The sequence below is a fragment of the Pongo pygmaeus genome, chromosome Y (genome assembly GCF_028885625.2).
Source record: "Pongo pygmaeus isolate AG05252 chromosome Y, NHGRI_mPonPyg2-v2.0_pri, whole genome shotgun sequence".
NCBI lineage: Eukaryota > Metazoa > Chordata > Mammalia > Primates > Hominidae > Pongo > Pongo pygmaeus.
In genome coordinates this window covers 5,513,197-5,585,285 of record NC_072397.2, presented here as the reverse complement: position 1 = coordinate 5,585,285, position 72,089 = coordinate 5,513,197, and positions in this window count along the sequence as shown.

The window sequence follows — 72,089 nt, the reverse complement described above, 5'->3', positions numbered from 1 at the left end:
GCCATTGCTTTTGGTGTTTTAGTCATGAAGCATTTAGCCATTCCTATGTCTTGAATGGAATTGCCTAAGTTTTCTTCTAGGGTTTTTATAGTTTTAGGTCTTACATTTAAATCTTTGAATCTTTCCCCATTGTTTGTTTTTGTCAGGTTTGTCAAAGATCAGATGGATGTAGATGTGCGACATTATTTCTGAGGACTCTGTTCTGTTCCATTGGTCTATATGTCTCTTTTGGTGCCAGTACCATGCTGTTTCAGTTATTATCACCTTGTAGTATAGTTTGAAACCAGGTAGCGTGATGCCTCCAGCATTGTTCTTTTTGCTTAGGAATGTGTTGGCTATGTGAGGTTTTTGTTTTGTTTTTGTTTTGTTTTGTTTTTTGGTTCTATATGAAATTCAAACTAGTTTTTTCCAATTCTGTGAAGAAAGTCAGTGGTAGCTTGATGGGATAGCATTGAATCTATAAATCATTTTTGGGCAGTATTTTGGCTATTTTGATTCTTCCTATCCATGAGCATGGAATGTTTTTCCATTTATTTTTGTCCTCTCTTAATTCCTTGAGTAGTGGTTTGTAATTCTCCTTGAAGAGGTCCTTCACATCCCTTGTAAGTTGCATCCTTAGATATTTTATTCTCTTTGTAGCAATGGTGAATGGAAGTTCACTCATGGTTTGGCTCTCTGTTTGTCTGTTATTGGTGTATAAAAATGCTTGTGATTTTTGCATATTAATTTTGTATCCTGAGACATTGCTGAAGTTGTTTATCAGCTTAAGGAAATTTTGGGCTGGGACAATGGGGTTTTTCTAAATACACAATTATGTCATCTGCAAACGGAGACAATTTGACTTCCTCTCTTCCTATTGGAATATGCTTTATTTATTTCTTTTGCCTGATTGCCCTGGCCAGAACTTCCAACCAATATTATGTTGAATAACAGTGGTGAGCAAGGGCATCCTTGTCTTGTGCCAGTTTTCAAAGCGAATGCTTCCAGTTTTTGCTTATTCAGTGTGATATTAGTTGTGTGTTTGTCATAAATAGCTCTTACTATTTTGAGATACTTTCCATTAATACCTAATTTATTGAGTTTTTCACATGAAGGGATGTTGAATTCTGTTGAAGGCCTTTTTTTGCATCTATTGAGAAAATCATGTGGTTTTTGTCATTGGTCTGTTTATGTGATGCATTATGTATATTGATTTCCATACTTTGAACCAGACTTGCATCCTAGGGATGAAGTCAACTTGATCCTGATGGATAAGTTTTTTGATGTGCTGCTGGATACTGTTAGTAAGTATTTTTTGAGAATTTTCACATTGACCAAAATCACAATAAGATACCATCTCATGCCAGTTAGAATGGCGATCATAAAAAGTCAGCAAATAACAGATGCTGGAGAGGATGTGGGGAAATAGGAATGCTTTTATGCTGTTGGTGGGAGTGTAAATTAGTTCAACCAGTGTGGTGACTCCTCAAGGATCTAGAACCACAAATACCATTTGACCCAGGAATCCCATTACTGAGTATATACTCAAAGGATTATAAATCATTCTACTATAAAGACAAATGCACATGTATGTTTACTGTCTCAGTATTCACCATAGCAAAGACTTGAAACCAACCCTAATGCCCATCAATGATAGGCTGGGTAAAGAAAACGTAGCACATATACACCATGGAATACTATGCAGCCATAAAAAGGATGAGTTTATGTCCTTCACAGGGACATGGATGAAGCTGGAAAACACCATTCTCAGCAAACTAACACAAGAACAGAAAATCAAACACCCCATGTTCTCAGTCATAAGTGGGAATTGAACAATGAGAGCACATCAACACAAGAAGGGGAACAACACACACCTGGGCCTGTTGCGGGGGGGGGTGGAATAGGGGAGGAATAGCATTTAGAGAAATACCTATTGTGGATAACAGGTTAATGGGCAAAGCAAGCCACCATGACAATGTATATACCTATGTAGTAACAAACTTGTACTTTCTGCACATGTACCTCAAAACTTAAAGTATAATAAAAAAAATTTATCAGAGCTAAAGTGAAAAATTATAAAGCCTGACTTTATTATTTCACTGTCAATCACTCCACAGTGAAATGAATATCATAGGAATTAGCTATAATATTCAATATGGATCACCTTTTTTTCTCTAGTTCACTTTGTCCAATTAAATATCTAATACTTTTAGATGGTCCTCTTTCCATAGAAACGTACTTATTTAGATTAAAAAAAAGAAATTTGAAGAATCACCAGTTATATACATGTATTATATTGAATAATGGGAAAGAATAGCAGTTCAAGATGAATTCAAATCTGGAAGACTATTACAATGGTAGAATTGATTTGAATATAGTAAATTTTAGCAATTTGGTCCAGAAGGATAAAGATAATGAAGAAATTAGAGACACTCTGCTTCTGCTGAAGAAGGATTAAAAGCTAAGGGAATTGCTGCAATACACTTCCACATTTAATTGAAAATATATGAAACTATGGTTTTCAGGCTATGGACTATAGTAAAGGTGACTGTGATCTTTGATATGAAGAACACCAAAGGTCAGCACTCCCATGGCCCCAGCTTATTTCCTATGGCACTTTCTAGGCTTCAATGCAAGGAAGAGAAAGCTAAACAGCTGGTGGTTTTGCTGAACTGATGATACAGAGACCCATTTTAAAAAGGTGAGGAGTCTAGAGTTGCTGATATTTCAAGGCACAGTGCTGGAGGGGAAGGGTAACTACAGAGAGATAGCCCCTGGGATATGCAGAGCAGTCTCTAGCCACCCTCTCTGTTCAGATCTCTACATTATTTAGAGAACACCCAGAAATAAGTCCACTGAATGAGTCCTTGAATTCCTACTGGAATGAAAGCAGTTCATGCTCACAGCAGCCAGAGTGGAGAGATACACATAGTGGAGAATACACAGTACACATCAACAGCTTCAAGAAAAAGACTGGGAGAAAATACTCACCAATACATTTTGGATAAAGGACTGAGACCTATGATCTTTGAGGAAGTTTTACAGCTCAGTAATGAAAAGATAAACTACTCAATTAAAAAGGCAAAAAATTAAGCAAAGGACTTTCATAAAATCTTAAATAAATGGCCAATGTGTACATGGAAAACAATTCAATTTTATTGGTCTTCAAGTATATGCAGTGAGATTCCACTAGGAACCCAACATTAAAATTAAAAAGACTGACAATGTCACCAGGTGCGGTGGCTCTCACCTGTAATCCTAGCACCTTGGGAGGCTGAGGTGGGTAGATCACGAGGTCAGGAGATTGATACCATCCTGGCTAACATGGTGAAACCCCACCTCCACAAAAAAATACAAGAAAAATTAGTCAGGCATGTTGGCAGGTGCCTGTAGTCCCAGCTACTTGGAAGGCTGAGGGAGGAGAATGGTGTGAACCCAGCAGAAGGAGCTTGCAGTGAGCCAAGATTGTGCCACTGCACTCTGGCCTGGGCAACAGAGCAAGACGCCTTCTCAAAAAAAAAAAAAAAATGACAATGTCAGTGTTCATGATGACATGAAGCAAAAGAAACATTTGTTTTTCTCTCTATGTGTGTGTATGTGTGTGTGTATGTGTGTATGTGTATGTATATGTGTGTATGTGTGTATATGTGTAAGTATGTATGTGTGTGTGTATGTATATACATGTATTAGCAGAGGCATGATTTCACCATGTTGACCAGGCTGGTCTTAAACTCCTATGCTTAGGAAGTCCACCCACCTCAGCCTCTCCAATGCTGTGGTTACAGGTGTGGGATTACAGGTGTGAGCCTCCATGCAAGACTGCAAAATAAACTTTTATATACATTTAGTGAGTATAGAATGGTACAATGACTTGGGAAAAATGCTGGAAATTTTGTGAACTGCTAGACATGACTAAAACCTAGCCATGCTACTCCTATTTACCCAAGGTAAATGAAAACACATATTAAAAAGACTTGCACAAGAAAACTAAAAGAAACTTTATTTATAATAGGTTAAAAGATGGAAATGGCCCAGGTATCTAACATTAGGAGAAAGAGAAAACAAATTTTGCTATTTTAATACACTTGGCAGTGAAGAAGCACAAACTGTTGATACACATAACATGGATTATCCTATTAAAAATATGGTGAATGAATAAAGGTTTGAACAATGCCCATCTACTATAGGATTCCACTTTTATGAGTTTTCAGAACAGGCAAAACAATTTGTTGAAAAAATATCAGGCAAGAATAGCCCTTGCTGGAGCAAGTATGGATGTTACTGAAAATTGACACAAGGAAATTCTGGTGAAGTTTGGGCTCTCTACTTTGGTAGGAGTTTGGTTTACACAGTTTTCTTTTGTGTCTTTATTAAATACATGCTTAATATTTATTTATCTCTGTCAGAAACTGTGTCCCCTGGAGTGGGTCCATCTGTCCCTGCCATCATGTAGCTGTTTCCTTTGCAGCCAGTTAGTCACCAACTGCTTTCCCTGAAATGAGGGGAATACCTAGTCCTTGGTCATCACTTGTTTCTGTTGGACCAAGTCTGTCCTGGGCTGTAATCCCTCCACTCTCTGATTGATTGACTGTTATCCCTGGAGTGACTGAAGAGTCTACTATCTCTTCCCTGGACTAAGGAAATCACTTCCTATTGAGAGGTGAGGCCAGCTGGACTTCCTGGGTCAAGCAGGGACTTGGGGAAATTTACTGTCTTACAAGAGGATTGTAAAAATGCACCATTCAGGATTTTTTCTGTCTCACAAGAGGATTGTAAAATGCACCATTCAGGAAATTTCCTGTCTTATAAGAGGCTTGTAAAATGCGTCAATCAGCACTCTGTGAATGCACCAATCAGCAGGATTCTAAAAGTAATTGTGGGGAGGATTGAAAAAGGAGCACACTGATAGGACAGAAATGGAATAAGGAAAGGGCCAATAAGAAAACAAAAGCTGGCTGTGCTAGCCAGCAGCAGCAACATGCTTGGGTCCCCTTCCATGCTGTGGAAGATTTGTCCATTTTCTCTTCACAATAAATGTTGCTACCACTCACTCTTTGGGTCCGTGCCATCTTTATAAGCTGTAGCACTCACTGTGAAGGTCTGCAGCCTGGTTCTTGAAGTCAGTGAGACCAGAAACACACCAGCAGGAACCAACTCTGGACATATCTTGGGGGCTTTTCCAGGATATCACCATGGAATGAGTACCATTGGACTCCTTTCTCTTGCTGTTCTGTCCTATTTTTCCTTAAAGTTCAGGGGCTGAACACCAGGCACCTATCAGACAGTTAAAAGTGTCTAGTACGGCCACCAGACTAAAGACACAGGTGTCAGGCTTTCTGGGAAAGGACTCTCTAACAATCCCTGACTCCTCAGAGCCAGGAGCATTGTTTTGCCTGGAACCAGCTTCCACTTTCCCTGTACTTCTGAGCTGAGCTGAGGGTTGACAGGGAGGAAAACCATTCAGCTCCGGGGTCCCAACAAAGAGGTGGTTAAACCTGCAGCCATGTACAGAACCCTCAAAGTTGTGTCAAGACTCTCCCATCTATTCTATCTATCCTGACCCTTGCCTCCTGGGTCCTAATAGATGTCAGGCAAACTTCCTCCTCCCTCTCTTCTCTGAGGCTAGTGCTGCTTCCAAAACCCACTCCCTGTCCCTAGTGCTCTCCTAGTTTCTCCTATAAGGATGATTTGTAATATAAGTTTCAGGAATCAGTCCCCTTTTTTATACTCCCAGACTTACCAATCAGAAAGACATAATTTTTTCTGAAAGCCCCATTGTTGAGGGGACTATCTGGAAGTTTAGAATCTCTCCTCACACTAGCAGGCCTAACAAAGGCTATTACTGAACCTAGGATATGGGAAGCCTCAGAAATTATAGACTCTAAAATTAAGGTGATATCCTTCCTATTCATATGATAAGAACTGATGAAAAAAGGCATCACTCTTCCAATCCTGGAGTTCCTTCCCTCCTTCAGGGTATGGCCCTCTACTCCATTTTGAGGCATATCATCTTTGTAGGACAAGGGTAAGTTCTCAATACCAACAGGAGAAAATTCTTAGAACTCTAACAAGTTTTCAAGAATATGTCAGTAAGGATCACTAAATCCGACCTTTCTCTTTGTAGTCTAAAAGGAAAGGCAGTGTTTCCACCTCTGTTTTGGCAAGATAAACTATTCTGAACAGCAGAGTCCGGGGACCATTGTGAATTCTTGGGCAGGAGACCAAAACAGACCAAAACTATGGGCAGTTTTTTATTTCAGATGGGAAACACTCAGGCATCAACAAGCTCACTTATGAAAGGCATCCTAAGCCATTGGGACCAATTTTATCTGCAAACCCTGAAGAAAAAGTGGCTTTTTTTTCTGTACTATGGCCTGGCACCAATATTCTCTCTCTGATGGGGAAAAATACTATCCTGCAGCTTGACCTTTTCTGTAAGAGGGAAGGCAAATGGAGTGAAATGCTTTATGTCCAAGTTTTCTTTTCATTCAAGGATAATCCACAACTATGCAAGGCTTACAATCTATATTACACAGAGGGATCTCTCAGCTTACCTCCATATCCTAGCCTCCCTACAGATCCACTTCCTAATGATAAACATCCTCTTGTCTCTCCAACCAAGAAGGAAACAAACAAAGAAATCTCCAAGGTATCACACGCTCACCCCAGGGCTATCTATTATGTCCCCTTCAAGCTGTAAGGGGAGGGGAATTTGGCCCAACCTGGGTACATGTCCCCTTCTCCCTGTCTGATTTAAAGCACATCAAGGTAGACCTAGGGAAGTTTTCAGATGATCCTGATAGGTACACAGATGTCCTACAGAGTCTAGGGCACACCTTCAACTTCACTTGGAGAGATGTCATGCTATTGTTAGATCAAATCCTGGCTTTTAATGAAAAGAATGTGGCTTTAGCTGCAGCCTGAGGGTTTGGAAATACCTGGTATCTTAGTCAAGTAAGTGATAGAATGAAAGCTGAAGAAAGGGACAAATTCCCTACTGGTGTGCAAGCCATCTCCAATATGGATCCCCACTGGGACCTCGACTCAGATCATGGGGACTGGAGTTGCAAACATCTGTTGACCTGTATTCTAGAAGGACTAAGGAGAATTAGGAAAAAGCCCATGAATTATTCAGTGATGTCCACCATAACTGAGGGAAAGGAAAAAATCGTACTGCCTTCCTTGTGTGGCTATGGGAGACCTTAAAAAAATATACTTCCCTGTCACCAGACTCTTTGGAGGGTCAATAGATCCTCAAAGATAAGTTCAATACCCAATCAGCTGCAGATATCAGGAGAAAGCTCCAAAAGCTAGCCCTGGGCCCTGAAAAAATTTGAAGGCAATATTAAACCCAACAACCTTGGTGTTCTATAGTAGGGACCAAAAGAAACAGGGTGAAAAGGAAAAGTGAAATAAGAGAAAGGCTGCAGCCTTAGTCATAGCCCTTGGACAAACAAATTTTGGTGGTTCAGAGAGGACAGAAAATGGAAGGCAAATTGCCAGGTAGGGCTTGTTGTTAGTGAGTTTTGCAAGGACACCTTCAAAAGGACTGTTCAATGAGAAGCAAGAAGCCCCCTCACCCATGTCCACTATGCCAAGGCAATTATGGAAGGCACACTGCCCCAGAGGACAAAGGTTCACTGGACCAGAAGCCCCCAACAAGATGATCCATCAACAGTACTGACAGTGCCTTGGGCAAGTGCCAGCTCATGTCATCACCCTCACTAAACCCCAGGTAAGTTTAACCATTGGGGGCCAGGAAATTGACTTCCTCTGGACACCAGTTCAGCTTTCTCAGTGTTAATCTCCTGCCCTGATGGCTGCCCTCAATGTCCGCTACCATCTGAGGAATCCTGGGACAACCTATAACCAGGTATTTATCCCACCTCCTAACTTGTAATTGAGAGAATTTGGACCTTTTCACATACATTTCTTGTTATGCCTGAAAGTCCCACACCCTTGTTAGGGAGCGACATATTTGCCAAAGATGTAGCTATTATCCATATGAATATGGGGAGAAAGTTACCAATTTGTTGTCCTCTACTTGAGGAGGGAATCAAATCTGAATTCTGGGCATTGGAAAGACAATTCAGAAGGGCAAAATATGCCTGCCCAGTCCAGATCAGGCTAAAAGAGCCCACCACTTTTCCTTATCAAAGGCAATATTCCTTAAGGCCCGAAGCTCATAAAGGATTACAGGATATTGTTAGACATTTAAAAGTTCAAGGTTTATTAAGTTCTAGGGGTAAAACAACCAAATGATCAGTGGAGATTATTGCAAGATCTTAGACTCATCAATAAGGCAGTAATTTTTTTATACCCAGTTGTACCCAACTCCTATACCCTCCTCTCTCAAATACCAGAGGAAGCAGAATGGTTCAGTGTTCTGGACTTCAAGGATGCCTTCTTCTGCACTCTGACTCCCAGTTTCTCTTTGCTTTTGAGGATCCCACAGATCACAAGTCTCAATTTATGTGGACGGTCTTGCCTCAAGGGTTTAGGGATACTCCTCATCTGTTTGGTCAGGCACTGGCCCAAGATTTAGGCCACTTCTCAAGTTCAGGCACCCTGGCTCTTCAGGATGTGGATGATTTACTTTTGGCTACCATTTCAGAAGCCTCATGACAGCAGGCTACTCTACATCTCTTGAAGTTTCTATCTATTAAAGGGTACAAAGTGTCTAAGTGGAAGGCCCAGCTCTGCCTACAACTACTCAAATAACTAGGCCTAATCTTATCCAGAGGAACCAGGACCATCAGCAAGGGTGCATACAGCCTATACTGGCTTGTGCTTGTCCTAAGACATTAAAAGAGTTACAGGGTTTCCTTGGGATCACTGGCTTTTGCCAACTATAAATTCCTAGATAGAGCGAGATAGCTACTCTATATTCTAATCATGGAGACTCAGAGGACAAATGCTGGTATAGTAGAATGGGAACCAGGGGCAGAAACAGCCTTCAAAACCTTAAAGTAGACCCTCATACAAGCTCCAGACTTAAGCTTTCCCACAGGACAAAACTTCTCTTTATACATCACAGAAAGAGCGGGAATAGCTCTTGAAGTCCTTACCCAGACTCATGGGCAAACCCCACAACCAGTGACATATCTAAGTAAGGAAATTGATGTAGTAACAAAAGCCTGGCCTCACTGTTTATGGGTAGTTGTGGCAGTGACCATCTTAGTATCAGAAGCTATCAAAATAATACAAGGAAATCATCTCACTTTCTGGACCACTTATGATATAAATGGCATACTAGGTGCCAAAGTGAGGTTATGGCTTTCAGAAAACTGCCTGGTTAGATTCCAGGTGCTACTCCTTGAGGGACTAGTGCTTCAAATACACATGTGTGCAGCCCTCAACCCTGCTACTTTTGCATCAATTAAGCATGACTGCCAACAAATTGTAGTCCAGACATATGCCACCTGAGATGATCTCTTAGAAGTCCCCTTAGCTAAGCCTCAGCTTAACCTATATACCAATGAAAGTTCATTTGTGGAGAATGGGATACGAATGGTGGGTTATGCCATAGTTAGTGATGTAACAGTACTTGAAAGTAAACCTCTTCTTCCAGGGACCTGTCCCCGGTTAGCAGAACTAGTAGCGCTTACCTGATCTTAGAACTGGGAAAGGAAAAAAGAATATATATGTTTATCTAATCCCACATCCCCATGCTGTAATATGGAAAGAAAGGTAGTTCCTAACCTCTGGGGGAATTCCCATTAAATACCACAAGGAAATCATGGAGTTATTGCATGCAGTGCAAAAACTCAAGGAGAAGGTAGACGTACACTGCTGAAGCCATCGAAAAGGTAAGGCCTCTCCAAGAAATTAAGTCTCAGTATTCTCCAACCAAAACAGAATAAGGACTTTCACAGGGGTGTAGCTTTCTTCCTTGGGGTGGTTAAGGACAGAAGAGGGAAAAGTACTCATGCCTGAAGCCAGACAATGGAAAGTACTTAAGACCCTCCAACAAACTTTTTAATGGGTATTGAGAACACTCATCAAATGGCCAAATTCCTATTTATAGGGCCAAATATCCCCCAGACCATCTGACAAGTAGTTAAAACCTGTGAGATGTGCCAAAGGACTAATCACTTGGTCCATCCTAAAGACCCTCTGGGGCAACAAAGAATAGGGCACTATCCCGGAAAGAACTGGGAAGTTAGACTTCACCCATATGCATAAGTCAAGGGGATTTCAATACTTGTCGGTCTGTTTTGATACCTTTACAAGTTGGATAGAGGTCTTCTCCTAGAAGACAGAGAAGGCTCAGGAAGTGGTTAAAGTCCTAATTCATGAAATAATTCTTAGATTTGTGCTTCCCCAAAGCTTAGAAAGCAACAATGGTCTGTCTTTTAAAGCCATGGTAACTCAGGGAATTTCCATGGTGCTAGGGATACAATATCACCTCCACTGCACCCAGAGGCCACAATCCTCAGGGAAAGTTGAGAAGGAAAATGAAACACTAAAGACACACTTAAAAAATCTGACACAGGAAACTCATCTCCCATGTCCTACTCTCTTGCCTTGCTGAGAATTCAAAATTTTCACAAAATGGGGCTCAGTCCATATGAAATCCTGTATGGATGACCACTTCTCACAAATGATCTCCTACTTGATCAGGAAATAGCCAACTTGGTCAAAGATATAACTTCTTTGGCAAAATATCAACAAAACCTTAAACACTTACCTGAAGGATGTCACAGAGACAAGGGAACACAGTTGTTCCAACCAGGAGATCTAGTGATGGTCAAGAACTTCCCCTCTACCTCCCCATGTATGAATTCCTTGTGGGAAGAACCATACTCGGTAATCCTCTCTACCCCCGCTGCAGTTAAAGTGGCTGGAGTGGAATCGCAGATTCACCACATCCAACTTAAACTTTTGATACCCTGTGAGGGACCAGCGGGACTGTCAGCTCAGGAGTCCCAAGATCAGCCAGATCAGCCTTGACACACCTGTGAACCATTGGAGGACTTGTGTCTTCTATTTTGGAAGGAGACATCCTAGACTAAAAAGGGGATCCTGAGGGAGAAAAAAAAAAAAACAAAAAACAACAAAAAAAAACTTCCTACTTAAAAAAGATAAGTGAATACCTACATAAATCTCTAACACTTCTCCTTGCCCCTTTAATTGAATCCTTTTATGGTTTCATCACATTACTAAGCAGTATACCAAACATACTTTTTGCAGTAGGACTATACACTGTAGCTCCTGCCGGGACAAAATCCTAATCACATCAACCTTCTTTCTATCATCCTCTAACAACAATTTACTCCTACTTTTCACTCAAGCCAGATAAAATGATCTCATCTTGGAGGGCACCTTCTTTACTTTCCTACTCACTCTTTTCCTATCTATCCCTCCTGCTTCCATAGACACCCCACAGTCACCCCTCCCCTTCCACTAGCTCTTAATTACCTCTACAAAACTCTCAACCCATTCTCTGTTAAATGAGTCCAATCCTTCTGTGGCAAATGACTGTTGTCTTTGTCTCTCTCTCTATTAGCTACTGATTATATGGCCACTCCCATTCCCACAAAAAAAAATGGGTCTTTGCCAATTTAACCTACCAACCTCGTTATGAAGGAAAAGATCCTTTCCAACTTCTAAATATGCAATCACCTCCTCAATGCTTCACAAACAGTCTGGGTTTTGTAATTGTAAACATACTCAATGCATAACCATTCACCCCCAGACCCCTTGCAGCAGCATCCCCACCACTAATGAATGCCTTTCATCCCCTCTTTCAATTACTCTCTTGAACAGTTCCTAGTAGATATAAAACAGTTTTTTTTTTCTCCAATGGGAAAATAGAACACAGGAAACCACTTAGTTTGTTCTCAACAACCTTTTCCAGCTATTCATCAAATCCACCTTGGCAAGTACTCTAAGAATATGGGAAAATTAAAACAACAAACTCAAATGTCTTTTCAACATATACAACCAGTTCTATCTACCCAGCCAAGGGATATTCTTCTTATGTGGAACTTCAACATGTATCTGCCTCCTCATCAACTGGACAGGCACCTGCACCTTAGTCTTCCTAAGTCCTAATATTGACATTGCCCCAGGAACTCAAACCCTATCAATGCCCTCAAAGCTCAAGTTCATCCGTTCACGGCCATAGAAGTAATACCCATATGTATAGGATTACGAATAGCCACTGCTACAGAAACTGAAATAGTTAGTTTATCTACTTCATTATCCTACTACCATACACTGTCAGAGGAATTCTCAGACAGTTTTCAAGAAATTAAAAAATCTATCGTTACTCTACAATCTCAAATAGACTGTTTGGCAGCAGTGACTCTTCAAATTCATTGAAGCCTAGACTTCACTGCTGAAAAAAGGAGGACTCTGCATCTTCTTAAGGGAAGAGTGTCATTTTTACACTAACCAGTTCAGGGATAGTACAAGATGCTGCCTGGCATTCACAGGAAAAGGCTTCTGAAAACAGACAATGCCTTTCAAACGGTTTTTATTGTTATTATTATTATTATACTTTAAGTTCCAGGGTACAGGTGAACATCGTGCACGTTTGTTACATATGTATACATGTGCCGTGTTGGACAAGCTTTTTGATGTGCTGCTGGATTTTATTTGCCAATATTTTATTGAGGATGTTTACATCAAGGCTCATCAGGGATATTGGTCTAATATTGTCTTTTTTGTGTGTCTCTGCCAGGCTTTGGCATCAGGTTGATGCTGGACTCATAAAATGAGTTAGGGTGGATTCCCTGTTTTTCTATTGATTGGAATAGTTTCAGAAGGAATGGTACCAGATCTTCTTTGTACCCCTGGTAGAATTCAGCTGTGAATCCATCTGGTCCTGGACTTTCTTTTTTTGGTAAGCTATTAATTATTACCTCAATTTCAGAGACTGTTGTTGGTCTATTCAGGTACTCAACTTCTTCCTGGTTTAGTCTTGGGAGGATGTATATGTTGAGGAATTTATCCATTTCTTCTAGATTTTCTAGTTTATTTGCATAGAGGTATTTATAGTATTCTCTGATAGTAGTTTGTGTTTCTGTGGGATTGGTGGTGATATCCCCTTTATCTTTTTTTATTGCATCTATTTCATTCTTCTCTCTTTTCTTCTTTATTAGTCTTGCTAGCAGTCTATCAATTTTGTGGATCTTTTCAAAAAGCCAGCTCCTGGATTCATTTATTTTTTGAAGGGTTTTTGTGTCTCTATTTTCTTCAGTTCTGCTCTGAACTTAGTTATTTCTTGTCTTCTGCTAGTTTTGAATGTGTTTGCTCTTTCTTCTCTAGTTCTTTTAATTGTGATGTCAGGATGTCAATTTTAGATCTTTCCTACTTTCTCTTATGAGCATTTAGTGATACAAATTTCCCTCTTAACACTGCCTGAATGTGTCCCAGATATTCTGGTATGTTGTGTCTTGGTTCTCATTGGTTTCAAATAACATCTTTATTTCTGCCTTCATTTCATTATGTACTCAGTAGTCATTCAGGAGCAAGTTGTTCAGTTTCCATGTAGTTGAGTGGTTTTGAGTGAGTTTCTTTATCCTGAGTTCTAGTTTAATTACACTGTGGTCTGAGAGACAGTTTGTTATAATTTCTGTTCTATTATATTTGCTGAGGAGTGCTTCACTTCCAATTATGTGGTCAATTTTGGAATAGGTGCAATGTGGTGCTGAGAAGAAAGTATATTCTGTTGATTTGGGGTGGAGAGTTCTGTAGATGTCTATTAGGTCTGCTTGATGCAGAGCTGAATTCAATTCCTGGATATCCTTGTTAACTTTCTGTCTCATTGATCTGTCTATTTTTGACAGTGGGGTGTTAAAGTCTCCCATTATTATTGTGTGGGAGTCTAAGTCTCTTTGTAGGTCACTAAGGACTTTCTTTATGTATCTGAGTGCTCCCGTATTGGGTGCATATATATTTAGGATAGTTAACGCTTCTTGTTGAATTGATCCTTTTACCATTATGCAATGGTCTTCTTTGTCTCTTTTGATCTTTGTTGGTTTAAAGTCTGTTTCATTAAAGACTAGATTGCAACCCCTGGCTTTTTTTGTTTTCCATTTGCTTCGTAGATCTTACTCCATCCCTTTATTGTGAGTCTATGTTTGTCTCTGCACATGACATGAGTCTGCTGAATACAGCACACTGATGGGTCTTGAATCTTTATCCAATTTGCCAGTCTGTGTCTTCTAATTGGAGCATTTAGCCCATTTACATTTAAGGGTAATATTGTTATGTGTGAATTTGATCCTGTCGCTATGATGTTAGCTGGTTATTTTGCTCATTAGTTGAGTCAGTTTTTTTCTACCATCGATGGTCTTTACAATTTGTCATGTGTTTGCAGTGTCTGGTACCAGTTGTTCCTTTTCATGTTTAGTGCTTCCCTCAGGAGCTCTTTTAGGGCAGGCCTGGTGGTGACAAAATCTCTCAGCTTTTGCTTATCTGTAAAGGATTTTATTTCTCCTTCACTTATGAAGCTTGGTTTGGACGGACTTGAAATTCTGGGTTGAAAATTCCTTTCTTTAAGAGTGTTGAATATTGGTCCCCACTCTCTTCTGGCTTGTAGAGTTTCTGCCAAGAGATCCGCTGTTAGTCTGATGGGCTTCCCTTTGATGGTAACCCGACCTTTCTCTCTGGCTGCCCTTAACCTTTTTTCCTTCATTTCAACTTTGGTGAATCTGACAATTATGTGTCTTGGAGTTACTCTTCTTGAGGAGTATCTTTGCAGCATTCTCTGTGTTTCCTGAATTTGAATATTGGCCTGCCTTGCTAGGTTGGGGAAGTTCTCCTGGATAATATCCTGCAGAGTGTGTTCCAACTTCATTCCATTGTCCCCATCACTTTCAGGTATATCAATCAGACGCACATTTTGTCTTTTCACATAGTTCCATATTTCTTGGAGACTCTGTTCATTTCTTTTTACTCTTTTTTTCTCTAAACTTGTCTTCTTGCTTCATTTCATTCATTTGATCTTCAATCACTGATACCCTTTCTTCCAGTTGATCGAATTGGCTACTGAAACTTGTGCATTCATCACCTACTTCTCATGCCATGGTTTTCAGCTCCATCAGGTCATTTAAGGACTTCTCTACACTGATTATTCTAGTTAGCCATTCATCTAATCTTTTTTCAAGATTTTTAGCTTGTTTGCAATGGGTTTGAACTTCCTCATTTAGCTCAGAGAAGTTTGATTGTCTGAAGTCTTCTTCTCTCAACTCGTTGAAGTCATTCTCCCTCCATCTTTGTTCCATTGCTGGCAAGGAGCTGGGTTTCTTTGAAGGGGGAGAGGTGCTCTGATTTTTAAAATTTTCAGCTTTTCTGCTCTGTTTTTTCCCCATCTTTGTTGTTTTATCTGTTTGGTCTTTGATCATGGTGACATACAGATGTGGTTTCGTTGTGGATGTCCCTTCTGTTTGTTAGTTTTCCTTCTAACAGTCAGGACCCTCAGTTGCAGGTCTGTTGAATTTGCTGGAGGTCCACTCCAGACCCTGTTTGCCTGGGTATCAGCAGCGGAGGCTGCAGAACAGTGAATATTGCTGAAGAGCAAATGTTGCTGCCTGATCATTCCTCTGGAAGCTTTGTCTCAGAGGGGTACCCGGCTGTGTGAGGTGTCAGTCTGCCCCTACTGATGGGTGCCTCCCAGTTAGGCAACAGGGATATTTAAGTCTACTGAGGTTTCTGCTGCATTTTGTTTGGCTATGCCCTGCCCCCAGAGGTGGAGTCTACAGAGGCAGACAGGTCTCCTTGAGCTGCTGTGGGCTCCACCCAGTTTGAGCTTCCTGGCCACTTTGTTTACCTACTCAAGCCTCAGCAATGGCAAACACTCCTCCCCCAGCCTCACTGCCACCTTGCTGTTCGATCTCAGACTGTTATGCTAGCAATGAGTGAGGCTCTGTGGGCTTGGGAACCTCCAAGCCAGGCACAGGATATAATCTCCTGGTGTGCCATTTCCTAAGACCACTGGAAAAGCACAGTATTAGGGTGGGAGTGACCCGATTTTCCAGGTGCCATCTGTGACCGCTTCTCTTGGCCAGGAAAGGGAATTCCCTGATCCCCTTCCACTTCCTGGGTGAGTCAATGCCTCACCTTGCTTTGGCTCATGCTTGGTGGGCTGCACCCACTGTCCTGCTCCCACTGTCTGACAAGCCCCAGTGAGATGAACCTGGTACCTCAGTTGGAAATGCAGAAATCACCCATCTTCTGCATTGCTCACGCTGGTTGCTGTAGACTGGAGCTGTTCCTATTTGGCTATCTTGGAACCACCTTCCCTGAAACTGTTATACCAACCTCTGGAGTTGAGTGATATGGCTTCTCCCCTTTCTAGATCCTGTGACAGATTTCTTGGTATTATTTGCCTTAGGGACCTCTATTTTTAACCTCCTCATCAAACTTTTTTCTTCCAGGATTGACGCCATCTATCTACAAAGTGGTCTTACAAATGGAACCCCAAATGAGTTCAATTCATAACTTCTACCAAGGACCCCTGGACAGACCCACTGGCCCTTTGAGTGTCCCCTCTGGAGGATGCTACAACTGCATGGACCCTTCTTCATCCTTATTCAGCAGGAAGTAACTACCGCTCTCATCACCCAGTCCCCAACGGCAGTTGGGGTGTCCTGTGCAGAGGAGGGATTGACAGGAGAGGCCAACTGGACTTCCTGGGTTGAGTGGGGACTTGGGAAATTTTCTGTTTTACAAGAGGATTGTAAAACACACCAATTAGGAGCTTTCCTGTCTTTCAGGAGGATTGCAAAATGCACCAATCAGCACTCTGTAAAATGCACCAATCCGCCCTCTGTAAAAGTCACCAATCAGCACTCTGTAAAATGCACCAATCAGCAGGATTCGAAAAGTAGCTAATCGTGGGGAGGAACAAAAAAAGGGCATTCTGATAGGATGGAAATGGAACATGGGAAGGGCCATGGGCACCCCAGGCACCAGTGACAACCCACTCTGGTCCCCTTTCATGCTATGGAAGTTTTGTCCTTTTGCTCTTCACAATAAAACTGGCTACCACTCACTCTTTGGGTCCATGCCATCTCTAAGAGCTGTAACACTCACGGAAAAGGTCTGCAGCTCCATTCTTGAAGTCAGGGAGACCATGAATCCACCAGCAGGAACCAACTCTAGACACACTGTCATCCCCTAATCTACAGTTTTCCTTGGTGTGACAAGATCATTCACTGTTTTTCCTGGACATCTGTCATTTCATCACCTTTTTTTTTTTTTTTTAACCTAGATTGACTCAGGTCACCTTTTACTGTGTTCCCTGGAGTGACTTTTTGGACAACCGTTTTCCTTGAACTTATTTAGTCATGGACTCTTTTGCCTAGACTGACTGTGTCATAGACTGTTTTCCCTGGCATGATTCAGTGCTCAACTCTTTGCCCTGGACAGATTGCTCATCAAATCTTTTTCCTGGATTAACTCAGTCATTGACTGGGTTCCCTGAATTGACTTGGTACTCAGTTCCTTTTCCTGGATTGCCTATGTGCTCATTTCCCTAGACTGACTCAGTACTCAACTCATTTCCCTGGACTAACTCAGCAGGTCCTCAACTGTGTGCCCTGTACTGTGTGGTACTGGACTACTACTTGGATCGAGTCAGTCCTGGACTGTGTTTCCCAGACCATGAGCATCCTTGACTGTCATCCACCCTCATACACTGTTCTCTTTGGAGTGACTATGTCTTTCACTATTTTCCATGGTGAGGGCATCTTCATGGCATCCTGTTATCAGTGCTTTCCCTAGACTGGTTCTGGATCTCTGGAAATGGTTTACTGATCTCTAGAATAACTCATGATCCCTATTTTCCCTGGTGTGATGTGGTCACTGCTTTTTTTTTTTTTTTTTTTAATGAACTGAGGAGATCACACGTTGCCACTTAATCAGCTATTTACCTTGTTGTGACCTTGTCAGAGGTTGTATACCCTGGGGTGAAGTCATCAACCTGTGTTTTCCTCATCGGTGTTTTCCCTGGAGTGACCCGGTCATCTATTGTTTTCTCTGAACTGATGAAGTAATAGGCTGTTTTTCCTGGAATCACTGGATCATCAACCATTTTCCCTGGACTGACTCAGTTGTTAACTATGTTCCCTAGGGTGACTCAGTCATTCATTGCTTTTCCTGGACTACTCCCTTTCACCACCTCAGTCATCTTAGAAGGGAGATTGCTGGAAATAAAAATATATTTTTCTCATCATAAATATGTACACAAAATTGTATTTACACATATCCATATACACATGTGTATCTAAGCCTCCTTCTGGAAGAGTTTTGTTTCAGCCTATCTAAGGATGCATAATAATGTCTCCCAAAGCTCACATGTGGCAAAACTTTTCATTTTTCCCCCAATATGATACGGGAGGAATGGTGTCTGTTTCCTGTTGTGCTCTTTTTTGTTTGTTTGTTTTGTTTGTTTTGTGTGTGTGTGTGTGTGTGTGTGTGTGTGTGTGTATTTCTTTTTTTTTTTTTTTCTTGAGATGAAGTCTCCTTCTGTCATCCAGGCTGGAGTGCAGTGGTGTGGTCTTGGTTCATTGCAACCTCCGTCCTCTGGATTCAAGCATTCTCGAGCCTTAGCCTATGAAGTAGCTGGGATTAAAGGCATGTGCCACCATGCCCAGCTAATTTTTGAACTTTTAATAGAGACAGGGTTTTTCCGTGTTTGTCAGGCTGGTCTCGAACTCTTGACCTCAGGTGATCCGCCTTCCTTGGCCTTCCCAAGTGCTGGGATTACTGGCATGAGCCACTGTGCCAGGCCATTATGTTCATTTTTACAATCTTTTTGTTTTTTTGTACTTGTTATTCCTGAAGGTTTTGAAGAGTTTTCCTTCTATTTTCAGTGATTTTAATGCATGAACATTAACCCATTTATCTGTGAGGCCACTTATACAATTCTGTGCTGAGAACACTTACTGAGAAATGCAACCTTAGGTCATTTGGTCTTGTGCAATCATCCTAGAGAGCACAAACCCAAGCCCATGAGGTCCAGCCCACAGTGCACCTGCGCTATATTGTGTAGCCTGTTTTTCCTGGCTACCCTGTCATCACATTGAATACTCTAGGAAACTGTATCACATGTTACACATGATATTTGTATACCTAACCATATCCAAACCTAGGTAAGTTGTGCTATAAATATGGTATTATAATCTCATGGGACCACCATCAAATTTGTGGTCTGTCATTGACTGAAATATTCTTATGTGGAACAGCTCTGTATTTCTCATGACTTTTTAATTGCATTTTTTGCCTAGCAAATTTTTAGAAAATTATATATTAATTTTTTTTTTTTGAGATGGATTTTCATTCTTTTTGCCTATGCTAGAGGGCAGTAGTATGACCTCGGCCCTCTGCAACCTCTACTATCCAGGTTCAAGTGATTCTCTTGTCTCAGCCTCCCAAGCAGCTGCAATTAAAGGCATGTGCCAACATGCCTGGCTATTTTTTTTAGTAGAGGTGGGGTTTTACATTGCTGGCCAGGCTGGCCTCAAACTCCTGACTTCAGTTGATCTGCCCACCTTGGCCTTCCTATATTCAAGGTTTGTATATATTTGATTGCATTTGGATTTTGTGTGGTAATTAGCAGTCCTTTTCCCACACTGAGAATATAGAAGAATTATTTCATTTTTCTTCTAGTACTTACATGGCTGTATATATATTGCCATGTACAATATACACCTAAGCATGTGTATGCATGTATCTTTAGATACTTCATTTAGAGTTTATTCCTGTGTACAAATGAAGTATGGATCTAAATTTATCATTTTCCAAGTTGTCCCAATATTTATTTTAAAATCCATTATTCCAGACTCTGTTGTGTACCTGCAGTCCCAGCTACTTAGGAGGCTGAGGCAGCAGAACGGCTTGAGCCCAGGAGTACAAGACCCATTTAAGCAACATATTTAGACCCCATCTCTAAATTAAAAATAAAAAATAAAATAAAGTAGCCAGATGTAGTGGCACATGTCTATAGTCCCAAATACTTGGGAGGCTGAGAGACAGGAAGATTAATTGAATCTGGAAACCAAGGCTTCAGTGAGCCATGATGGAGCCACTGCACTCCAGCCTGGGAAATAGGGTGAGATCCTGTCTCCAAAAAAAAAAAAAATCCGTTATTGCCCAATAGTTTGAGATACCACCTTAAATATATACTAAACTTCCTTCTGTACTTCTACCTGCTTCTAGATATTCTTTTATATTCCTCTAGTCTTTTTGTGTGTATGTGTGTTTTCATGCATCTGTAACATATTATTTTCATTATAGATGATTAATAATGTCTTTAAAATATGAAAGTGCTTGACCCTACTATGGATTTTTCTGGCTATTCTTGCCTTCTGGTTATGCCACATGAACTTCAATGTCAACGAGTCTTAAGACAATTTGTAATTTTCAAAAATTGTGATAATATTAATTTTATAAATTTATCCAGGTAGAATTTACCTCTTTATATTTTTGAGCTATCATATTCTATGATGTTTTCCTTTTTTCAAACTACTTTTATTTCTTCCAGAAGACTTTAAATGTTTTTAAAAATTATAGAATTTGCACAGTTCTTAGTATGTTTATTACTAAGTAGTACATGATCTTCTTTGGTGCAATTCTACACGAACTTTTCTCTAATATTAAATATTCTGTAAGTTTTTTCTTTCAGGTATATGTTGATGACTTATATAAGCTACTTATACAGCAAATTTCACTAAATTATTTTATTTTGTGAAATAATTTGAACATTAAATCTTTAAAGCCTTCCAGATATCATCTGAAAAATAATACCAATTAATTTTTTTTCAGATCTTATGCCTCTAATTGGTTTATTTTATTTAATTGTTTAGAAAACACCTTCAGTGTAATGTTTAATGGCAGTGGAGATATGTTACATTCTTGTTTGCATTTCTAACATGAATCCCACTTCGTCATGGAATTTTTTTTTTTTTTCAGTGTAGTGTTGGAGTCTGACAATATTTTATTGGCCACGTGTGGTTGTTCAGCCCTGTAATTTCAGCATTTTGGGTGGCTGAGGTGAGTGAATCACCAGAGGTCAGGAATTCAAGACCAGCCTGCCAACATGATGAAACCCCTTCTCTACGAAAAATACTATAGTTAGCTGGATGTGGTGGCAGACACCTGTAATCCCATCTACTTGGGAGCCTGAGGCACAGAAATCACTTCAATGCAGGAGGCGGAGTTTGCAGTGAGCCAAGACCATGACACTCCACTGTAGCCTAGGTGACAGAGGGAGACTCTTACTCAAAAAAGAAAAAAAAAAAAAAAACCATGAAAAAAGAATTTCTTTTTTTTAGTACTTGAGCATCAGTATTTATAGCTGATATTGATCTGGAATATTCTCTCATTATTAACCCACATAAATTTTGAGTTAGCATTTAAAGTTTAATATTATGAATTTTAAATGTCTGAAAACAATACAGTTTTCAGTTGTGTATAACTTTGACATATTAAAAAATTCTTTATTTTATTTTATTTTATTATTATTATACTTTTAGTTTTAGGGTACTTGTGCACAATGTGCAGGTTATTTACATGTGCATACATGTGACATGCTGCTGTGCTGCACCCATTAACTCGTCATTTAGCATTAGGTATATCTCCTAATGCTATCCCTCCCCCCTCCCCCCACCCCACAACAGTCCCCAGAGTGTGATGTTCCCTTTCCTCTGTCCATGTGTTCTCATGTTTCAGTTCCCACCTATGAGTGAGAACATACAGTGTTTGGTTTTTTGTCCTTGCGATAGTTTGTTGAGAATCATGATTTTCAATTTCATCCATGTCCCTACAAAGGAAACGAACTCATCGTTTTTTATGACTGCAAAGTATTCCATGGTGTGCATGTGCCACATTTTCTCAATCCAGTCTATCATTGTTGGACATTTGGGTTGGTTCCAAGTCTTTGCTATTGTGAATAGTGCCACAATCAACATACGTGTGCATATGTCTCTATAGCAGCATGATTTATAATCCTTTGGGTATATACCCAGTAATGGGATGGCTGGGTCAAATGGTATTTCTAGTTCTAGATCCCTGAAGAATTGCCACACTGACTTCCAGAATGGTTGAACTAGTTTACAATCCCACCAACAGTGTACAAGTGTTCCTATTTCTCCACATCCTCTCCAGCACCTGTTGTTTCCTGGCTTTTTAATGATTGCCATTCTAACTGGTGTGAGATGGTATCTCATTGTGTTTTTGATTTGCATTTCTCTGATGGCCAGTGATGATGAGCATTTTTTCACGTGTGTTTTTGGCTGTATAAATGTCTTCTTTTGAGAAGTGTCTGTTCATGTCCTTCACCCACTTTTTGATGGGGTTTTTTTTTTTTTCTTGTAAATTTGTTTGAGTTCATTGTAGATTCTGGATATTAGCCCTTTGTCAGATGAGTAGGTAGTGAAAATTTTCTCCCATTTTGTATGTTGTCTGTTCACTCTGATGGTAGTTTCTTTTGCTGTGCAGAAGATCTTTAGTTTAATTAAATCCCATTTGTCAATTTTGGCTTTTGTTGCCATTGCTTTTGGTGTTTTAGACATGAAGTCTTTGCCCATGCCTATGTCCTGAATGGTATTGCCTACGTTTTTTCTAGAGTTTTTATGCTTTTAAGTCTAATGTTTAAGTCTTTAATCCATCTTGAATTAATTTTTGTATAAGGTGTAAGGAAGGGATCCAGTTTCATCTTTCTACATATGGCTAGCCAGATTTCCCAGCACCATTTATTAAAGAGGGAATCCTTTCCCCATTGCTTGTTTTTCTCAGGTTTGTCAAAGATCAGATAGTTGTAGATATGTGGTGTTATTTCTGAGGTCTCTATTCTGTTTCATTGATCTATGTCTTTGTTTTGGTACCAGTACCATGCTGTTTTGGTTACTGTAGCCTTGTAGTATAGTTTGAAGTCAGGTAGTGTGATGCCTCCAGCTTTGTTCTTTCAGCTTAGAATTGGCTTTGCCATGCAGGCTCCTTTTTGGTTTCATATGAAATTTAAAGTAGTTTTTTCCAATTCTGCAAAGAAAGTCATTGGTAGCTTGATGGGGATGGCATTGAATCTGTAAATTACTTTGGGCAGTATGGCCATTTTCAAGATATTGACTCTTCCTACCCATGAGCATGGAATGTTTTCCCATTTGTTTTTATCCTCTTTTATTTCATTGAGCAGTGGTTTGTAGTTCTTCTTGTAAGTTCTTCTTTCGTCCCTTGTAATTTGGATTCCTATGTATTTTATTCTCTTTGAAGCAATTGTGAATGGGAGTTCACTTTCGATTTGGCTCTCTGTTTGTCTGTTATTGGTGTATAAGAATGCTTGTAATTTTTGTACATTGATTTTGTATCCTGAGACTTTGCTGAATTTGCTTATCAGCTTAAGGAGATTTTGGGCTGTGACAGTAGGGATTTCTAGATATACAATCATGTCATCTACAAACAGGAACAATTTGACTTCCTCTTTTCCTAATTGAATACCCTTTATTTCCTTTTCCTGCCTAATTGCTCTGGCCAGAACTTCCAACACTATGTTGAATAGAAGTGGTGAGAGAGGGCATCCCTGTGTTTTGCCTGTTTTCAAAGAGAATGCTTCCTGTTTTTGCCCATTCAGTATGATATTGGCTGTGGGTTTGTCATAGATAACTCATTATTTTGAGGTACATCCCATCAATACCTAATTTATTGAGAGTTTTTAGCATAAAGAGTTTTTGAATTTTGTCAAAGGCCTTTTCTGCATCTATTGAGATAATCATGTGGTTTTTGTCTTTGGTTCTGTTTATATGCTGGATTACACTTATTGATTTGTGTATATTGAACCAGCCTTGCATCCCAGGGATGAAGCCCACTTCATCATGGTGGATAAGCTTTTTGATGTGCTGCTGGATTTAGTTTGCCAGTATTTTATTGAGGATTTCTGCATCAATGTTCATCAAGGATATTAGTCTAAAATTCTCTTTTTTTGTTGTGTCTCTGCCAGGCTTTGGTATCAGGATGATGCTGACCTCATAAAATGAGTTAGGGAGGATTCCCTCTTTTTCTATTGATTGGAATAGTTTCAGAAGGAATGGTACCAGTTCTTCCTTGTACCTCTGGTAGAATTTGGCTGTGAAGCCATCTTCTCCTTGACTCTTTTTGGTAAGCTATTGATTATTGCCTCAATTTCAGAGCCTGTTATTGGTCTATGCAGAGATTCAACTTCTTCCTGGTTTAGTCTTTGGAGGGTGTATTTGTCAAGGAATTTATCAATTTCTTCTAGATTTTCTAGTTTATTTGCACACAGGTGTTTGCAGTATTCTCTGATGGTAGCTTGTATTTCTATGTGATCAGTGTTGATATCCCCTTTATCATTTTTCATTGCATCTATTTGATTCTTCTCTCTTTTTTTCTTTATTAGTCTTGCTAGCAGTCTATCATTTTTGTTGATCCTTTCAGAAAACTAACTCCTGGGTTCATTAATTTTTGAAAGGTTTTTTATGTCTCTATTTCCTTCAGTTCTGCTCTGATTTTCATCATTTCTTGCCTTCTGCTAGCTTTTGAATGTTTGCTCTTGCTTTTCTAGTTCTTTTAATTGTGATGATAGGGTGTCAATTTTGGATCTCTCCTGCTTTCTCTTGTGAGCATTTAGTGCTATAAATTTCCCTCTACACACTGCTTTGAATGCATCCCAGAGATTCTGGTGTTTTGTGTCTTTGTTCTCATTGGTTTCAAAGAACATCTTTATTTCTACCTTCATTTCCTTATCTACCCAGTAGTCATTCAGGAGCAGGTTGTTCAGTTTCCATGTAGTAGTGTGGTTTTGAGTGATATTCTTAATCCTGAGTTCTAGCTTGATCTCACTGTGATCTGAGAGATAGTTTGTTATAATTTCTGTTCTTTTACATTTGCTGAGGAGAGTTTTACTTCCAAGTATGTGGTCAATTTTGGAATAGGTTTTGTGTAGTGCTGAAAAAAAATGTATATTCTGTTGATTTGGGGTGGAGAGTTCTGTAGATGTCTATTAGGTCTGCTTGGTGCTGAGCTGAGTTAAATTCTTGGGTATCCTTGTTAACTTTCTATCTATTGATTTGTCTAATGTTCAGAGTGGGGTGTTAAAGTCTCCCATTATTATTGCGTGGGAGTCTAAGTCTCTTTGTAGGTCACTCAGGACTTGCTTTATGAATCTGGGTGCTCCTGTATTGGGTGCATATATATTTAGGATAGTTAGCTCTTCTTGTTGAATTGATCCCTTTACCATTATGTAATGGTCTTCTTTGTCTCTTTTGATCTTTGTTGGTTTAAAGTCTCTTTTATCAGAGACTAGGATTGCAACCCCTGCCTTTTTTTGTTTTCCATTTGCTTGGTAGATCTTCCTCCATCCTTTTATTTTGAACCTATGTGTGTCTCTGCACGAAAGATGGGTTTCCTGAATACAGCACACTGATGGGTCTTGAGTCTTTATCCAATTTGCCAGTCTTTGTCTTTTAATTGAAGCATTTAGTCCATTTACATTTAAAGTTAGTATTGTTATGTGTGAATTTGATCCTGTCATTATGATGTTAGCTGGTTATTCTTAAATCATTCACATAAATGTACCCAACTGTGTTTTCATAACATAGTGACTTTAAAGCTATTATCCACTTAACAGTATATGATAGAATTTTTCTTTAGGAATTAGGAATTTTACATTCTTGTTCCCTCCTCCCTGAATTATTAGTTATATTTCATACTTGTCAAAGATTTTTTTCCTCAATGTAATAGATTTTTTGAAACTATATTGATTATAATAATGTTGTTTACTATATTCATGATATGTAGAAATTAAAATAAAACTTTTTTGATTATTAAAATAGTAGCAACATTTCTAACATTTTTATGGTAACATATTTATTCTGTTTTCATTGTATTTTTATGAATTATAATTTATCAAAAAGATGTCACATGCTTATAAGTAATAAATATGTCTTGAAACATAATATTTTATAGGGGATAATTAAGAGCAAAAACAATGGCAAGAAACTGTATGTAAATCTTTAAACATCCACTTGTGCACAAAATATTTGTGTGACTATAGGACTCAGTGGTACTGTCCCAGCCAGCCACAGACTCACAGCTTCCACAATTGTTATTTAATCTGTCACTAGTCACTGATGGCAAATCACCATCAGGAATGGAAAGGCTATAGAACCTTTTTCTAAAACTTAACACATTAGGAACTCACACCTCCCTGGGACATTATTTAAGCTCTGAAGAACATGCTTATCCCATGGACGTTCCATTCATATGAGATTTTAAAAAGGCAATTGCATCATAGAGGGATTTTACTGACTCTTAGGAATAACTATACATATAAACAAAGTACACTTCACAAATACAAAAGTGTAGCTTATTAGAATGGAATTTAAATAATGGAATTATTCCAATCACTAGATGATTATTAAATTAAACATACCTACTGCAAATATATTACTATCAGAGAAAAGCGACTGCAGGGAAAATCTCATTAATAGGGGCAGAAGGGCACTATATAACACATAAAAAAGGCATATGATTCATCAGGAAATTATAAAAAGATTCTTAACTTATATAAAAATTAAAATGTTTTTCAAAAGAAATAAATTACAAGAACAAGAAGCTAATTTACAAATTCACAACTCATAAGACAAGGAGTCAAAAAATTAAATAATACAGGAAGGAAAGAAGCAATATAAATGAAGTTTTGTAATACTATTGAAAATAAAAAATTCTGTTTTAAAAAATTTAGGCCTTGGTGGGATGCACTGAGGACACAACATCACATGCATAACTTCAAACTAATCATGAGAACGGTTAAGTCAATACAAACTGAAAGACATTCTACAAAATACCTAACCACTACTCACCAAAAGTATCAAGGACATGAATGACAATGAAATAAATTAGATTAAAATAAGGAAACACAAATTGTAGGGGAATAAAGACATACAAAAACAAAATGCAATAAAGGATTAGATCCTAGAAATTAAGAAAACATTAGGGGAAAACTAGTGAAATGTTGAAGTCTGTGGTTTAATTAATAGATAGTGTCCATTGTCAAAAATCAGGATATTATTGTTAGTGTCCTGATTTTCACAATTATTCTATGACGATATAATTAGTTACTATTCAGGGAAGTTAGATGAGGAGTATATGCGAACTTTCTGTAGTTTCAAACTTTTTCAAAATGCAGTATTTTTAAAAGATATTGATGATTTTATCATAAAAAAATCAATATGTTTGCTATGGCAAATCTTGACACTGTAAAGTTACAAGAATCATAAAGATAACATTCTCTACCACAATAAAATAAAATTTGAAATCAAATGAAATATAATTAAAATACCTTATTTTTCAAAATTAAAATATAATAGTAAATATTTATGGATAAAAAGGAATAAGAAATGAGAATGAGAAAATAATTAGGACTAAGTAAATTTATTGCATATGAAAATTAGTAAATTTCAATAAAACAAAATCAGATGGAAATTTATAGACAAAAATGGTTACGTTAGAAAAAGAGAAGGAACAAAAAGGAAAACTTAATGAAATAACCATCCAATTTAAGAGTATAGAAAATGAACAGTAAAATCATGAAGACAAGATTAGAAACTAAGGGAATATAAAAACAAACAAAAGCCAAGCAAAATAAATAAACAGAAAACCTGTCTTAATCTGTTTTGTGTTGCTATAACAGAATACCACAGACTGGTTGATTTATTGACAATAGAAGATAAGGTGGCTTTTGGTTATGGAGACTGGGAAGTTCAAGGACATGGCAGTAGCATCTGGTAAGGACCTTCATTCTGTGTCATTCTGTAATGGAAGGCAGAAGAGCAAGAGGGGGTGAAAGTGAGAGAGGAAGACAGGGCAGAGCTCACTTTTATTGCAACTCATTTCTGGGATAAGGAGCCCACTTCTCCAACAATGGCATTAGTCCATGCAAGAAGGTGGAGATCTCATGATCTAATCATCTCTCCATGGTCTGACTTCTAAATACCATCACAATGACAATTAAACTTCAATACGAGTTTTTACAGGGATGTTCAAATCATAGCAAAGAACCCCAGGGACCCTGCATATCTAAACTCTAGAGGATATTGTTTGCATTGTGGTATAGTTATACAGTACTCTACCCTACGCTGTTTATTTCAGATTTGTATGAACTTACACTGCAGCCTAAACAAATTTTAGCAAGCATTCATAAAGTCAAGGGTTAATAAAAGAAAAACTTAACAATTCCACCTGTAGCAATTTACTGTACGTGGAAATATTACCAACACAAATCACTACCTCACACCATACATTAAAATGGTTCCAATGGGAATCATTGTAAACGGTAGAACTACAAAATATTTAGACGTGAACCCTGGTGGGAATATTTTTATGACTTTCCAAGTGGGAAAGGTTTGCTTGCATAAGACACAAAAAACTTAACCACAAAAGAAAACATTTGATATAGTCAACTAGTCAAAATATAAACTTGTGTCCTTCCAAATAAGTAAATAAATAAAACCTCCTAAGAAGAATTAAAAGAGAAACACAATTAAGTAGTCATGAAGCCTGTTTGCAAATATTCTAAATCTCTTTTGGGAGCACCCGGCATTTCATGTCCCCTGGAAGTGAAATGTACCCATGTGGCTTTTTTTGGACAATGACATTTGCACATTTCCTGTCTATTCCATGGGAATGTGTTGTCTGTTGTTTGTTATTGTAGATACATATAGCAAAAGAGGACAGAGGGCCTAGAATCTAAGCCAAAGCTTGCTTTCCAACAGGGGTCCATGCAGGTACCTTTAATACAGACTCCGTGACTCATTCATCTATTAGTATACAACAAGTTAGAAAAGAGAAATGGGAGGAGATTTTGTTTTTCTTAAACTTTAGGAATCCCTCCAATTATCCTTATTTCTCAGCCCTGACCCTGGGTTTCTAAATTCTTAGTCAATACAGAGAGGTTCTTGCCAGGTGGGCTTGAATTTAACTTGTAAATAAGTGAAAACACCCAGATAATCCAGCATGTAAACACACTTTTGGCTAAGCTAGGAGAACAGAGAAGTTGTGCGGCTGTGTGCCATATTGGCTTGGGCATGTATCAAAAGCATGATTCACTGGCCATGTGTACACAGAACATGAGGATTGAGTTGGTAACTAGATGCACCTTTATGTGTGTCAGAGAATGATCATTCTAAACAGCCAATGGCTTCAGCATACTGAAGGGTCATTGCCAATGAGTTTTGAGTCTATGTGCAAGTACAAATATTTTCACTGATCTCAGGATGGGGGCGGGTGGCTATGCTATTTTCTATAGTACCATGCAAAATACAGCCAGCTGATCAGTGAGCTGTTAGCAATTTACCATCAACAAGCATTTTGGAGACCCATGTTGCAAGATGGAAATAAACACTATCACCCACAATGTACTCCTGAGCATAAGAACTTTCCAATGTGTGCAAAAGAAGAGATGCTCATGGCTATTGAATCCATGTAGTTATTATGGGTATGGAGATATTTATTTACCTAATACCTGTATGCAGAATAGATCATAAAGATCTTAAATAATAGATCATAAATAGATCTTAAATAAATAGATCATAAAGATCAGAACAGATCATGAAGTTACACATATGACAACATGTGCAATGAAGTGGAGTGACAATGAGAGAATTATGCACTAGAAGAAAATAAAATAGGGTCTTTGTACAGAGAAAGTATGACCAAGAGCCTAATAGTGAAATAAATCAAATAAATACCTTGGAACTGGGATCAAAAGAAACGTAGATATATAATTCTATACATGCATATCTATCATTGTAAGGAATTATAGGGTACATTGAAAGGAGTCTGTATGCCACAGACATGAATTAGGAGCCATTTTCAACAGTCTAGTCTTGGAGTTACCTTCCAAGTCAGCTCAGAATATTGGTTATAGGTTTTGCTTTCACACATTTAACCAAAAATAAAGTGGGGTAGAAGCACATTATTAGAACAGATAAAACACATGGCGTAGTCCACATAAATTGTTCACTAAGGCTAGATGAGAAAAACAAATTGACTTTTGCTTACTATACGTTTTCCAGTGATGAAATCTCAATAGTTTAGCATTGGAACATTACACATGATTCACGATAATTTCGAATTTTTTTCTTCTCATTTACCATATGTGTCTCTATATTTTTCTTAGGCTGAGATTCATGCCCAGGAAGTCAGTCTGTTGTTCTGTGTTGCTTTCCTCTGCCAAAAAAAGAGATTCACTTTCACCGTATGTTGAAAATCTGCAAAATCCTCACAAAGCAGATTTTTAAAAATCTCTCCAATTCAATGCAATTTCTAAGTGAATATTTTGTACATTAACTAGAATGAGGAAGAAAGCAGAAGTGTTGTAATTTATGGTTGTTAATTCTGAATTCTTGGTTTTCAATTTTAAAATCAATAGAAACGTTTAGAGATCTCATACTAATGGGGTACTATAAATACGTTGTTAACACTTTGTTTTAATGTAAGTTGGCTATAAAATACCTTAAAACTCTTAATCCTCACAATGTTTGCAAACTAATTGGAGAGTGAAGGACCACACACATGAAAATAACTGGTAATTAAGCCTAAAAGATAAGAAGTATCTAAAGGTTTACAGAAGGAGGAGTTGATATAAGCTGTCCAAAAGATAATATGAATAAGAGGAGATGGCTTTTAATAAAAGAAGTAATAGTTGGGGATATCCACTTACACATAAAGATAAAAAAACAAAGAAAACATGAAATCATAGACACATTTGAAGGCATTTGAGAATGTACATGTTGATCAGGTTTTGTGGGGGTTTTTTGTTTTTTGTTTTGTTTTGTTTTTTTGTCTTCTTTTTATTTTACTTTTTTTCTTTTTTTCTTTTTATTATTATTATTATTATTATTATTATTATTATTATACTTTAGGCTTTATGGTACATGTGTGAAATGTGCAGGTAAGTTACATATGTATACATGTGCCATGCTGGTGCACTGCACCCACAAACTCGTCATCTAGCATTAGGTATATCTCCCAATGCTATCCCTCCCCCCTCCCCAGACCCCACAACTGTCCCCAGAGTGTGATGTTCCCCTTCCTGTGTCCATGTGTTCTCATTTTTCAATTCCCACCTATGAGTGAGAATATGCGGTGTTTGGTTTTTTGTTCTTGCAATAGTTTACTGAGAATGATGATTTCCAATTTCATCCATGTCCCTACAAAGGACGTGAACTCATCATTTTTTAGGGCTGCATAGTATTCCATGGTGTATATGTGCCACATTTTCTTAATCCAGTCTATCATTGTTGGACATTTGGGTTGGTTCCAAGTCTTTGCTATTGTGAATAATGCTGCAATAAACATACGTGTGCATGTGTCTTTATAGCAGCATGATTTATAGTCCTTTGGGTATATACCCAGTAATGGGATGGCTGGGTCAAATGGAATTTCTAGTTCTAGATCCCTGAGGAATCGCCACACTGACTTCCACAAGGGTTGAACTAGTTTACAGTCCCACCAACAGTGTAAAAGTGTTCCTATTTCTCCACATCCTCTCCAGCACCTGTTGTTTCCTGACTTTTTAATGATTGCCATTCTAACTGGTGTGAGATGGTATCTCATTGTGGTTTTGATTTGCATTTCTCTGATGGCCAGTGATGGTGAGCATTTTTTCATGTGTTTTTTGGCTGCATAAATGTCTTCTTTTGAGAAGTGTCTGTTCATGTCCTTCACCCACTTTTTGATGGGGTTGTTTGTTTTTTTCTTGTAAATTTGTTTGAGTTCGTTGTAGATTCTGGATATTAGCCCTTTGTCAGATGAGTAGGTTGAGAAATTTTCTCCCATTTTGTAGGTTGCCTGTTCACTCTGATGGTAGTTTCCTTTGCTGTGCAGAAGCTCTTGAGTTTAATTAGATCCCATTTGTCAATTTTGGCTTTTGTTGCCATTGCTTTTGGTGTTTTCGACCTGAAGTCCTTGCCCATGCCTATGTCCTGAATGGTAATGCCTAGGTTTTCTTCTAGGGTTTTTATGGTTTTAGGTCTAACATTTAAGTCTTTAATCCATCTTGAATTGATTTTTGTATAAGGTGTAAGGAAGGGATCCAGTTTCAGCTTTCTACATATGGCTAGCCAGTTTTCCCAGCACCATTTATTAAATAGGGAATCCTTTCCCCATTTCTTGTTTTTGTCAGGTTTGTCAAAGATCAGATAGTTGTAGATATGTGGCATTATTTCTGACGGCTCTGTTCTGTTCCATTGATCTATATCTCTGTTTTGGTAGCAGTACCATGCTGTTTTGGTTACTGTAGCCTTGTAGTATAGTTTGAAGTCAGGTAGCGTGATGCCTCCAGCTTTGTTCTTTTGGCTTAGGATTGACTTGGTGATGTGGGTTCTTTTTTGGTTCCATATGAACTTTAAAGTAGTTTTTTCCAATTCTGTGAAGAAAGTCATTGGTAACTTCATGGGGATGGCATTGAATCTGTAAATTACCTTGGGAAGGATGGCCATTTTCATGATATTGATTCTTCCTACCCATGAGCATGCACTGTTCTTCCATTTGTTTGTATCCTCTTTTATTTCCTTGAGCAGTGGTTTGTAGTTCTCCTTGAAGAGGTCTTTCACATCCCTTGTCAGTTGGATTCCTAGGTATTTTATTCTCTTTGAAGCAATTGTGAATGGGAGTTCACTCATGATTTGGCTCTCTGTTTGTCTGTTATTGATGTGTAAGAATGCTTGTGATTTTTGTACATTGATTTTGTATCCTGAGACTTTGCTGAAGTTGCTTATCAGCTTAAGGAGATTTTGGGCTGAGACAATGGGGTTTTCTAGATATACTATCATGTCATCTGCAAACAGGGACAATTTGACTTCCTCTTTTCCTGATTCAATACCCTTGATTTCCTTCTCTTGCCTAATTGCCCTGGCCAGAACTTCCAACACTATGTTGAATAGAAGTGGTGTGAGAGGGCATCCCTGTCTTGTGCCAGTTTTCAAAGGGAATGCTTCCAGTTTTTGCCCATTCAATATGATATTGGCTGTGGGTTTGTCATAAATAGCTCTTATTATTTTGAGATATGTCCCATCAATACCTAATTTATTGAGAGTTTTTAGCATGAAGGGTTGTTGAATTTTGTCAAAGGCCTTTTCTGCATCTATTGAGATAATCATGTGGTCTTTGACTTTGGTTCTGTTTATATGCTGGATTACATTTATTGATTTGCATATATTGAACCAGCCTTGCATCCCATGGATGAAGCCCACTTCATCATGGTGGATAAGCTTTTTGATGTGCTGCTGGATTCTGTTTGCCAGTATTTTATTGAGGATTTTTGCATCAATGTTCATCAAGGATATTGGTCTAAAATACTCTTTTTTTGTTGTGTCTCTGCCAGGCTTTGGTATCAGGATGATGCTGGCCTCATAAAATGAGTTAGGGAGGATTCCCTCTTTTTCTATTGATTGGAATAGTTTCAGAAGGATTGGTACCAGCTCCTCCTTGTACCTCTGGTAGAATTCAGCTGTGAACCCATCTGGTCCTGGACTTTTTTTGGTTGGTAAGCTATTGATTATTGCCACAATTTCAGCTCCTGTTCTTGGTCTATTCAGAGATTCAACTTCTTCCTGGTTTAGTCTTGGGAGGGTGTATGTGTCCAGGAATTTATCCATTTCTTCTAGATTTTCTAGTTTATTTGCATAGAGGTGTTTGTCATATTCTCTGATGGTGGTTTGTATTTCTGTGGGATCAGTGGTGATATCCCCTTTATCATTTTTTATTGCCTCTATTTGATTCTTCTCTCTTTTTTTCTTTATTAATCTTGCTAGCAGTCGATCAATTTTGTTGATCCTTTCAAATAACCAGCTCCTGGATTCATTGATTTTTTGAAGGGTTTTTTGTGTCTCTATTTCCTTCAGTTCTGCTCTGATTTTAGTTATTTCTTTCCTTCTGTTAGCTTTTGAAAGGGTGTTCTCTTGCCTTTCTAGATCTTTTAATTGTGATGTTAGCGTGTCAATTTTGGATCTTTCCTGCTTTCTTTTGTGGGCATTTAGTGCTATAAATTTCAATCTACACACTGCTTTGAATGCATCCCAGAGATTCTGGTATGTTGTGTCTTGGTTCTCATTGGTTTCAAAGAACATCTTTATTTCTACCTTCATTTCGTTATGTACCCAGTAGTCATTCAGGAGCAGGTTGTTCAGTTTCCATGTAGTTCAGTGCTTTTGAGTGAGATTGTTAATCCTGAGTTGTAGCTTGATTGCACTGTGATCTGAGAGATAGTTTGTTATAATTTCTGTTCTTTTACATTTATTGAGGACAGCTTTACTTCCAAGTATATGGTCAATGTTGGAATAGGTGTGGTGTGGTGCTGAATAAAATGTGTATTCTGTTGATTTGGGGTGGAGAGTTCTGTAGATGTCTATTAGGTCTGCTTGGTGCAGAGCTGAGTTCAATTCCTGGGTATCCTTGTTGATTTTCTGTTTCATTGATCTGTCTAATGTTGACAGTGGGGTGTTAAAGTCTCCCATTATTAATGTGTGGGAGTCTAAGTCTCTTTGTAGGTCACTCAGGACTTGCTTTATGAATCTGGGTGCTGCTGTTTTGGGTGCATATATATTTAGGATAGTTAGCTCTTCTTGCTGAATTAATCCCTTTACCATTATGTAATGGCCTTCTTTGTCTCTTTTGATCTTTGTTGGTTTAAAGTCTGTTTTATCAGAGACTAGAATGGCAACCCCTGCCTTTTTTTGTTTTCCATTTGCTTGGTAGATCTTCCTCCATTCTTTTATTGTGAGCCTATGTGTGTCTCCGCCCGTCAGATGGGTTTCCTGAATACAGCACACTGATGGGTCTTGAGTCTTTATCCAATTTGCCAGTCTGTGTCTTTTGATTGGGGCATTTAGTCCATTTACATTTAAAGTTAATATTGTTATGTGTGAATCTGATCCTGTCATTATGATGTTAGCTGGTTATTTTGCTCGTTAGTTGATGCAGTCTCTTCCTGGTCTCGATGGTCTTTACATTTCGGTATGATTTTGCAGTGGCTGGTACCGGTTGTGCCTTTCCATGTTTAGTGCTTCCTTCAGGAGCTCTTTTAGGGCAGGCCTGGTGGTGACAAAATCTCTCAGCATTTGCTTGTCTGTAAAGTATTTTATTTCTCCTTCATTTATGAAGCTTAGTTTGGCAGGATATGAAATTCTGCTTTGAAAATTCTTTTCTTTAAGAATGTTGAATATTGGCCCCCAGTCTCTTCTGGCTTGTAGGGTTTCTGACGAGTGATCCGCTATTAGTCTGATGGGCTTCCCTTTGATGGTAACCCAACCTTTCTCTCTGGCTGCCCTTAACATTTTTTCCTTCATTTCAACTTTGGTGAATCTGACAATTATGTGTCTTGGAGTTGCTTTTCTCGAGGAGTATCTTTGTGGCCTTCTCTGTATTTCCTGAATCTGAATGTTTACCTGCCTTGCTAGATTGGGGAAGTTCTCCTGGATAATATCCTGCAGAGTGTTTTCCAAATTGTTTCCATTCTCCCCGTCACTTTCAGGTACACCAATCAGACATAGATTTGGTCTTTTCACATAGTCCCACATTTCTTGAAGGCTTTGCTCATTTCTTTTTATTCTTTTTTCTCTAAACTTCCCTTCTCACTTCATTTCATTCATTTCATCTTCCAGGGCTGATACCCTTTCTTCCATTTGATCGCATCGGCTCCTGAGGCTTCTGCATTCTTCACGTATTTCTCGAGCCTTGGTTTTCAGCTCCATCAGCTCCCTTAAGCACTTCTCTATATTGGTTATTCTAGTTATACATTGTTCTTATTTTTTTCAAAGTTTTCAACTTCTTCGCCTTTGGTTTGAATATCCTCCCATAGCTCGGAGTAATTTGATCGTCTGAAGCCTTCTTCTCTCAGCTTGTCAAAGTCATTCTCCATCCAGCTTTGTTCCGTTGCTGGTGAGGAACTGGGTTCCTTTGGAGGAGGAGAGGTACTCTGCTTTTTAGAGTTTCCAGTTTTTCTGCTCTGTTTTTTCCCCATCTTTGTGGTTTTATCTACTTTTGGTCTTTGATGATGGTGATGTACAGATGGGTTTTTGGTGTGGATGTCCTTTCTGTTAGTTTTCCTTCTAACAGACAGGACCCTCAGCTGCATGTCTGTTGGAGTACCTGGCCGGCCATGTGAGGTGTCAGTCTGCCCCTGCTGGGGGGTGCCTCCCAGTTAGGCTGCTTGGGGGTCAGGGGTCAGTGACCCTCTTGAGGAGGCAGTCAGCCCATTCTCAGATCTCCAGCTGCAAGCTGGGAGAACCACTGCTCTCCTCAAAGCTGTCAGACAGGGACATTTAGGTCTTCAGAAGTTACTGCTGTCTTTTTGTTTCTCTGTGCCCTTACCCCAGAGGTGCAGCCTACAGAGGCAGGTGGGCCTCCTTGAGCTGTGGTGGACTCCAACCAGTTCAAGCTTCCAGGCTGCTTTGTTTACTTAAGGGAGCCTGGGCAATGGCAGGTGCCCCTTCCCCAGCCTCGCTGCCAACTTGCTGTTTGATCTCAGACTGCTGTGCTAGCAATCAGCAAGACTCCATGAGCATAGGACCCTCTCAGCCAGGTATGGGCTATACTCTCCTGGGGCACCGTTTCCTAAGCCCGTCGGAAAAGCACAGTATTCATGTGGGAGTGGCCCGATTTTCCAGGTGCTGTCTGTCACCCCTGGAATGGGAACTCCCTGACCCCTTGTGCTTCCTGAGTGAGGCAATGCCTCGCCCCTGCTTTGGCTGGCACACGGTGCACTCACCCCCTGACCTGCGCCCACTGTCTGGCACTCCCTAGTGAGAAGAACATGGTACCTTAGATGGAAATGCAGAAATCACCCATCTTCTGCATCGCTGGAGCTAGGAGCTGTAGACCGGAGCTGTTCCTATTCGGCCATCTTGGCTCCTCCCTGCTGTTGATCAGCTTTTTAATGGTAAATTTGGAAAATTTCAACTTTCACAACATTGACAAAATCCAGTGCAAACTGAAAGTCCTTTTAAACTTCAGATTGTCCTAATATCATCAATTATAAAACGTTAAAATAGATTATGAGACAATTATAAATTCTGCTGTGAAAACTATTATTCTCAAATGAGAATTTCTCTTATCTTAACATGTAAAATATTTCCTCAAGAAACCTTACAGCATTAAATCCACTTTCCCAAGTTGTTCTTTGATTAGCTACTCAATGAAGATCCTTTTAAAATAATTATTCAGATTTTAATGTAGATAGTTTTGATTTCAACTCAAAGATTCATGTTTTTAGGGAAAAATATACATAATTGAGGTATACTATCAATGTATAGTTTACATTTACTATTCTTTTTTTTTTTAAAGTTCTATTTTTCTTGGAGTGTTTATTTTTTTCCAAATGTGTCGTAAAATTTTGGAGGACTTGCTAAGGTTTTTAACAGGGTTTTTTTTTTGTGTGTGGTCATTGATGATTGGGCCAGGATTAGGGTGTGGAAAATGGGATGTGTTATTACTTATTGATGATTTACCTCTAGTGCAAAATTTATCTCTGTAATCCAGATTAATAATATTTTAATGAAACATTTAAAAAATAATGTAAAACACCCATGAACAACAAAATATCAAACTTTCAAATACTGAGGATCAGCAGCCCTTCCATGCTAACCCAAATTGGAGCTTAAGGCAAAAATCCCTGAAAAATTCAGTGTTGATATTGCTTTCATTTCAAATTTTGGTATTCTGTTATTCATGGGTGTTTTGCATTAATTCTGATTTTTAAGGAATACTGCACTAAAGACATGGAATCAACCTAAATGTCCAATGGTAGACCAGATAAAGAAAATGTGGCACAAATACACCATGGAATACTATGCAGCCATAAAATGGAGTGAGATCATGCTCTTGCAGGAACATGGATGGAGTAGGAGGCCATTATCCTTTGCAAACTAAGGCAGGAATGGTAAACCAAATTCTATGTATTCTCACTTACAAGTAGGAGTTAAATGATGAGAACACATAGACACATGCAGGGGAACAACACACACTGGTACCTACTGGAGGATGGAGGGTTGGGGGAGGGAGAGAATCAGGAAAAATGTCTAATGGGTACTAGGCTTAGAAATTTAGTGACTAAATAATTGGCACAACTAACCTCCATGACACACATTTAGCTAATAATAAACTTGCACATGTACTCTGGACCTAAAATAAAAGGTAAATTAAAAATATTGCATTACACTGTTATCTCTGTGACTGAAGATTATTTTTGTGCTCCCTAAAGTTTTACATCTGAAGCAAGTGCCTCATTTGCTAATCTTCCCAGCCTTGGCTTGGGAAAGGCTGAAGTGTCCTCATCCCATTCCTCTGGGATGTCACTTCCGCACTGAATGTGAACATATGCTACTGAATGTCATTTGTGTGCCACATTCAAGTGACTGATTCTTGTGAGGAAGTATTTCCCATTGTCCGTAGGTTCATAAGTAGATTTGGAATTGCTCTTCTGCACCATTCAATTCACCCTTGCATGATTTGTCATGATTAATGGGACCAAAGAATGCGAAAAGATAATGGTGCCCTCTTGGCTGTGGAATGAAAGATGACAGAGACCACTCAGGGTCTTAGAGAACACCCAGTCACACTCATTCAGTAATTATTCACTGAGTGTTAATCTGATAAGAAAAATAATTGCAGCTATATTTATTCATTCCACATGAATACATATTAAGCACTCTTCTGTGCATAGGCATTGTTCTCAGTGATAAACATACCAGGGAAAATAATTTTTCCCTTAGCTGTGTTCAGTATGTATCTGTACATGCATAAACCTGTATATATATCTATACACACACCTGTGCATTTACCTTATCCATGTCTCATGGATATAATGGCAAATATTACAAAGGTGATTAAAAAATAGACCTTCTCCTTGCCCTCTGGAAGCCTATAGGCTAGATGGGAGAGAGTACTTGGGCCGTTCTCTCAGGCAGGGTGAACTAGAGAGAGAGAATTGCTTGTGCAAAGGCCCTGGGGTAACAAACTCCAGGCTGGAGGTGCAGTAGCCCTATGGGCTTCTCTCTTTATGATGGAAGAAATGAGAAGTTACTGGAGGCCGTTAAATGGGAAAGGGACAGGATCATATTAGAATCTCAAAGTGAGGAGAAGACAAGTGTAGATTTGAGGAGATGGGTTAGAGGTCAGAGGACTTGGTGATTGGTGTAGGGCCATAGGTCCTTGGTTATTGAGGGATATAGGGCACTGTGAACTCAGGTGCTCTGTGATACCAGATGGTGTCCTTTAGTGCAGTGGTCCCCAACCTTTTTTGGCACCAAGGACTCATTTCACAGAAGACAATTTTTCCATGGGCAAGAGGGTGGTAGGGGGATGGGTTGAGGATGATTCAAGCACATGACATATATTGTGCACTTTTTTCTATTATTATTATATTATAATAAATAATGAAATTATTATACAACTCAACATAATGCAGAATCAGTGGGAGCACTGATCTTGTGTTCCCACAATTAGACAGTCACTTCTAGGGGTAGTAGATGACAGTGACAGATCATCAGATATTAGATTCTCACAAGAAGCAAGCAATATAGCTCTCTTCCATGTGCAGTTCACAAAATGGTTTGTGTTTCTATGAGAATCTAATGCCTATGCCACTCTGATAGGAGGTGGACCTCAGGTGATAACGAGAATGATAGAGAGTGGCTATAAATACAGATGCAGCTTCACATACTTGCCTGCTGCTCACCTCATGCTGTGCGGCCCAGTTTCTAACAAGTCACAAAGCAACACCGATCCATGTACCGGGGTCTGGGGACCCCTGCTTTTAGCAAAATCTCCTGCTCAAAGAAACTTGGTTTGTGTTGAGCTACGGAAGGTGGAAGTGACATTAAAAATTACTGTGAACTGAACTGGGCTCCTTCTTTTTAGTGTCCCCTCCTAGCTTTATGTAGGTATCATGGACAAAATCTTTTGTACAGTAAAGTATAAAATATGATGATTTACTCTCTCTATATATATAGTGGTATATATATAACATATATGTTATATATAGTTATGTATATATGTATACATGTGTATATATAGTGTTTTTAGTGTTTTATATATATACACATATATACATAACATGTATATAACATATATGTTTATATATATACACACACAACTATATATATATGTGTGTATATATATGCATATATATATGTATATATACAGTAAATCCACCACCTTGGAACTCTTAAGAGTATTATTGTACACCACACTTCAAGTCTGTGGTTATCTTATTATGCTCCTTTTGGGAAATAATCAACTCTTTTTGTACATGAAAAGCAGCCCATATGCTCTCCCATTCACATTCACAGAGTAGCTGAAACTGGCTCTGTATTGGAGAGATACAAATATTACTCTGAGTTATAGACTATGTCTGCCAGCAACTCTTAATCTTTTTGGAGCAAGAACACATATCCACTCACAACCATATGGGAGTTACCACAATGGAAGATATTGCCTGACACTGGCAATGACAAAACTGATGCACATAAATAAAACCAATACTTTAGAGTACAGATTTAGAGCTCTGAAATCCACACATTTATACACAGAGAATAACTGTCTAAAAGCATGAGCAACTTGCTTTTTTTGAGAATTGCAATTAATAGGAAAAAGATTACATTCTGTCTCTCAAAGATCTTTTCTTTGTCATTACAAGCTTGGTAGATATTGCAGATGATAGCAATAGTGACTTTGATGTACAAGTGGAATTTGATTCATTTCACAAGTATCTGTAGAATTTGTCCAATGTTTCTAGTTCTTTGATCCAGCTTTCTGCTTATTCAAGAACTTAAAGAAAATATTTTTGCAACATTGACTTTTTGAAAACTCTTTAACTCTCTTGGCTTCCAATACAACCACAGGTATAAATATTGTGGGGGTTTGGGTTGATTTGCTGCATTTTCATCATTGCTGCTAGCTTGTGACAGATGCCTGAACAGCAGGCCAGAGCTTAACAGGCTGAACCACATATTGATGTAGGTGTTTTGCTTTAACAATTCACACAGGGAGTGAATGCAGGTGGACAGCCCTATATCAGGTCCTATTTGGCCTCTCACACATGTAGAAAGTTCTTTAATGTCTCTATAAATTCAGTTTCTTCATCTGTAAAATTGGTAAAAATAGTAACACCTACACTAGGGAATTGTTCTAGGAATTAAATCATTGACAAATGTAGAATGCCTAATGCATCAAAAATGTACCCTAAATGATAGAAGTTGTTGTTGATCTCTATGCAGAAATGAAATGACAAGTGTAAGAAAACCATTATATTATAATATAAATATAGTCTTCTAACATAATGCCTAAAAAGAAGCATGACTGTCTTTCAAGTTACAGCTCCAAATTGACTGAACATCACAGTTTGAGTGTTTCATTCTTGAGATATTTTTGCCATTTTTAAAATAATAAGACAAATAAATGCCCTGAGGTCGCTATTTTTGTAGTCAACTGAATGTACTGTTTGCAAGAGGAGAATTGATCTTGTTCTCTTAAAAAGGCAATTTTCAACTTGGACATGGTATGTTCAGTTTGGGATAGCAGACTCTGTCTAATCATCTATCTCAGAGTTTAGGATACCACACTCATTTAATTATGGTGGTATCCCAAACACATAGAACAGCACCTAGCTGAAAGAGGACATCAATAAATGCTACCTCATTTCTTCTCACTTTGAGAATGATGTAAGTAAACAGAAATAAAATCTGTGCTTTGCATTCTAGGATAACATATTTTTACTACAGGTTATTATTATATAACCTCAAGAATCCCTGGTGAATATTAGTGACTTAGTCACAATAGGTAATAATAAAAGTGAGTGAATAATTCACATTGCAGAAGAATGATCTGGTAAGAGTGTTTAGGATGTAAATCAATGCAGGAAAATGACTAATTAGTCTAGAAACCCTTGTTCTCTTGTCTACTAGGGAAGTATATTTTTATCTTTCATTATTTAATTATTTTTCAGATATTCTTTGGCAACCATTTCTGTAGCAACCTCCTCATGACACAGCAGCAGACCCAAGCCCAACAGCTGGAAGAACACACGCTGGGCCATGACTGTCTCTGATAAACATGGAAGAGAGTTGTGGGAAACAGAAAGGTGAGAGCTGAGAAACATAGAAACAATGGCTTGAGACAGGTTTAAGAGAATAGTCTAGCCAACGGAAGAACTTGGAGAACTTTGCTAACAATGCATAGTTAGAAGTTAAGAATACTAATCTGTGAACTTTTAGAGGAGAAGCCAATGTTGTGTCCACCCAAAAGATGAGAATGAGACCTCTTTATTCCACCTTCTATTCCCTCTTATTCAGAGGTGCCATGTCTGTACAACTACTCTGCCTCAGATTTTTGATGGTACCAGATGCTGACTTTGATGTGGTAATTTTTTTTTTTTTTTTTTTGAGATGGAGTCTTACTCTGTCACCCAGGCTGGAGTGCAATGGTGTGATCTCAGCTCACTACAACTTCCACCCTCTGAGTTCAAACGATTCTCCTGCCTCAGCCTCCTGAGTAGCTGAGATTACAGGCGCCTGCCACTGTGCCCAGCTAATTGTTTGTATTTTTTAGTAGAGACGGGGTTTCATCATCTTGGCCAGGCTGGTCTTGAACTCCTGACCTTGTGATCCCCCTGCCTCAGCCTCCCAAAGTGCTAGGATTACAGGTGTAAGCCACCACACCCAGCCTTATATGCCTATTTTTAAAGTAAACTTTCCCTAACTGTAACTACATCAATTGACACTTGGCACTGTTAGCTGGCCAAACCGAACTTATAAACCCATACCTTATCTGCATTCCAAATGCACTGATATTTTTCTCCAGTAGTTTAATTATACCTTGTTTTTCATTTTTCTTTTTTAAATTCAAACATTTTATTTTTAATTATACATAATTTTACATACTTATGTCATAATATGTGATATTTTGATAGATGTATACATTGTATAATAATTAAATCAGGGCACTTAGCAAATTCATCACCTGAAATATTTAGCATTTCTTTGTGGTGAGAACACTTAAAATCCTGTCCTCTATCTATTTTGAAGTATACAATATATTGTTGTTAACTATAGTCATCCCACTGTGCAATTAAAAAGCAGAACTTACTCTGGTATTTAACATTAACTTTGTACCCATTCATGAACTTCTGCCCACCCCAACTCCCCTCTACTCTCTACATCCTCAGCTAACTACTTCTCTACTCTCTACTTCTATGAGATCACCTTTCTAAGATTCTACATATGAGTGAGATCGTGCACTATTCCTCTTTCTGTATCTGATTTATTTTATTTCAACTTAAGGCACTCCAGGTACATCCATGTTACTGCAAATGACAGAATCCCATTCCCAGCTAGTATTTCCTTCTGTATATGTAGACCACATTTTGCTTATTCATTCATCCACTGATGAACATTTAGGTTGATTTCATAGCTTGGCTATTATGAATAGTTCTGCAATAAACATGGGAGTGCAGATATCATTTTTCATGCATTGATTCTCAGCATAAACTCTCTTCCAAGATTACTCTTTGTAATGTGAATCATTTGTTTCTTTTTCATATGAATATACCCAGTAGCTGGATTGCTCACTCATATGGTAGTTCTAATATTAATTTTTTGAGGAACATCATAGTGTTTTCTACCATGGCTGTACGAATTTACAATCCCATCAACAACATGTAAAGGTTTCCCTTTTTCACACATTCTTACCAGCATTTGTTACATTGTGTCTTTTTGATAATGCCCATTCTAACTGGAGTGAGGTGATGAGTCACTGTGGTTTTAATTTGCATTTCCCTGATGATTAATTATTGTGAAGATTCTGTTCATTCACATATTGGCTACTTGTATGTCTTCTTTTTTTTTCTTTTATTATTATTATTATGATGATGATGATGATTATTATTATTATTATACTTTAGGCTCTATGGTACATGTGCGCAAAGTGCAGGTAAGTTACATATGTATACATGTGCCATGCTACTGCACTGCACCCACCAACTCGTCATCTAGCATTAGGTATATCTCCCAATGCTATCCCTCCCCCATCCCCCCACCCCACAACAGTCCCCGAAGTGTGATGTTCCCCTTCCTGTGTCCATGTGTTCTCATTGTTCAATTCACACCTATGAGTGAGAATATGCGGTGTTTGGTTTTTTGTTCTTGCGATAGTTTACTGAGAATGATGATTTCCAATTTCATCCATGTCCCTACAAAGGACATGAACTCATCATTTTTTATGGCTGCATAGTATTCCATGGTGTATATGTGCCACATTTTCTTAATCCAGTCTATCATTGTTGGACATTTGGGTTGGTTCCAAGTCTTTGCTATTGTGAATAATGCTGCAATAAACATACGTGTGCATGTGTCCGTATAGCAGCATGATTTATAGTCCTTTGGGTATATACCCAGTAATGGGATGGCTGGGTCAAATGGAATTTCTAGTTCTAGATCCCTGAGGAATCGCCACACTGACTTCCACAAGGGTTGAACTAGTTTACAGTCCCACCAACAGTGTAAAAGTGTTCCTATTTCTCCACATCCTCTCCAGCACCTGTTGTTTCCTGACTTTTTAATGATTGCCATTCTAACTGGTGTGAGATGGTATCCCATTGTGGTTTTGATTTGCATTTCTCTGATGGCCAGTGATGGTGAGCATTTTTTCATGTGTTTTTTGGCTGCATAAATGTCTTCTTTTGAGAAGTGTCTGTTCATGTCCTTCACCCACTTTTTGATGGGGTTGTTTGTTTTTTTCTTGTAAATTTGTTTGAGTTCATTGTAGATTCTGGATATTAGCCCTTTGTCAGATGAGTAGGTTGAGAAAATTTTCTCCCATTTTGTAGGTTGCCTGTTCACTCTGATGGTAGTTTCCTTTGCAGTGCAGAAGCTCTTGAGTTTAATTAGATCCCATTTGTCAATTTTGGCTTTTGTTGCCATTGCTTTTGGTGTTTTCGACCTGAAGTCCTTGCCCATGCCTATGTCCTGAATGGTAATGCCTAGGTTTTCTTCTAGGGTTTTTATGGTTTTAGGTCTAACATTTAAGTCTTTAATCCATCTTGAATTGATTTTTGTATAAGGTGTAAGGAAGGGATCCAGTTTCAGCTTTCTACATATGGCTAGCCAGTTTTCCCAGCACCATTTAGTAATAGGGAATCCTTTCCCCATTTCTTGTTTTTGTCAGGTTTGTCAAAGATCAGATAGTTGTAGATATGTGGCATTATTTCTGACGGCTCTGTTCTGTTCAATTGATCTATGTCTCTGTTTTGGTAGCAGTACCATGCTGTTTTGGTTACTGTAGCCTTGTAGTATAGTTTGAAGTCAGGTAGCGTGATGCCTCCAGCTTTGTTCTTTTGGCTTAGGATTGACTTGGTGATGCAGGCTCTTTTTTGGTTCCATATGAACTTTAAAGTAGTTTTTTCCAATTCTGTGAAGAAAGTCATTGGTAACTTCATGGGGATGGCATTGAGTCTGTAAATTACCTTGGGAAGGATGGCCATTTTCATGATATTGATTCTTCCTACCCATGAGCATGCACTGTTCTTCCATTTGTTTGTATCCTCTTTTATTTCCTTGAGCAGTGGTTTGTAGTTCTCCTTGAAGAGGTCTTTCACATCCCTTGTAATTTGGATTCCTAGGTATTTTATTCTCTTTGAAGCAATTCTGAATGGGAGTTCACTCATGATTTGGCTCTCTGTTTGTCTGTTATTGATGTATAAGAATGCTTGTGATTTTTTACATTGATTTTGTATCCTGAGACTTTGCTGAAGTTGCTTATCAGCTTAAGGAGATTTTGGGCTGAGACAATGGGGTTTTCTAGATATACAATCATGTCATCTGCAAACAGGGACAATTTGACTTCCTCTTTTCCTAATTGAATACCCTTGATTTCCTTCTCTTGCCTAATTGCCCTGGCCAGAACTTCCAACACTATGTTGAATAGAACTGGTGAGAGAAGGCATCCCTGTCTTGTGCCAGTTTTCAAAGGGAATGCTTCCAGTTTTTGCCCATTCAGTATGATATTCGCTATGGGTTTGTCATAAATAGCTCTTATTATTTTGAGATACGACCCTTCAATACCTAATTTATTGAGAGTTTTTAGCATGAAGGGTTGTTGAATTTTGTCAAAGGCCTTTTCTGCATCTATTGAGATAATCATGTGGTTTTTGACTTTGGTTCTGTTTATATGCTGGATTACATTTATTGATTTGCGTATATTGAACCAGCCTTGCATCCCAGGGATGAAGCCAACTTCGTCATGGTGGATAAACTTTTTGATGTGCTGCTGGATTCTGTTTGCCAGTATTTCATTGAGGATTTTTGCATCAATGTTCATCAAGGGTATTAGTCTAAAATTCTCTTTTTTTGTTGTGTCTCTGCCAGGCTTTGGTATCAAGATGATGCTGGCCTCATAAAATGAGTTAGGGAGGATTCCCTCTTTTTCTATTGATTGGAATAGTTTTAGAAGGAATGGTACCAGCTCCTCGTTGTACCTCTGGTAGAATTCAGCTGTGAACCCATCTGGTCCTAGACGTTTTTTGTTTTGTAAGCTATTGATTATTGCCACAATTTCAGCCCTTGTTATTGGTCTCTTCAGAGATTCAACTTCTTCCTGGTTTAGTCTTGGGAGGGGGTATGTTTGGAGGAATTTACCCATTTCTTCTAGATTTTCTAGTTTATTTGCATAGAGGTGTTTGTAATATTCTCTGATGGTAGTTTGTATTTCTGTGGGATCGGTGGTGATATCCCCTTTATCATTTTTTATTGCATCTATTTGATTCTTCTCTCTTTTTTTCTTTATTAATCTTGCTAGCGGTCTATCAATTTTGTTGATCCTTTCAAATATCCAGCTCCTGGATTCATTGATTTCTTGAAGGGTTTTTTGTGTCTCTATTTCCTTCAGTTCTGCTCTGATTTTAGTTATTTCTTGCCTTCTGCTAGCTTTTGAATATGTTTGCTCTTGCTTTTCTTGATCTTTTAATTGTGATGTTAGGGTGTCAATTTTGGATCTTTCCTGCTTTCTCTTGTGGGCATTTAGTGCTATAAATTTCCCTCTACACACTGCTTTGAATGTGTCCCAGAGATTCTGGTATGTTGTGTCTTGGTTCTCGTTGGTTTCAAAGAACATCTTTATTTCTGCCTTCATTTCATTATGTACCCAGTAGTAATTCAGGAGCAGGTTGCTCAGTTTCCATGTAGCTGAGCGGTTTTGAGTGAGATTCTTAATCCTGAGTTCTAGCTTGATTGCACTGTGATCTGAGAGAGAGTTTGTTATAATTTCTGTTCTTTTACATTTATTGAGGAGAGCTTTACTTCCAATTATATGGTCAATTTTGAAATAGGTGTGGTGTGGTGCTGAAAAAAATGTATATTCTGTTGATTTGGGATGGAGAGTTCTGTAGATGTCTATTAGGTCTGCTTGTTGCAGAGCTGAGTTCAATTCCTGGGTATCCTTGTTGACTTTCTGTCTCGTTGATTTGTCTAATGTTGACAGTGGGGTGTTAAAGTCTCCCATTATTAATGTGTGGGAGTCTAAGTCTCTTTGTAGGTCACTCAGGACTTGCTTTATGAATCTGGGTGCTCCTGTATTGGGTGCGTATATATTTAGGATTGTTAGCTCTTCTTGTTGAATTAATCCCTTTACCATTATGTAATGGCCTTCTTTGTCTCTTTTGATCTTTGTTGGTTTAAAGTCTGTTTTATCAGAGATTAGGATTGCAATCCCTGCCTTTTTTTGTTTTCCATTTGCTTGGTAGATCTTCCTCCATCCTTTTATTCTGAGCCTATGTGTGCCTCTGCACGTGAGATGGGTTTCCTGAATACAGCACACTGATGGGTCTTGAGTCTTTATCCAATTTGCCAGTCTGTGTCTTTTAATTGGAGCATTTAGTCCATTTACATTTAAAGTTAATATTGTTATGTGTGAATCTGATCCTGTCATTATGATGTTAGCTGGTTATTTTGCTCGTTAGTTGATGCAGTCTCTTCCTAGTCTCGATGGTCTTTACATTTCGGTATGATTTTGCAGTGGCTGGTACCGGTTGTGCCTTTCCATGTTTAGTGCTTCCTTCAGGAGCTCTTTTAGGGCAGGCCTGGTGGTGACAAAATCTCTCAGCATTGGCTTGTCTGTAAGGTATTTTATTTCTCCTTCACTTATGAAGCTTAGTTTGGCAGGATATGAAATTCTGGGTTGAAAATTCTTTTCTTTAAGAATGTTGAATATTGGCCCCTACTCTCTTCTGGCTTGTAGGGTTTCTACCGAGAGATCTGCTGTTAGTCTGATGGGCTTCCCTTTGATGGTAACCCAACCTTTCTCTCTGGCTGCCCTTAACATTTTTTCCTTCATTTCAACTTTGATGAATCTGACAATTATGTGTCTTGGAGTTGCTCTTCTCGAGGAGTATCTTTGTGGCATTCCCTGTATTTCCTGAATCTGAATGTTTACCTGCCTTGCTAGATTGTGGAAGTTCTCCTAGATAATATCCTGCAGAGTGTTTTCCAACTTCTTTCCATCTCCCTATCACTTTCAGATACACCAATCAGATGTACATTTGGTCTTTTCACATAGTCCCACATTATTTGAAGGCTTTGCTCATTTCTTTTTATTCTTTTTTCTCTAAACTTCCCTTCTTGCTTCATTTCATTCATTTCATCTTCCAGGGCTGATACCCTTTCTTGCATTTGATTCCATCGGCTCCTGAGGCTTCTGCATCCTTCACGTATTTCTTGAGCCTTGGTTATCAGCTCCATCAGCTCCTTTAAGCACTTCTCTGTATTGGTTATTCTAGTTATACATTCTTCCAAATTTTTTTCAAAGTTTTCAACTTCTTTGCCTTTGGTTTGAATATCCTCCTGTAGCTCGGAGTAATTTGATTGTCTGAAGCCTTCTTCTCTGAGCTCGTCAAAGTCATTCTCTGCCCAGCTTTGTTCCATTGCTGGTGAGGAACTGAGCTCCTTTGGAGGAGGAGAGGTACTCTACTTTTTAGAGTTTCCAGTTTTCCTGCTCTGTTTTTTCCCCATCTTTGTGGTTTTATCTACTTTTGGTCTTTGATGATGGTGATGTACAGATGGGTTTTTGGTGTGGATGTCCTTTCTGTTAGTTTTCCTTCTAACAGACAGGACCCTCAGCTGCAGGTCTGTTGGAGTACCCGTCCGGCTGTGTGAGGTGTCAGTCTGCCCCTGCTGGGGGGTGCCTCCTAGTTATGCTGCTCGGGGGTCAGGGGTCAGGGACCCACTTGAGGCAGTCAGCCCATTCTCAGATTGCCAGCTGCGTGCTGGGAGAACCACTGCTCTCCTCAAAGCTGTCAGACAGGGACATTTAAGTCTGCAGGGGTTACTGCTGTCTTTTTGTTTGTCTGTGCCCTGCCCCTAGAGGTGGAGCCTACAGAGGCAGGCAGGCCTCCTTGAGCTGTGGTGGTCTCCACCCAGTTCAAGCTTCCAGGCTGCTTTGTTTACTTAAGGGAGCCTGGGCAATGGTGGGCGCCCCTCCCCTGCCTCGCTGCCAACTTGCTGTTTGATCTCAGACTGCTGTGCTAGCAATCAGCGAGACTCTGTGGGTGTAGGACCCTCTGAGCCAGGTGTGGGCTATACTCTCCTGGGGCACCATTTCCTTAGCCCGTCGGAAAAGCACAGTATTCGGGTGGGAGTGCCCCGGTTTTCCAGGTGCCGTCTGTCACCCCTGGAAAGGGAACTCCCTCACACCTTGTGCTTCCCGAGTGAGGCAATGCCTCACCCCTGCTTTGGCTGGCACACGGTGCACTCACCCACTGACCTGCACCCACTGTCTGGCACTCCCTAGTGAGATGAACATGGTACCTCAGATGGAAATGTAGAAATCACCGGTTTTCTGTGTCACTCACGCTGGGAGCTGTAGACTGGAGCTGTTCCTATTCGGCCATCTTGACTCCTCCCCCATATGTCTTCTTTTGAGAACTGTATATTCAGGTCTTTTGCCCATTTAAAAACTGGATGATTTGTAGGTGTTTTTTTTTTTTTCTATAGAGTTTTTTACGATCTCTTATATATTCTGAATGCTAACAACTTGTCGAGTGTATAGTTTTGAATATTTTCTCCCATTCTGTGGGTTGTCTTTTCACTCCATTGATTGTGTCCTTTGCCACATAGAAGCTTTTCTATTTGATGTGATCACATTTATCTACTTTTTGCTTTCATTGTCTATGCTTTTTGAGATCTTATCAAAAAATCCTTCCTCTATTGTTTCCTCTAGGTTTCATGGTTTCAGGTCTTACATCTAAGTTTTTAATCCACTTTGACATGATATTTACACATGCTAAAATATGGTGGTCTAGTTTCATTTATCTGCACATAAAGATCTAATTTTCCCAGAATTGTTTATTGAAGAGACTTGTGCTTTCTACAATGTATATCCTTGCAACTTTGTGAAAAATCAGTTGCCTGTAGATGTGTGGATTTATTTCTGGGTTCTCTTTTCTGTTTCATTTAAATGTCTGCTTTTGTGTCAATACCATGCTGCTTTGGTTACTGTAGCTCTGTAGCATATTTTAAAGTCAAAATTGTAATACCTACAGCTTTGGTCTTTTTGGTCAAGATAGCTTTGGTTGCTGAAGGTGTTTTATGGTTCCATAAACATTTTAGGATTAGCTTTTCTCTTTCTGTGAAGAATGTCTTTTTTTTTTTTTTTTTTAATGCCTAAGATGGAGTCTTGCTTTGTCACTCACACTAGAGTGCAGTGGGTGATCTCTCTTCACTGTAGCCTCTGTCTCCTGGGTTGAAGCAATTCTCCTGCCTCAGCCTCCCAAGTAGTTGGAAATACAGGCACCCACCACCATGCCTGGCTAATTTTTGTATTTTTTTAAAGTAGAGATGGGGTTTCATCATATTGGCCAGGCTAATCTCAAACTCCTGACCTCAAGTGACATACCTGCTTTGGCCTCCCAAAGTGCTGAGATTACAGGTTCTTAAGAACTAGTGAGAAGGTTCTGTATTGTGAAGTCACCCCACTGAATTAAATGTGTTGTTTGTACTTGCTTCAAGTTAACAGCTTATGACAAACTCAATGTCATTTTTGTGTTGCATTGTGGTGTCTTTAGGTTTTGCCTTGCAGTTTCCTGTGAAATAACATCTTTTAAAATGGTTTGTACCTGTCCTGTACAGAGTTTCTTCTAAACTCAGAGTGTGGATTGGTGTCTTGGATGGGGGCTGCTGTGTATTTTCCTTCCCAAGCCACCCTTCCTCCTCTAGGCACTTCCATGTGGCTCCCTGCAGCTAACACCAGCCATCATTTATACATGAGGGTGAGAAGACTCTGGGATTTGGCATCTTTACAACTTCATCTCACTTGCTGCCCTTTCTTCCTGGTGCGTGGAATTTCCTCCCCCTGTAAGCAAGTCAAGCCACCTCCTCTTCAGTCTTCAGGCCATCTGAGACATTTTTAGCCTTGTAATCTCAGAATTGCAGCATCTTCCTATCTCAGAATTCCTCTGGAAGTGCTGCTGAAACTTGAAAAGCAGTATCTATACAAAAAATAGCCAGGCATGATGGTGTGCATCTGTAATCTCAGCTACTCAGGAGGCTGAGGCAGGAGAATCACTTGAACCCAGGAGGCAGAGGTTGAAGTGGGCTGAAATCACATCACCAAACTCCAGCCTGAGTGACACAGTGAGACGCTGTCTCAAAAACCAAACCAAAACAAACAAGCAAACAAAAACAAAAACAAAGAAATAAAGAACAGCAATATCTGGGGCTTCAGAATTTCAAGAGATCATTTGGCTATTTGCCTGGAATTTACCCATTGCTAATGTTTGCTCAGGTACCTAAGTTATCCACACATCCTTTTGACATCTTTAAGTTGACAATCCTAAAATGAGAGCCATGTCCTCCTTGTAATTCATGAGATGAGAGCCAAGGCTACAGAGTTTGAGAGTTCAAAATTTAAAAGGTGTATTTAGGGTGTTTCAATAAAGGATGCCTACTTCTTCCTGCACAAACAATTGTGGGTAAAGAAAGAGATGGAAAACTTTTTGAAAAGCATATGGATAGCAAACCATTTTTTATTTTTAAAAGTTAATTTAAGCTAAATGTGAACCTAACACACAGTGCCCTACAAACACACATGCACTTTATTATGCAACATAAAAATGTGCATTATTAAATTAATCAATAATAATGTAACTATTTGATAATTATAAACAACTGATAGCCTCCAAAATGTTTGCTAAGGTCGCAAAGTATGCCAATAGCTAGCTTTTGCATGGTTAACATCAGAAAAGCTTATGGTGAAGGAATTGTGCATTCTGAAGTAATTTGGTTAACAAATATTGCTGTTCTCTTGCACAAGATTTTTGCACAAGCTGGGAGAAGATTCTGCTGAGAAGGAAGAAGTCACATGGTGGTCTAGTGAGGAGGGCAGAACTAACAGTCCAGAAGTTCCAGAGCTTGTGCAAGGCCCCAGAGCCAGTAAATGTGCATGACAAGATGAGGTTGAGCTGTTGTGTTTTTGGTGCCTGAACATTTTTGCCTGAATTTCTTAGCCTCAAAAGGCTTTGATTCTGCTTCTGTTCCTGTGTGTAAATCATTCAAGCTCTCCATACATGTCTGTCCCTCTTAGTATGGAAATGTGATTGAACTGCACTTTGGGAATCATTCCCAAACCTGGCAGGACATCCCAGTTTAGCTGGGGATCTTCAGAAACATTGCAATTCCAAAGCTCCACCCTTAGGGTAATACAGATCTGTCACTGAGCAGAATCACAAATCAGAATGGGAACAGGGATCAGTGTCTGTGTTTGGGAGCCAACTGTAGTTTAACTCGTCCTACTTCTCAGTGACCTCTTCCATTCACATAGGTTGCTATCTCTTATCTGATCACCCTCCAGAATCAATACATTGGCTGAAATGATGGGAAAAATATTCCAGCTCTGCAGTCATTTTGTTTATTAGAAAGTTGTTCTTGGGCAGCAATTCCATCCCCTGGGAAAGACTGAGGAAGGTTCCCGGTGGCAGGAGGTAGCATGATATGATGCAAGACCCTGGGCTTTGGGTTCAGAGGCAGTTCTGATCCTGACTGTGTGCTCCTCTGCAAGGCAATTAACTTCCTACATTTAAAAAATTCTACTAACTCATACAAATGAAGATGAAATATTTTTTATAGCACCTGCTCAATAGATATTAGGGTCTCATGAATCTCCTTCAGAGAGGGAGAAGGCAGAGGAAACCCTCTACTCTCGAACTACTCTGTTTTTTTCTTAAGACAGTATCACTATGTTTCCCAGGCTGGAGTGCAGTTGTCTTATCATGGCTCACCACAGCCTCAACCTCCTGGGCTCAAGCAATCTTCCCACCTCAGCCTCTCTAGTAGCTGGAACTAGGAGTTTGTGCTGCCATGCCTAGCTATTTTTTTACTTTACTTTTTTATAGACAATATCTCACTATGTTTCACAGCCTGGTCTTGACCTCCTGGCCTTAAGCGATCCTCCCACCTCATCCTTCCAAAATGCTGGGATTACAGGTGTGAGCCATTGTGCCCAGCCTTGAATACTCCACATTCATGTCAAAAACCCTACTTTGCTTCTACATTCATAAATCCATCCTGCAAGACATATGTGTATATGCATACAGACACACAACAAAATTGAGGATCATGTCTCACATCATGATCACATCTTTTTCAATTCACATCTTTTTTTTTTAACTCATATAGAGCTATGCTTAAAGAGTTTGAACCAGCACTGAAAGCTCTTTTATTTAAAAAAATGTATTAACAAAACTTCTTGATAATTGTTATTTTCTAGTCTTTTAATTTTAGCTCTTATAATTCTGCATAATTAACAGGTTTTCTCTTTATTTGTTTTATATGTTTATGTGGTTTCTATGCCTTAGTAAAAATGCCAACCAAGTTTATTTTTTTCCTTCTGTAAAACACTTTGGCAGACCTATGAAGAAAATACAGAGAATAAAATATAAGCCACTGCATGGAATAAAATTTATAAAAAGCCCTTCCCTAGTATTTCCCCACATAGCATCATCTCCATATTTCTGCATAGTGCTAAGTTGATCTCTTCCATGACTGAAGGATTTGGGCCACTATCCAGTTTCCTTCTGCAGATGTAGGATAGTTTAACTGATCAAATAGGTCATAAAACACACCACCTATAAAGCACTTAGCTACCCAGTACCATGCAAAGGATAACATGTTAAAACAAAAGCCTTTTTTAAGGAGTTTGATATTAAAAGCATCACAATGCAATTATTCTAGTCATAGTATTACTAGACTAGACAGTATTACTGTCTAGTATTGTTTTTAAAGATACATATTGGGAAGTAATCTAAAAGAAAGAAAAGGACAATTAAAAACAACTTGAGTGTTAGTAAGTAAATGTATGAAAAACCTATTTTTTCAACTGGCAGAAATATCATACAGCCATTAAAATCATAATCCCTAAATTTGTATAATAACATTGAAAATGTTTGTGTCAGTTCAGCAACAAAAACAAATGCAAAATTTTATCCATGGCAGGCAAGATTGCAGCTGTAAAATGTGTAAGAAGATTGGAATGAAACTCAAAGCATAACATTTGTTGATTTAACATGAGATGGCACACATTTTTAGATTTTTACTTTCACAAAGTTAGTTCACTGGTAAAGATGTGCATGTGTTTCTGTTACCTATAGGTAAGTTGAAAAATCCAAGAGGCCACAGACACACTTTAACATTAAATGAACATGAGATGGCACAATTTTTAGTTGCTATCTTCTTAACTAATTATTTTTCATTCCACTGTAAAAAAAAAAAAAAAAAAAGAAAACACACAAAGAGATGTTTTCAGGTATACCTAAGTGCAAGAATGATAATTACTTTGTCTATAAAATTGGAAATATACTTGTCTATAAAATTCTAAGTTGTTATTTATTTATTTTAATTAAGAAAAGAACACATAAGTAGAACTTGGCTGGGGTTGCATTCAGAACCTTGCTGAAGTTATTGTGAACTGTTGTGAACTACGGGAACACTAATACTTGGTTTGGTGAACATAAAATGGGGATGGCTACAATAAAACTGGTGCCAGGGTATTTGTTAAAATTAATGAGACCATTTAAATAAAAAGCATGGTGTAGTATCTGGCAAATTATTACTACAGAAAGCACATTAATTGTTTTGTTGTTTCTATCTTACGTCAAACAGTAGATCTGTGTATGAGGCAGATAATTTTATGGTCAATGACTTACATTTTAATATATTTTCAATCAATATTTTATTAAGATGTATAATCATTCCTATTTTACTATCATTTATTTTTTTATGTATCAATGCATTCTGAACACATTTCAATATTTTAAAGATGATATATAAAGGAATTATGGAAGACTGTTCATTTATACTTAAATTGGTGTCTACAAGGCATTCATAAAAAACTATTCGTTAAGAAAGCTTGTTGAAAAATATAAACCATTTTTTATGACTTTTGATGATAATACTTTTTTCTTAGTTTTTCTATTTTTACATTTATATGACCTAACCTATTGAAATTACTTAGTGACACCAGCAATTCACATCTTTCATAACTTTTGGATGCTATTGTTTTTCACCCTATAGTGTGCTACTGTCAAGATGAAGCCACTATAGTAGTACTCAATATCATGGCACATTCTTGTCTCTGCTCAAACAGGATTTTACAATCAGTACTCTGCCAGTAACTGCACCATCTCAGTCTAAATCTGTTTTGTTATTCTTGATATATTCTCAATAAAGAGAATAAGATGGTTATGTATTTTCCTTTAAATAATTAACTTTAAGCAAAGCCTTCACAAAAGAGGATTTCATTAGATAAAAATGTTAACTCTACTTACTATTAGAATGCATCCCTGAGCTTTTAAATGAAGTCAGCAGGGAAACAATGCTCAGCTAACTGAAATTTTATGTAGTAACACCCAGTGGAAATGCCATCACATTCGTTAATGAAAACATCTTGTGCTACCTCTTGGGCAACAGCTCCCATTGATTCTGTCTTGCTTCACTGTGTCTTGATGGGAAATGTTATCTACTGTTTTCTTCAGATGATCTTTTCAAAGATGGTTGTATTGCAATCAGCTTTAGAATGATACACAGTAGTGTCTTCTTCCACAGCGAAGGGCTGGAATGTCTGTCACTGCATTAGTCCGTTATTGCATTGTTATAAAGAAATATCTGAGTCCGGGTAATTTATAAAGAAAAGGGGTTTAATTGGCTCACAGTTCTGCAGGCTGTACAGGAAGCATGGTGTTTCCCATCTGCTCTGCCTCTAGAGAGGCCTCAAGAAATGTACAGCAATGGCAGAAGATGGAGGGCTTGCTAGCATGTCTTACATGGCTGGAGCAAGAGCAGGAGCAAGAGAGATGGGGGAGGTTCTACACACATTTCAATGACCAGATCTATTGATAACTCTATCACAAGAAGAGCGGTAGGGAGATGGTGCTAAAGCATTAGAAACTGTCCCCATAGTCCATTCACCTCTTCCAAGGCTCCTCTTCTAACATTGAGGACAACATTTTAACATAAGATTTGGACAGGGACACAGATTCAAACCCTATCCACCAGGATCCTTAAGCATTGGACGCCTCTTCCACAACATATCCACTACATTTGTAGGAGTCCATTTCAGTGCATCCAGTTCAGCCCAGAAGTCTCATATCTTCAGCTAGCACCTATGACATTGTCGCAAGTGAACTAGTAAGCTTGCATGTAGAGTAAAATCTCAGGCCCTTCACAGTTCTTGATGTGACTAGGTGTGAACATCCTTAGGCATAGGATGCTGGGATGGCTCTTGTGAGAAAAAAAATCCTTAGATTTAAATTTATAATGGTTTCTTGTCAGAATAGTATTTGTGCTCTTTTTGCAAAGATTTTCAAATCCAGTCAATCTGTGTAGTTTTATACTAGCTGCAATTTTAGTTCTAACCATTGATGATTTTGCGGGGGGATTCTGTCTTAGTTTACTCTGTGTTGCTATACCAAAGTACCAGAGAATGGATAATTTACAAAGAGCAGAAATGTATTTTCTCACAATTCTGGAGGCTGGGAAGTGCCCGATCAAGGTACCAACAGGTTCAGTTGTCTGGTGAGGGCTGCATCTTCCAGAAGGAAGGATCACTGTGTTCTCATATGGCAAAAGGCAGAAGGTCCAGTGAGCTGAATGATACCTATAGGTTCTTACATAAGGGCCTTAATCCCATTCATGAGGGAGGAGCCCTCAAGGCACAGCCACCTTTTAAAAGCCCTACTTTTCAATACTATCACATTAATAACACCTGAATTTTAGAGAAAATACATTCACCATAGCAAATTCCCTGCAAAAAATTATGTGTGTATGTGTGCATATAATTTTTATATTTTATGTTTTATAAAATCTAAAGATGCATTTTAATTGCTTCTGGATAGTAACAAAAATATTCCTACTCTTCACCGCACATTAGCCTGGAAAAGGAAGACTTTTAAACAATCCCATGGACTCGCTAGAACAACTCTATCAAAATCTCTTATTAAATCCCATAAGACCATTTTAAATATGTTGCAAAATTTAAAAATAATTGGCTCAAATTTGCAAAATGTGATAGTTTTCCTTCTTGTCATGCCCCTTGAAGAGTAGTGCTTCTTAAAGTTTTAGATGTGTGCAAATTACTTGGGGATCTTTTAAAAGTTCAGGTTTTCACCTGATGGGTACTCATTTGGTAGCTCTCATCTTGTAAAAGTTCAGGTTTTTATCTGCAAAAGGTTCCCAATAATCTGCATTTGTAACAAACTCCCTGATGAGGCTATGGCTTCTTCTTTAAGGTCTAAATTTTGAGTAACAATGTCATCATTGTTATTCCCACCAAATAAGCAAAAGCAAAGCAATACAGAACAAAAGAAAATGTAACCCAAGCATCAAGTGTTTCACCTCTTGAGATGAAGCACGTGCTCTTTTCTTTGTCTTTTTTTTTTTTTAGTGGGGACAGGATCTTGCTCTGTTGCCCAGGCTGGAGTGCAGAGGTGCATTCATTGTCCACAGCATCCTAAAACTCCTGGGCTCAGGAGATTCTCCCACCTCAGCCTCCTGAGTAGCTTGGGCTACAGGGCACATCACTATGTCTGGCTAGTGTTTTTGGTACTTGCTGTAGAGATGCCCAGGTGATCTCGAATTACTAGCCTCAAATGACCTTCCCACCTTGTCCTCTGAAAGTGCTGGGATTACATGTGTGAGCCACTGCGTCCTGCCATGGTACATGCTGTTAAAAAAAAAAAATCCCTTTTTAATAATGCTAGTGATCCAAAAACTAAGGTGTGGGAAAAAAAAAAAAAAAAGAAAGAAATGTTGCTGTCAGGAAATCATCCAAATCTGTCTCTCTTTAAAATGTACTGATTTTTGCCTCTGCAATCAGCATGTGCTATAGAATGAAGACCACACAATTGCAACTTTTTAAGCAACTGAAGCCTCCTGCATGGCCTTGGCATTTATGTAGCTAAAAGGGAACATTACTCTAGAAAATGCTTTCTTTCTGCAGCATATTTTTCATTGAGACCACATTGTCACTTAATTCATAATGTTTAAGAATACCCTCCTGTAGACACAAACATTTCAAAGGAATTGTACTGTGACACTCTACTATGTAGGTCATTACAAATTGCCTTGCTGTAATTTAAAAGCAGATTAATTGAAACAGAAGAACAAGTTCTAGAAGTATCTTCCCAGTAGGATTTCACTCTACAGGGCACAGGCAATGAAAATATTGAAAACAGAGATGTAAAGAGGCTGTGGCTCAAAACACACACACACCCCCCCCTCACATTCACACCTGTTTCTCTAGCTGGAGGTGAAAATTGAAAGCTATTATAAGCTTGCGCAGATGACTATAACTGAGAAATTAGGCACATCTCAGGAAGATCGTTGCACCTACAGCCTCATTCTTTTTTTGGAAAGCTGACAAACCATGTGCAATATAAAATGAAGGATGAGATGGAATGTTTCTGGCAGGCCAAAAAAGGTTATGGGGCAATGAAGAAGTATGGGAAATGCTCAGTTGCTCTCAGAAACATACAATGAAGTAAACAAAAACACTGGAAAGAAAGAAGGAAGCACAGTTGTAGCCTTAGATATGGGTGTGCCAAAACACAGGGAGTAAATAATAAAAATATGAACACGAAGGCATGCAGGTGTACCCATCGGTGAGGTGGGACTCAAGATTGGACTAAGCAATGGCAGAAGATATTTTATTCAAAAGCTAGACAGATATGCTGTCAGTTGGTAGTGTCAGATAATACACTGGGCCAGCATAAAAATTACATAAATCTAAGAACCTGTGATGGAAACTACAATGTGATAGATTATCATTGAAATATTTTGAGAGGAGGAGAGTTTGGCACGATAGGAACTTATGCCAAAGGTCAAAATCCAGGGAGGATATTTGGAAAGTGTTTTCCAAACAGATAATCACCAGACATTGGCACCACAGTCAAAAGCAATAGAAAGCTATTTCTTGTGACTAATGTAGCATAACACAAATTCGATTTTGATGAAAATTTGACAAAAGTCAGTGAAATGAAGTAGTATTACCTGAGTATATACATATATGTACTGGGGTTTACATGTGCTACCTCTTAATTTTTACAAAGTCTTATGGAACATCTTTATTTTATAGTTCAAGGAACAGAGACTCTGAGGACTTAAATAATTCATAAGGTGCATCCAGTGGGACAAAGCTGGAAAACAGCCTCAAGGTTTCTATTGTTTCATTTTTTTTTGTATCAAGCGAATTTATCAATACATACCCACTACTTGACTAAGAGTGGGTTTCTAAATCATGAACAGCTATAGCCCATCAACTGATATTCAAAGGAGAACCATTTTTGGAAAAAGAACAGAAGAAGAATAGCAAATGAAAGTTTTATAGCAAATGAAGACACCATCCTCACTGAGACTCTACCTCTTGTCTGGAGCTGTGTTTTGTAATGAGAATTTAGTGCTAATCCTACTGAGCGTGGTAAGATTTAGCAATAACCATTCCGAGTTTGCACATGAAGAAACTGAAGATGTGAGTGGACCAGTTGTCCTGGCACACAACTAGAAAATAGCCAAGCCTCCTCCCTTGCTGCCACCTAGAGAGGTGGTCCACTGCCCTCCCTCTCACCCTATGTCTGAGCTCCATGAAACCATCTCTTCCCTCTCACCTCAACCCTTTTCATCCAGAGAATGCACCTTGTTCTTAGTAGTCAACCGTCTATGTGCCATGAGTCAGGGCTACTTAATTACCTATCCCACCACTCTTCACCAGCTCTGCTCTGCAGATGATCCAGATGTGTTTCCCTGTGAGTAGCTACAGCTTGTCTTTTCCTTTTAGGCATCCTCTCTGATTTTGCAAGAAAGAAAACAATTTAACAAAGCAATTACTAATTGCTTTGGGACCCTGCACTCATCCATGTGTCCTCTGGCAGATTCAGAGAGTTGTAATAAGAATGAGATGGCCAGGCTCTACTTCCTCTTTTTTCTGTCCAACATCATGGTGCCACTTATAGGCATTATCAAGAAGGTAGATGTGATGACCGTGGCAGGCTAGAGTCTTTAAAACATATACATGCCATAAAGTGGACTGCACATCTGGAAAGGAGTCACAGAACTCAATGCACCATCCTCTGCTTGATAGACCCATAGACTGTCATTGCCTTTCTACCAGGCAGCTTTCTGCTTCATTTATCTTTTCATCACACTGTAATATTGGGCTAACTCAGAGAGTGGTCTATAATTCTGTCAGCAATCCTTCTGTGCCTCTATACAAAACATCCATGCCCAACTGCCCCTAAACTGAGATATTGTGGCTGATCAGAATAGAATAAACTGTAGTTCCCTGAAAATGGAACAAATAATCTGCTACCAAACTTGGTCTTGACTCAAATCCTTTGACTTGAATTAACCTGTGATGCAAGCCTATTTGACTGCTGTCATGGAAAGAGTTTCTTCTGCAGTTGTGAGGAACAGCACGGAATATCATTCTATTGTGCTAGTTGGTGCAAATTGCTATGACAATGCTGTTATTAAATGCAAAAGAAAAAGGGAAGAGAAGATAAAATTGGTTAGAAAGCTGAGGATTGTTATTTCATGCAGTGACTCTCTTTGGACTCTTGCTAGGTCAAATAGGAGTAATAAGCACAATAGTTTTGTTTTCAATCATCTTGAGTTCTACAAAGCCTGAGTTGGCTTCCTGACACCATCTTGAAGGAAGACATAATGTAGCTGAAGTCTATGCCAGAGAGTAAATGAAGTGGAAAGCCTGTAACTTCTGTCATGGTGCACATTGAGTCAAGAATGGGAAGATGGAGAGACAGTGTGGTGATTATGGAGCAGGCTCCTTATTTCCTCCAGTTGCTTTGGGTTAGGGATACATAAACATTAGAATGGCATGAAGATGCTGTAAAAAAAGTTAGCATCTGTGTCTCTCATCTCTGCTGGGGAGGTGATAAGGCTCTCAGAGAAAACCAAGTCTTGCAAAGGCTCATGATGTCTCATGGTTTGAGAGGAGTGGGTACATGTTATCTGAGGGCTTGCTGGGTTGGAGGGTGTGAAACGTAGCTCACTTGAGCTATTCGGTGACATTTAGTGGACTGGAAACTTGATGTATATGTGAATGTGGAGACACAGGAATGATGACTAGGAGATCAATATGGAAGGGAAATTTGCTATATGCAAATTTGGAAACTAGTGACATGTGGCTGGGGCTGTGAGCTTCAGGGTAGAATGCTGGAACATTCCCCCAGCAGGATAGATTGGAAAGATCTAAGCTAGTTCAGGAACCAGACTCTACAGATCCCTCTATGGCATAGAACAGTAAGGATTCATGGCACCCATAGGATTTTAAGGCTCTTTTCTTCCTAGCATCCTAAGGTCATTGTATATTGCCTATACACATGGATATTAACAGGGTGAGAAGTATATGGCAATAAAAAATGAATAACTGTGTATTGATCCAGCAGTCAAGTCAGTCAAGAGACTAAACAGAAGAAATTGTCATACTCTGAATTGGTGGGTTGAAAATTTTTGGTATTCCTCACTCCTAATAAGGTGAGAAAATTAGCCAGGTGTGGTGTCTACTCAGGAGGCTGAAATGGGAGAATCACTTGAGCCCAAGAGGTCAAGGCTGCAGCAAGCCATGAACATGCCACTGCACTGCAGCCTGGATAACAGAGCAAGACCTCAATGCTAAAAAAATAAGATTAAATTTACTTTTAAACATATAAAAAGCACATTTTTTGTGCATCTGTGTATAGAATGAGAACATTTTCAGCTGAACACTACTAAAACAGAAGGCAAGGCCCTCATCTCACTTTCTGACATTTTATGCAATGTATGAGTCCACAAAATTGCTTTTTCAATAAAGCCCTCAGGGGAAGAAGGATGACCCTCAAGATATCCACAGGAATGTTTTTTTTCTAGGCTAAGTAAAGAATAGTAAAGCTTCCTGAGCTATGTGTACTAGTTTATCCTTAGGTCTTTCAGCTAGCTCTGGGCAATGAGGCTCCCACATAGTCTAATAACAGAAACACCATTGTGCTAAGTATCAGAGAACACACTTAGAGTTGCAATGTTAAAAATTACATTTTTGCTGGAGATTTTACTAAAATGAAATGTCTTGCTTCTATTGGTGTTAGGAGAGAGCTTACTCATCTGAAAACATAGGGTTACAGAACTTTGGAAATGCGCCATTTGTCTCTGCATATCATGCTATCACACAGATTTCTACACTAGGATGCCCTTTAAAAATGCATACCTTGGGTAACAAAATAAGCCATCACACTTATAGACTTCTTTCAGTATTCAGCTTAAACATGATGATTTCGGAGGGTGTTTCATGTTCCTAATGGTTTAATTGCTAAGAGAAATTTTCCCATCCTCCACATTAACAATTACAAACAAAAGCCCTTTGTTTCACCAGATACATGCTAGGGAAATGGTCCATTTTAACAACATCCCATCTGTAGGGCCATGTGCAATTTTAAGCTTTAATAATTTTAGACGAACATAGTACTGATGCAAATGCATTTTACTGTTCATTCATCACAACCCAATTCTCTGAAGGAACTCAGGGTCACCACTGGAAACTCAATTTGCCAAGTTTCTTAGCAGCACCCAGAAGGCATTTTCACCAAATTAGAAACTTGTGAACCTGAAACTTGAAAATTTCAGAAAAACGAGTAAGGCATTTGCTCTAAATAAAACATGCTTCCATGTTTTATTTAAACTTGTTTAAATAACAAGTTTATTTAAAAAGATTTAAGAAGTTGTATGCTGTCTGACATGGTTTGGCTGTGTCTCCACCTAAATCTCATCTTATGCACATCATCGTATGCACATATGAGCTTATTAAGGTGACCCATCCACCAAATAAACACTATAGACAAAACAATCTACTGATATAATACTTGGAGAGTTTTTTGAAAGTTTGTATCCAAAAGGCATGTGACAGTTATTTTGGATACCAGGAGAATAGAGAGATGCTCACATAAAGTTTTGAGTATCAAAGTTACATGTTGTGAATCTATACTGATATAAATAAATTATTGAATAAATAAGCAAATGTGTGGAAAGAGAATGGCAAATCTCCCATGCAGAAGAATTCCAGTAATTGATGTAGAAACTCCATCCTCAGAAAGGTGAAAAATCACTTCCCACACATTAAGCATGGGCTGTAACTTAGCAAAGCAGGAGAAGGTGGGAAAAGTAACTTCAGAGTGGAGAAAACTGAGGCTAATTAAGGTCAACCTCCACAGTGTCAAGTCACATTGACAGTGTGTACCTTTGATGAGATGTGATCAACATGGCGTTGTACTTTTATGGTCTTCCTCTCCAAAACCTACAGCCTTTGTTGAATCATAATCAAAACATCAGACAAACTCAAATTAACAGACATTCTACAAAATACTCAATATTTCTCAAAACTGTCAAAGATATGAAAAATAAATAAAAGGAGACACTGTCACAGCCAAGGAGACATAAAAGTTAAATGTAATGTGGCATTCTGAATGGGGCATTAGATAAAAATATGGAAATATGGAAGAAACTGTGGACTTGTGTTAACAACAACGTAGCTACCTTCATTTACTAAGTGTGACAAATTTACTGTACCTGTGGAAGATGTTAATAATATGGGGAATTGAGTGTGGGAAACATGGAAACTCTCTGTAATATCTTTGCAATATTTCTGTAAGTCTAAAACTATTTGAAAATGTATTTTAAAAATTATCAAAATGATTTGAAAGTTTATTTAAAAAGATTTAAGAAGTTGTATGCTGTCTGACATGGTTTGGCTGTGTCTCCACCTAAATCTCATCTTGAATTGTAGCTCTCATAACTCCCATATGTTGTAGGAGGGACTTGGTTGGAGATAATTGAATCATAGTGGTAGTTTCTCCCACACCATTCTTATGGTGGTGAATAAGTCTCATGAAATTTGATGGGAACATTTTGCTTGGCTCCCATTTTCTCTCTTGCCTGCTGCCATGTAAGTGCCTTTCGCCTTGTGCCATGATTGTGAGGCCTCCTCAGCCATGTGGAGCTGTGAGTCTCTTTTTCTTTATAAATTACCCAGTCTTAGGTATGTATTAATTAGCAGCATGAAAACAGACTAATACACTACCAATGTGATTTTTAAAATAATAAGAGTTTTCTGCAAACAGCAGCTCCCATCTGTTGTCCTTCATCTAAGAATGTCCTCCTGTTCCAGAGTGGATCTCATACATCCCACAAAATCTCTTGTAGGATTGCCCAGAGCTTTTGCTTATTTAACTGTTGTATTGTTCACTGAGTTGGCATCTGTAATTCCTGTGTCTGCTACTATATGTGATACTACACTAGTACATCTCGTATAAACACTCCATCTTCACTTGACTTTTATTGGCCCTTCTGCTTTGGTACTCCATGCCTTCTGCCTTAAATGACACCATCTTATGTACATAAATCTCTCTCCTACCTGTTTTATAATGTGAAAGAGAGATGTATTAATAGTTACTCATCCTTCCTCCTTCCACTGTGTCTAGTGCAACTCATAACCAGCAGCACCGTGGGCAAGGCACATACTTCAAAAATACTTATGAGTCTGCACAATTAATTTGAGGATCTTCAAACATTTCCAGAAATGAATCGCAGTTCTGAATCCTTGGAGATTTCCTGTTTCACTTTCATTTTTCCAGCACTTTACTTTAAGAACCGTTTCAAGGAGACAGAAAATTGTCAGCTTGTTCTTAAAGATATTCAGGGAAGTCAGTTCTATCAGCTTCAGCAGGAGTCTGTTTGAGAATATTAAAACTAACTGTATCAAAAGAAACTTTTCTTCCTCTTTCAGCTAGTTGGTGTCTTAGGCCACTTCCCTTTCCTCAGCCCACGCACACTGTTTTCAGCTGAGATAAAAATATATCTGAGCACAGTTCTATGCAGATTTGAAGATCATTAAGTTTCTTTATAGCTCTCTTTCTGCCAGACCATGATCACCTTAATCCCTTTTCTGTGCAGGTGGGTTTTTTGCTGATAATTTGTTTTTCATGTTAAATTCCTTTTTGGTAATACATTGTTTAAATTTTTAAAATTTATCAACATCTCTATTGTCTTTGATGTCTAAGGTAAAAATCTGAGACTACTACTACTTGGTTTTAAAAATATTAAAATAATATTAAGAGGAGGAAGAGAAGAGGACAGAGAAAGACAAGAAGAAGGAGGACAAGTAAAGATGGAGAGAGGAAGGAGGAGGAGGGGGAAGAATAAGAGAAGGAAGAGGGAAAGGAGGGGAAGGAACATGGGAAGGAGAGTGAACCACCAAAGCTATATGGTAAAAAAAGACACTACTTACATTAAACATTTATTATTTTATAACTGAAAATTTACCAAGTTACCTTTAAAAAATTATGACCTGCAGTTATCTCTTGATTTTAGCCATGACACCTAATCTTCCAAAACCCTGTTTCACTCATCACTTGACTTTGCACCAGTCAAGTGAACTTGAACCAATATTTGTCGAGTTTGAATGATACCACTAAAAGTGTCTGCCCTCCAGGAGAAAAGTATTGTGGGCATGGATGGAATACTGCATATGGCTTTGAGTAGATTTCTTCATACAGGGGAGTCAATCTCAGTATTTCAAGGAAACATAGAGTAAATAGAGAATAGGGATAATGCTGTATGTCCTCTGAGCTATGCCAGCTCTAGGACAGATACCACATTAAGGGGTAGAAGTGAGAAATATACATAGAGACTGTCATCATCAGCTTTTAGGTAACAGCAGCAACAAAGGTACCCAACAACTCTGCCCAACTTCACTTCTCCTAAAACCAGATTTTCTAAAGTTTAATTCATTTTTTAAAAATTTAACCTAAAATCCACCTCTGTTGTGAATGTTTTTGTTTCTAAAGCAGGTGGTCACTATAAAGCTGAACATCCATGTATTTTAATCTTTGGTAAATAACTACACTGGGCTTAACACTACCCAACCCAGACCTGGGTTGATATTTTAGGCAGAACATTTCTAAAGCTTTATGGTCCAGATATTGAGAATGGGCTCTCTAGAGATGGAATGTTGCAGTTGGTTTTGAGCATGACCACATACTTTTACAAAGATGTACAGCTACCCCTGAAGGCAATAGCTGTATCCATTCTCAATCATTCTGAGAAGCGATTCCTCCTGAACCATGAATTAAGACTCAAGGGAGGCTGGTTGCAGTGCCTTGTGCCTGTAATCCAAGCACTCTGGGGAGCCAAGGCAGGTGAGTTTCATGAAAATATCATATAACATGTACTCTTCTATGATTTTATTTTTGCATTTGTCAGTTTTATGGTCATCTATTTCATTCATGTAGGGATAGTTCACTTATTTTCATTGCTGTAAAATATTTCACCCCATACATATATATTTTATTTATCCTATTCCTGTTGATAACCATTTGAGTTTTTTGAAGTTTTAGCTATTATAAGCAATGCTGATTTAAACATTCTTTTATATATTGCACCTGTGCATGCATTTAGGTGAGGTATATTCCTCTTAGGAGTAAATTATTATGGAGTCATTGGTTTGTGACTATTCAACTTTACAAGTTAGAGACACATTGTTGTTCAAATAATTGTGTCAATTTACACCCTAATTGCCTCAGCAATATGTGTGACCTCACTTGAGGTCAGGAGTTTGAGACCAGTCTGGGCAACATGGCAAAATCCCATCTCTACTAAAAATATAAAAATTAGCCAGATGTGGTGTCACATGCCTGTTATCCCAGCTATTTGGGGAGTTGAGGAAGGAAAGTTACTTGAAGTTGAATGGTGAAAGTTGAAGTGAGCTGAGATCGTGCCTCTGCACTCCAGCCTGGGCAACAGAGTGAGACTCTGCCTCAACATGCAAAATAAAAGATAAAAAAACTCGGCCAGGTTTACACCTATAATCGCAGCATTTTGGGAGGCCCACGTGGGCGGATCATGAGACCAGGAGGTCGAGACCATCCTGGCTAACACAGTGAAACCCCGTCTCTACTTAAAATACAAAAAATTAGCCCAGCACGGGGCATGCTGGTGGGTATCTGTAGTCCCATATTCAGGAAGCTGAGGCAGGAAAATGGTGTGAACCCAGAAGGCAGAGCTTGAAGTGAGCCAAGATCATGCCACTGCACTCCAGTCTGGGTGACAGAGCAAGACTCCATCTCAAAACTAATAATAATAATAAATAAAATTAAAAAAAAAAGACTCAAGGAAATGGTCTGAGATGAGGTGAGGGAAAACATTTTTCATTGGCACAAGAGTTCAGTCTGACTCAAGTAATAACAAATGCATGAAATATTTTCAGTTGTTGGAAGATGAGGAACTTCTTGCTATTGGGATACAGGCAAAGTTATTGATAAGGCACTGGGCCAGCAGGGGGCCTTTGGCTTTGGACAGGTGAATGTTAGCACAGTCAGTAGTTATAAGATGTTTTCTATTATGTAAATTCCCTCTGTTATTCCTGCAAACTTCATTCACTTCCTGCTAATGATCTCAGCCTTGGCTCAGTGGCTCCATTTTGAACTTAGAAAGGGCCCATCCCCTGCCACAAAGTGGCAAACAGGACAATCTTTTCTCTTACCTGGGACTTTGTGACAGGAACAGGAGGGTATAAGGAACAAACTATATTTTAGTTAGCCTAAATATCCTGTTGTTTCTAATCTTTTATTATCAATAATATTGCAACAAATATCCTTAGAATCAAGTCTTTCTGCATATCCTTGACTATTTCTGGAAGATGCACATGACTTATTTTAACTTCTTAGAGAATTCCTAGTGGTGTGGGATTACTTTTATTCTAATCATTTAATAGTGAGCATTTTCAAATATTTGTATTATAAAATATTAAAAAATAAAATGAGATAAGTTTACCTGATATATCTTATTTTTTAGAAAAAAACAAACAAAAACACTTAATCTAACCTTCTAACATTCAAGAATCTGGACCAGACATCATCAACCATTTCTGTAAAGGGTCAGATAGTAAATGTATTTTGGCTTTGTGGGCCATATAGTCTCTGATTTGCCTACTGAGCCCTGCCTCTGAAGTATGCGAACAGATGTAGACAACATTGAAACCAATGGATGTGGCTGTGATCCAAAAAGCTTGAGGCATAGACATTCATGCATATATATATATATATATATGAAGCAGGGCCAGGGAGATACAACTTCTGACTCTCATTATAGAGACCATGACCAGTGTCTAAGGTGAACAGGTGCCCTCAGAAACCTGCATCCAGCCCCTAGTGTTGTAGGGCTCTGGACAATTCAGAAGAACTGTGCATTCTGTGTATGTTCTGTATATTTACCTCCAGTGTTGTTCTGTGTATTCAGACTGTAAAAATATATTTGTCTGTGTTTGGGGTTGGAAGCATGAGGATTATTATGTAGTGAGAGTCAGGTTTGGGAAAGATAAATCTCAACAGAAAAGCTCATCATATTGAGTTGGGAATCCCTAAACTTGCATTCAAGAATGCCGAAGGGAAAGCTCAATGATTCATTAGGGTGATGACTTTTCTCTTAAAATTAAAAGATTGTTTAGGTTTACTTAATGAGATAGTCATTCTTCCTTATTTATTTCTTAAAAAATACATTGCTTTTATATATTTTTTGAAAATGTTTTTTAACCATCTTTGCCCAAAAGTTGTTGAATTCCACCAGACCCAAAAATGCTAAATCTCTCCAATTAATGTTTACTCTGCCACCCTCAGACATCTGCTTTCCTCTTCTAGCCCATGAAACTCTTCCCAGTGTCACCAACAACTGCCTGATGACTAAATTCGGTGATCTTTCCTCAATTCTCAATATATATAATGGAATAACAGGACAGGTCCATGTTTGGAATAGAGAGAGAAGGCTATAATTATTATCATTTCACATCTTGATTGAAAGGGTTGGTATAATGCTTTTCAAATAATTGCGTCTGATCATCAAATGCATTGTTTAAATATCACATGTAAGCCTTTTTTCTCCACTTCACAATCATGTATTAAGTATTCACTGTGTATGCTACACATTGTGGCTGGCCCTACAGAAACAAGTATGTCTTCTGTTCTCTCACACACAAGTGATTAACATTGAAAATACACTTTTTATTTATTTAGGCTGTGTTAAAATGTATTTGGTAAGCTACTGTATCCAGTTTTGTTATTATACCAAGTGTATTAAAATCATTAACGATTCACATCTGCCGTTTTCAGAAGCCATGGTGAACACTCTGATTTAAATATCAAGATTTTGAAAATCTCCACATTACATGTTCAACATTGCTTCAGTAAAAATGCATTTTAGAGTTATATTTTAACATACATATCAAATTGTCAAACATGTTAACTTCACACACTTTCAATTAACTCACAACTTAAAGTGTGAATATGTTATGAAATAAATGAAAGTTTATTATTTTAGGATTCATTTTGCAATGTGATTATAACTCTGGCATTTAGACCCAGATAAGAGATAATTAAATACCAAAACATCATGACCATCACATACACTTAGTCTTTGAAGTTAATTCACAGAAGGTAGCTTCAAATGATGATTGTATCATCTGTAAATGACTGTAATCCAATTTCATAAATATTGATGAAATTTCAGAGGTTGAAATCATTACTATTGTTGAATTTTACTACATTTCATTTACATTTCCAAAATTAAAATTCTTCTCTGGAATTTGGGAAAGTTCCACTATTAAAATGCCCCAAAACAGGTCACACGCTATAATCCAGGTGATAAGAAAAAACAGGCTTATGCACAGAATTTTCTTACATGTATTCATCTTGGTTTGTCTGTCAGGTTGGTTTGTGTTGTCAGAAGTTTAGTCTTTTGTTCATTGCACATGGGTTGCGACATCTGATGGAGACTGCAATCCGGTTACAGCTTTAGTGCAAAGCTGGAGAACTATCAGTCCAGAGATGCTGAAAGCTTTTTGGCTCTAGAGTTAGGACAGTGCCGTTGCATAATGCCTTTAGTCCTGTACATATTATACACCTACCATGTATTGTCACTTTTCTAGGGAGAATCATTCAAGGGAGTGGGGTAGTGAACTGAACACATTTTTTTTTAATTTAATGAAAAGATATGGAGATTCTTACTGCTGTTCATTGGTAGAACTCTCCTATGCATGCATTTATGTATATAGATATATCATAAATTCATATAGCCATAAAAGAAAAGAACATCAGACATCAGACTTAGCTCACTTCCATTTGAGCTTTACAGCTATTATAGATTTTGTACAAACTAGAGCAAAATTTAAGCATTCCATCTAAGTTGGAAGAATCCAGCTGTGGGGATGTGCACACATCAGTTGCTGCCAATTTGAGGGTCTGCTCTCACCCAACCATTTTACCCAGACTTGCACCAGAAAGAAAAATGAGTGACTGAAAGGAATTGTATCCATCAAAAGATGTAACATGAGAAACTCAAGCTGGTTTGAAGCAAACATTTCATACCAAGAGAAATAGTGTAGTACTTGAAACCCTGAGTCCAAATATGCCCAGCTTTGGAAGGATATGACCTGATTGTGCAAGCCCCCCAACAGTGTTGGAGGTGGGAGGATCACCTGAGCCCAGAAGGTGGAGGCTGCAGTGAGCTATGATCACACCACTGCACTCCAGCCTGGGTGACAGACTGAGAGCTTGTAAAAAAAAAAAAAAAAAAAAAAAAAAGAGTGTAGCAGTTATAAGTATTGCCTACTTAATAATGTCATCATTCTTCATGGGCATTTTCTGACTCCAGGAGGCACAGACTAGAAACACTAGGCAGTCAGTTTGCCAGTGAACCTCAGTCAATGAGGGCTGGAGTTGGTATAGCATATCCCAGCTCTGCAGCCCCTCAACTTTGGTCAACTTTGAGGCATGTTCTACAGTCTCTTGAGAGACTGGACCCTTGTCCTCTGCAAGGGTGCCCACTTTTAGACATGACATTTACTGATTTGCTGGCTTTTCTCCCTTCCTTGTGTCATCTCTTCAAATTCTCCTTGGGAAGAATCACCTCTCAGATAAATGATGTGCAATCTAAGCCTTGCCTCAGAGTCAGGGGTAAGGGCTTCATTCAGGGAAGTTAAAACAAACACATTGTGCCCTCAATGGAAAATTAAGACCTTCAGGATTCAGTGAACCACATGAAGACATGGACCAAGTGCTAAAACTGCCACTTAGTAACTTTCAAATTAACACCTGGCTAAGAAATGCATTTGATTAATTGAGACCCAGTGTACTGTCCATTTAACTACACAATTCTATTAAATGAAGTAGAATGATGATATCATTTTGATCCTGCATTTAGTCTGAGGAAGTACTGATTCAAGCCTCTGCATTGTTGCTTAAAACACGCACACAAATACATATTATCTATATGTAGATATACATATCTACTTTGCTCCACAGAGCAGGAACTGTGTCATCTAACTTCAGGTGTCACATATTTGTTAAGAAAATAGTGGACTAAAAACTTAATCTGGGCTGCAATATTAATTGTTCTGATTCTATGAACCAAGCAAAGGTGATCCATGTTCTGAGTTTTAAAGAAACTTCTTTGGACCACAGCTCCTAAAAGTTGTCTGTGCTTAGGTACTTCATCAAGAAACCTCACAAAACCCACTGGGATTCT